The 72,089-nt window shown below is 36.0% G+C and overlaps 4 protein-coding genes and 1 long non-coding RNA gene across 19 annotated transcripts in view; 3 read left to right on the top strand and 2 right to left on the bottom strand.

The window, feature by feature from the left end:
* LOC121761557 overlaps positions 1-2,322 on the top strand; it is a 4,125-nt gene extending 1,803 nt beyond the window's left edge. For 5 of the 8 annotated variants that reach the window (XR_006042039.1, XR_006042038.1, XR_006042036.1 and 2 more), the window contains 5 exons: positions 1-113; positions 186-278; positions 363-461; positions 568-894; positions 978-1,395. The exon at positions 1-113 is cut by the window's left edge and continues 88 nt beyond it. This is a non-coding gene — a long non-coding RNA (uncharacterized LOC121761557). Of the gene's footprint in view, positions 114-185; positions 279-362; positions 462-567; positions 895-977; positions 1,396-2,112 lie in introns of those variants that run through there. The other 3 variants (XR_006042033.1, XR_006042034.1, XR_006042037.1) reach the window with 3 other exon arrangements.
* Positions 2,323-14,085: 11,763 nt separating this feature from the next.
* On the bottom strand, positions 14,086-15,880 carry LOC121760133. Its single transcript, XM_042155750.1, has 2 exons — positions 15,163-15,880; positions 14,086-14,495 (listed from the first exon to the last, which is right to left on the bottom strand). Exons 1-2 carry the CDS (start codon positions 15,758-15,760, stop codon positions 14,152-14,154), a joined length of 942 nt encoding a protein of 313 aa, XP_042011684.1. The 5' UTR covers positions 15,761-15,880; the 3' UTR covers positions 14,086-14,151.
* Positions 15,881-26,970: 11,090 nt separating this feature from the next.
* LOC121761430 (protein MAIN-LIKE 1-like) lies at positions 26,971-28,356 on the top strand. Of its 2 annotated transcripts, none has more exons than XM_042157076.1 (2): positions 26,971-27,110; positions 27,364-28,356. In XM_042157076.1, the coding sequence occupies exon 2, from the start codon at positions 27,369-27,371 to the stop codon at positions 28,065-28,067; it is 699 nt and encodes a 232-aa protein (XP_042013010.1). In that variant the 5' UTR covers positions 26,971-27,110; positions 27,364-27,368; the 3' UTR covers positions 28,068-28,356. The 2 variants fall into 2 exon arrangements, with proteins under 2 accessions (XP_042013010.1, XP_042013011.1); XM_042157077.1 differs by having other exon boundaries at positions 26,975-27,110; positions 27,369-28,356.
* Positions 28,357-35,455: 7,099 nt separating this feature from the next.
* On the top strand, positions 35,456-40,958 carry LOC121760092 (inositol-pentakisphosphate 2-kinase-like). 3 transcript variants are annotated; one of them, XM_042155700.1, is made up of 9 exons: positions 35,456-35,598; positions 35,763-35,865; positions 36,334-36,537; positions 37,025-37,172; positions 37,645-37,685; positions 37,815-37,925; positions 38,106-38,705; positions 39,091-39,259; positions 40,598-40,958. In XM_042155700.1, exons 2-9 carry the CDS (start codon positions 35,764-35,766, stop codon positions 40,609-40,611), a joined length of 1,389 nt encoding a protein of 462 aa, XP_042011634.1. In that variant the 5' UTR covers positions 35,456-35,598; position 35,763; the 3' UTR covers positions 40,612-40,958. The 3 variants fall into 3 exon arrangements, with proteins under 3 accessions (XP_042011634.1, XP_042011632.1, XP_042011633.1); XM_042155698.1 differs by having other exon boundaries at positions 35,457-35,598; positions 37,639-37,685; XM_042155699.1 differs by lacking the exon at positions 35,456-35,598 and having other exon boundaries at positions 35,644-35,865; positions 37,639-37,685.
* A 7,734-nt stretch (positions 40,959-48,692) lies between these two features.
* Positions 48,693-54,000, bottom strand: LOC121761902 (polygalacturonate 4-alpha-galacturonosyltransferase-like). Of its 5 annotated transcripts, XM_042157608.1 has the most exons (11): positions 53,883-53,983; positions 53,652-53,790; positions 52,259-52,293; positions 52,120-52,179; positions 51,884-52,018; positions 51,717-51,789; positions 51,589-51,635; positions 51,075-51,409; positions 50,628-50,985; positions 49,448-50,035; positions 48,693-49,211 (listed from the first exon to the last, which is right to left on the bottom strand). In XM_042157608.1, the coding sequence occupies exons 2-11, from the start codon at positions 53,785-53,787 to the stop codon at positions 48,936-48,938; spliced, it is 2,043 nt and encodes a 680-aa protein (XP_042013542.1). In that variant the 5' UTR covers positions 53,788-53,790; positions 53,883-53,983; the 3' UTR covers positions 48,693-48,935. The 5 variants fall into 5 exon arrangements, with proteins under 5 accessions (XP_042013542.1, XP_042013541.1, XP_042013543.1 ...); XM_042157607.1 differs by having other exon boundaries at positions 53,652-54,000; XM_042157609.1 differs by having other exon boundaries at positions 51,589-51,632; positions 53,652-54,000.
* Between the last annotated feature and the right edge of the window lie 18,089 nt (positions 54,001-72,089).

Raw genomic sequence — 72,089 nt, 5'->3', positions numbered from 1 at the left:
CACGATACTGGGCTGACGTACCTATCGAGCATTTAATAGATGATAGGGACGAAAGAGTTTTGGAAGTTCAATGGATCAATCTCTTTGCCTATTGGAGAACATAACATGCCAAGGTTTAATCTACAATTCTAATACTCATTTCATTTGAACTATGCATTCACTTCCCCTTTTTCCTTTGCTATTAGAATGCAAGCAAAAGAAACAAAAAAGCTCGAGAGAAAAAGTTAATGAATCAAAGAACATGAAAGAAGTCGTTTGCCCAAGTTAAAGCCAAAATGGTAATGTTTTCTTTCTTTCTTTTTTCTTATTGTACTCATTCTTGTTACAATATATTAGTAGTTTGACAATGTACATATTCCTAGACCAAAGAACTTGGACAATGCCCATCTCGTGTTCAACTTTTCAAAACTTGTTTTGTTTCTTCAAATGGAAGCACAAGTGATGCGGTCTCTAGCAAAATTGTATGTGACGGTATATCTGTCCATTATATGAAATGTATTATGCAATCTAATTCGTGAATTAGCTTTTTAAAATTTATACATTAACTTTTTAAAATTGTGTAAACAGTCAGCAATGGAAGATTGTAGTGATCAATCTTTTGAAGGTTCGGACGATGCAATTGCTCCAGATGATATCTTTGCCCAAATCATGGGGAAGGATAGACCCGGCCATGTAAGGATGATGGGTAAGGGAGTGCGTCCTTCAGATTTATGAATCGAAACTTCTAAAAGCACATCAAACCGTTTGCTAGTGGAGTATCGAGAAAAGATTGAACGGCTGGAGGCAAGGCTTGCAACACAAGAAAGAACTAGTGGTTCACAAGAAGGCACTAGGCCAAATGTGATAGTCTCTGAGCCTTCCTCAGTAAATGCTACAACAGCTCATATTGATCAGGTAGCTTTGCTTTTATTTTCATACCATTTAAAAATATATTTACATATTAAAAATGGTGATTAATCAATTTTTATGTTTTGGAGGTTGCTACATACGTGTGTCTAAGAAGTGTTTTCACAAAAAAAATCGTTGCTAAAGGATGTATTCATAGCATAGATCCAAGTACAAAAGTTGGCGGACGAATGTTGGGATTGAATTGGTGTGAAATAAATGTTAAAGTTGTGGTTGAACCTAAGGAACAATTGATCAGACCCTACGACAACTTGCAAGAGCTTTCCCAGACAGTTGGTCATATGATTGTTGGCCATGTTTTTTTGGTATATTTTATAAATTATTTACTTACATATAATTACAAATGCACTTTAGTTTGATCCATAGTGCATATCCACCTTTATGTATGCAGATGGAACCCATTAAGTGACAACCATTGAATATTGATACATTCTCTTGGACCACCGGTATTTGGAAAATTTAAATAAATTATAGTATTTGTATGATTAATTTGGTATATGCATTTTATTATGCTACTAGGGATTATTTTGACCTTTATTTTTCTTCTCATGTTATACATATGGCTTTGTGGTTGTAAATCATTTCAAATTCCCCAGTAGATATAGTTTCTTATCATATATATCTAATCTTCAAGCCCAGAGAGATTAACACCTCGAAACCTAACCTTCTTAGACTGTGAGCATTTAATGATATCAATGCGTGTCAATTCAGTACCCATTTCAGTTTCCTCTTTCCTCTTAACCAAAGATGCATTAATTTCATCCATTAACCCCTGGCATCAGACATGCAAGGTCCGTCAGGTAGTAGGTCAAATGATCAATATGCGCTATCCATTAGCTCATCAAGAAAGAAAATCTCAGAAATAATTGCAAATTATATGAGTCCCCATATTCTCTTACTTAGATAGGACAAACTATGTACAAGTACAATGTGCAAAATGTCGAACTTCACAAAATAATGATTTAAATTTCAAGTTTGTGAGTCCTATCATTTTCATGCATACAAGACATTCTCTTCAGATGCTTTTGCCTCCATTTTCTGTTTTGTGCCTCCATTTTCTGATATGTGTGTTTCTTTTCCTGTTTGGTTATATTTCATTCTTTGATAATTTATTTCTTACAGTTTTTTTAGTTCTTCTGGTACATACTACATATATATATTTGTTGTTTATGTATAACTCCATATTTTTAAAATCAAACATTTCAGGTGGTGTCGCAGAGAACGTTTGCTCTTTCGACAGATTTAAGAGGCTAACATATCTGAAGAAACAAGCAATGCACTTCTGGATATTATCTTTTGTGTATTTTACATAGAAGAAGAACAAAACTTTTAATATTGTTTAGTATGCATGTTAAAAAACATTTTGGCATTAGATACTTTGAACTTTTGTTATGTAAATAAGGCGTTTTATTTTAATTTGTTGTTTATGAAATTTTATTGGATGAATAATTATAGTTTAATATGAATTTTATATATGTTGGAAGTGAAACTAGAATTTTATATTTATATACATATATATATATATATATATATATATATAGTAGTGATCTATGGCAAATGCCCCTTAACCAAATAACTAGAGAACAAATCATAGCCACAAGATCAAAAAAATCAAGGGCTAGAATTAATTTTCGAATTTAATGAGATATTAGTTCCATCAATCACAAATTTACTCAACAATAACAAGGCGGGGGTATAATGGTCATTGCATAGCCAAAATTCTGCTTTCGTGAACCGCTACGAATCCTCTTAGGGTTGACTGCTTCTCTATCACCAAAACTGGCCTGCGATTTCAAAATAGGAATCGGGCGCGGCAGAGTCGTTTTGAAGGGAGAAAGAGATCTCCCGCAGCCTGTGTTGATCGGAGATTGCAGCGCGTTTGAAGGGGCGGCGGCATGGTGGTTGCAGAAAGTTTTACAGAAGAAAATTATGAAGATTTGAGAAATTTTGGGAGATCAAAATTTGAAAGCGAAGTATTAAAGCATCACATCACATTTTGATGACTGTGCTTTGTTTAAACTGTTTAAACTGTTGATGATGATTTTGGTTGTGAATTTGTGATGCTTCATTTCATTCCATTCAAAATCCAAGGAACGTTCAAAGAGTTTGTCAGTAGTGACGGAGATCACCGGCCACTCGCCACTCATGGGATACAGGATCCGCGGCTGATGACCTGCTTCGAAGATTTCTGCTTCTGGGAAAGCATATTGTGGCATTGTGGGGACAAGAACTGGACGGACCACTCCACGGCGACTCTGCCCCCGTCGCCACCATCTTCTGCGCAAACAGTTTCTTTATAATCTTTGGCTTATTTTTTCATTTTTTCTACTTTTTTTCCTTTTACACCTTGAATTCTTTTTCTGAAGTGAAGTGATGCTTTATAAAGGTTTGAGGTTCATGACTAACATAGTAACACAATACAGATTCCTAATTCATCCAACCACGACTCGGCCGCCACCTCTTCGTTAATCAAACATTGATATACAATAATTAATATAAGAACATGGTTGTTCTTTGAGAACCGTCCTCCATGGTTGTTTGTCGCTACATAATTCATGATTTAACTTTGAAGCAGAATAAAAAATATTGATTCTAAGAGTGATGTGTTTTGTAAACAAGAGTGAAGTAAAATCATGCTAAGAGTAACGTGTTTTGTAAACAAGAGTGAAGTAAAATCATAATAAGAGTGATGTGTTTTGTAAATAAGAGTGATGTAAAATCATGCTAGGAGTGATGTGTTTTGTAAACAAGAGTGAAGTAAAATCATGCTAAGAGTGATGTGTTTTGTAAACAAGAGTGAAGTAAAATCATGTTATAAACAAGAGTGAAGTAAAATCATGCTAAGAGTGATGTGTTTTGTAAACAAGAGTGAAGTAAAATCATAATAAGAGTGATGTGTTTTGTAAATAAGAGTGAAGTAAAATCATGCTAAGAGTGATGTGTTTTGTAAACAAGAGTGAAGTAAAATCATAATAAGAGTGATGTATTTTGTAAACAAGAGTGAAGTAAAATCATGTTAAGAGTGATGTGTTTTGTAAACTAGAGTGAAGTAAAATCATGCTAAGAGTGATGTGTTTTGTACTCAATGAAATGACTAGTAGGTATTAACAAACCGGGCTTTAAGTCCAAAAAGAAAGAAGTCACTCACTTGGGCTGGAAATAAATTAATAAAATGTGGAATCCACATATAAAAATGGAGTAGTAATTTAATAGCGAATTAATGAAATAAATACTAAACGTAATTTTAGGTGACATAGAGGTATAGAGTCCAAAAATAAAATTATGAATCACAACATTTAATTGAAATACAATCAAAACAATAACACAAAAACATCAAATTCGATCAACCTAAACAAAACCTCAAACTTTCCCCAACAACACTTCATCAATAACCCTACGCAGATTCCGTCGCGACGCCCCTTTCGCCGCCTCCTCCGCAAGCTTCTTCCACTCTGCCGCCCTCCTTCTCATCTCCTCCCCTTCCTCCCCCACCATCAAGCTCCTCACCTGTTTCTCCACCTCATCTCTCTTCACATCACCACCAATCTCCTTCCCCACCCCCCATTGGTTGCAGCAGTACCAGCAATTCGTCAGTTGCTCCGCGAAAAACACAATGTGATACTGATGTGTTTTCGCGGCGATTCACCACCGGAGGTTGAATTGGATTTCGATTCTTCAGATGCAAACGTACTTTTCCATCGCCGACGTGACGGCGGAGCTGAAGAAGGTGGTGGAGAAGAAGATATCGGAGAATGACGCGGAGGTGAACAAGGCTGAGGGTGATTGTGCGGCGACGATCGACGGAGAAAAGAAACGGAAAGACAATAATCACCATAATTTCCAACGAGATTTGGAAATTGAAACCGCATAATTTCATATTTAAATTTCATAATGTAATTTTCAAAAATACCCTTGGCCTATTTTGTATTATTAAAATAAATAATATTTGTTCCATTAAGATGTGTGGCTGAGATTTGTTCTCTAGTTATACACTTAAGATTAGTTATATCTTGATCACTAACCTATATATATATATATATACATATATATATATATATGGGTGCATTATAATGATAACTCCAATTTGTGTGATAACCCTATAACTAAATCTCCACCACACATTTTAAAAATATGTGGTCTGGATTTAATCTAACAAAACTATCATTTTATCAAATAAAACTATCATATTTCGGATATATTAAGGGCAAAATTGTCATTTCGTTATAAAATTGGGTGGGTAAGAAGAAAGCGTGAATTAAACACTGCATTCAATTTCTCTCACACTCAAACCCTCTGAATCGCATCCAAATTCTGGAATATGTCGAAGGAAAACGCTCAAGCATCATCGAAGGAAGGCTGGACAAAGTTTATTACTTATTTCACTTTTGTTTTTGCTCGATTTTATCATTTTGCCAGAGATTCTCATTTTTTTAGATTCTATAGTTTTTTAGTGTAGATTTAGAGTTACATATGACAGCATGATGAAATTACTTTTAATTTACTTCATACTTGGTTTTGTATCATCAATTCATACCTTATTCCATGATGAATTATAGTTTTAAATTATAAAATGATAGTTTCAGGGGATAAAATGATAGTTTCAAATGATAAAATGATACCATGGATAGAAATCAGCTGCTTCTACTAATGTATTGAATTTCATACCAATCATTAGCTTCAAAGCATCATCACAAACAGGAATGTACATACCTACAAATCAGTAAAACTGTCATTTTATCAACTTAGAGAATCATTCTATCCGGCAAAACTATCATTTTATCAACTCGGGGTATCATTCTATCCAGCAAAACTATCATTTTATCAACTCAGAGTATCATTCTATCCGGCAAAACTATCATTGTATGCAGTAAACCTAATATTTATAAGCCAAAAGTATCATATTAACACATAATCGGCAATGCAGAATATAATTACATAATATCATGAACTGATTTGTTGCCTAGTTTACGAATGCCAAAACCAACTGAACGAGCATAATGTTCATAGAAATCAGCTGTTTCTACTAATGTATTGAATTTCATACCAATCATTGGCTTCAAAGCATCATCACAAACAGGAATGTACATACCTACAAATCAATAAAACTATCATTTTATCAACTCAGAGTATCATTCTATCCGGCAAAACTATCATTTTATCAACTCAGGGTATCATTCTATCCGGCAAAACTATCATTGTATGCAGTAAACCTAACATTTATAAGCCAAAAGTATCATATTAACACATAATCGGCAATGCAGAATATAATTACATAATATCATGAACTGATTTGTTGCCTAGTTTACGAATGCCAAAACCAACTAAACGAGCATAATGTTCATAGAAATCAGCTGTTTCTACTAATGTATTGAATTTCATACCAATCATTGGCTTCAAAGCATCATCACAAACAGGAATGTACATACCTACAAATCAATAAAACTATCATTTTATCAACTCAGAGTATCATTCTATCCGGCAAAATTATCATTTTATCAACTCAGAGTATCATTCTATCCGGCAAAACTATCATTTTATCAACTCAGGGTATCATTCTATCCGGCAAAACTATCATTTTATCAACTCAGAGTATCATTCTATCCGGCAAAACTATCATTCTATGCAGTAAACCTAACAATTATAAGCCAAAAGTATCATGTTAACACATAATCGGCAATGCATAATATGTCATTTTGTCAGGTTAAAGTATCATTTTATCAACTTATATGCAAAATTGAAAACATCTTCCTGATCACAATTGTGCGAGAAATATGGAAACAAAATCTGGAGATTATGGAATAATGAACCAAATCGGAAGAAAATCCGGAGCCTATGTAAATAAAATAGGTAAGAAATATGGATACAAAATCGCTAAGAAGAGAGAATCGAACTGAGAGAGAGTGAAAGAATGGAGCGAAATTCAGAAATTAAATGAGGGAAATGACATATTTACCCTCTGTGCTTTTTTATGAAGTAAATCTAAGTTTGAATCTCAGCCACAAGATTAGAAAATATGTGTGGTTCAGATTTGGTTATAGAGTTATTACGTGATTTGGGGTTATCATATGATCACAACTCTATATATATATATATATATATATATATATATATATAAATAGGGTTTTGATCCATGCAAAAGCATTCTTAATACAAAAATGCAGAACCAAGCATACAAAAGTAATTTTTAGGTCATTGTAAGCTTATTTTTACGTCATTATAGTAAGGATGACATGAAATGATCTTAACATGACCTCAAATCCAAAGTTTATAATATGACCTAAAACTGCTTTACAATGACCCTCCGTGTTTTTGTTTAATTATTGACCATTGGATTGTCAAATCTCATGGTCAGGATTTGGTCTAGATTTTGTATTGAGATCAAGTTTTGTATTGATCATTTTCCTATATATATATATATATATATAGGATTGTATTCAATGTCGAACCAATTTTAAATGCCGAACTAGAGAACAAATCTTATGCATCCATTCTTATAATCTTGTGGTCTTAATTAATTCAATTAAATATTACCTAATTCTATTATAATATACCGAAATTAGAGTCTGGAGGATTCTTTTGTAATTCTCATTCATGCGGTTATTATGTTTCCATAATTAAAGCAATGGAAATGTGAGAAAAAATCGCTACACAATCAAGCTGCTAACTTGGATTTAATTAAATCAACAAATCAATTCCATCCCAATATTTCACTAGCCTATCCCATTCTTGAAATTGTTATAACTTGATCTTGTTCTATCGAATATTTAACCACCACTACGCCAAGAACTGGGACGCCAATGGACGACTTGAACAATCCTCCACAATTGAATTTTCGCAGGAAGCAACAAACGTAGAGGGTTCAATCAACGAGATTCAGATATTGTCTGCTACACCCATCGCTCACGATTGGGGTTTCATCTCTATTAATTCACATCTCCATCATCAACATACATCTACAATTACATCTCCATTGTCAAGTCACGCCTATAATTTCACGCAATTCATGAGTCTTCAATTGATCATTGGGTTCAATTCTAACACCAGAAAACCAAGAGGTTGAATCCGAAGTTAAATTTATTCAATTTAAAAAGAAATCATTGCATTATATAACTCATTAAAAAAGAAAACGTGATGGTTATGAGGAGTGGTTGTTGTGTTATATAACTTCATCTTTTAATCAAATGTTTTTATCTTTTAATGTAATGAATTCACCCGAGAAGTGGAAACATTTCAGTTAAAATGAAATAAATTTCAAAAACCCATAATAAAATAACTTCCATCTTATGATATTATTTCTTCATCTTATTAGGAATTACTTCATCTTATATTATGATCAATTCACCTTATACATTTAAAACGAATCAGGTTTGAACCATCGAAAAAAAATCAAAACTCATATCTTGAAGATCACTAAGAAATCTCGAATTGAGAATTAGTTCCACAATACTAGCAATTTGATTCACTATAATACATAAACAGTTCAAACCAATTGAAGTTTAGTAGAACCAAATAGATAATCAGTGTGTGAACCGAATAAGATTTCAAATACATATATAAAATCTCATTTGATTGAGTTAATATGCAATGAAAATGGATAGTGTATGAATTAATCTTCTTGTTTTGACTTTCGCAAACAACGCATCCGTTTTTTCCCTTCATATGCGGTTGCGCGCTTGGCCTTGACATTCCTCCTCGCAACAGGCTTCTTGGCATCACACTTCTGATTTAATACAATTGAAAATACCCATATTAATCAAACATTCAAAATTTAAACCTCCCCAAAAAATAATACTAATAACTTCATATTCTAATTTAATCCCTCCAAAAAAGTAACTTCATAATGTAACAATAATTTCATCTTATACTCTTATTACTTCATCTTTTTATTTAATAACTTCATAATATAATTTAAATTTCCAAAAAAATAATCCAAATTTGAATTAAATCACATCATATAACAATGTAAAAACTTCATCATACCCTTAAAGTACTTCATCTTATATTATAATCATTCATCTCTTGAATAGTTTTCATGCACTTCAAAAAATAAGAACCAAAACAATAAAAATAATTGAAGACAAAAACTGAATAATCCTATGTTGTAATCTAAAGACAACAATCACTACAACTTTATAATGAAAACAATTAAAAAACAATCGAAATTTGAACCAAAAAGAACAGAAGCCATGGCAAATCACTACAACTTTATGTTGCAAAATTAAATAACAAATTAACATATCTAAAATTCATATTAAATGTACCAAAAAAGAACAGAGGCCAGAAAAATTCAATAACATTCACAAATACAGTAACTAATCACTTCATACTTGAATCACATTTCTTCATCGTACAATGTACTTACTTCAATATACAATCAAATTTAAGGTCAAACACATTGGTAACTGGGAGGCTATTACCATTTTCATATGGACAAACACAAAATAAATAACAAAAACAGAACGCACCACGAATCGAATGTAATTTTATATTAAATGGACTGTATTGATGAACTCTAGAGTTCATACCTGTATCGGTAAACCCAAAGCTAATCCAACAACTAAAAATATGTAATCTCTCCAACATATAATCAGATTCATTCATCATATGATGTAATCAATTCATCGGGTAATTACATTTATAGTATAACTCAACCGATCATCATTTCAGCATAATCCAATACAATTGACAAAAGAACAAATATACATGATCACTTCATCATTTAGCCACATTGCTTCAGCGTATGGAAGAATTACTTCATTATTTAATCATATTTTGGGTACAACATAATGTTCAGTTGCAGCAAAATACATTATTCATCATATAAACATATTTCTTCATGCTATAATCTAATCACTTCATCATATAATCATATTTATGGTTAAATCACAACGTCCAATTAAAGAATACTACAAGATTACATCAAAAAAATTTGCAGAACTGGAGTAGACCCACATTGATAACTTAAACAGTAGGAAATTGAAGAAAAAACAAATACTTTTGCAAACTAAAATAAAAAAAGGGAGCACAAAAATCATAGAGAAACCTGCGGTTAACTCACCCGAATTTTCTAGTTCATTCGACTGAGAATTTGTACTTTGTTTCTCCCTGTGAGAACATCCAGTTTTAAGGTTCGAAATTAACTACCGACCAACTAAATTGGAGAAAAAAAAGAATTAAAACCTATTAAAGATAAAGTGAATTGTATGCAATCAGAAATTACCAGTACGAGATAAGCCCTTAGACCGCAACTGTCGCTCATCTAAAACCAAATGACTCTGAAATTAATTCGGTTTCTTGCTTATAATGAATAAGAGTGTAGAATAGCAGGTCGATACTTTTAATTTTCGACTGCCTCGTGTCAACCTTGTGTGAATTGGATGGTGAAGACAATGACGTGAGGCAGAACTCTTTGAATCGTTGATGGCAGAAGACAAATGATGGCAGATTTATCTGAATCGTCGACCAGTTAGAGAGAATGGAGCGGTGGGAGAAGAGGGAAGTTGATTGGGTGAATCTGATTTACCCTAAAATAACAACCAAAATGACTTCTCTACCCCTTGGCTGAACTTATTAATTAACCGGATGAATGAGGGAATTAAGATAAAGTATCTTTAATCTCAACCATTAAAATTTAAATCTAATAGTCAATATTTAGTCTCTAGTTCTACACTGAGGAGGTGTTGGGTATTTAAAGGGACCCTATATATATATATATATATATATAAAGGTAAAATATAATTTTAAGTATTTGAAGGATTAAAATATAATTTATTAATATTTGAAGGATGCAAATATAAATTATAGAAATTTATAGACTAGATTGTAAATTATATAAAATGCAGGAAGAAATTGTAATAATAAATATTTAAGGGGGGTATTCTTTAAATTTTCGTCCAAGTATTGGTGTAGTCTAATAGAGCATGTTGTGGCAATTTCTAGTGCCATTAGATGTGATTCCTCATCACATTTTTTGAGTGTAGCAATGATTGATCTTTACTTACACAGGATCTATTACTACATTCGCTGGGGCTTACACTTGCTTCAAGTGCCATTACAGATAAAGCGCAACGTTAACATAATTCTGATGGCATTTTGAAGTGCCCTAAAAAGTCACTTTTCTAGTAGTCAATTCGTCTAAAAAAATAAGTTAAATAATGTATTAGTATCAAAATACATCTATTATAACACAGAAATATTAGAATCAAAACTAATTCAGTTATTGTAATTAAAATTGATTTCATGTCTTTAAAAATAATAAAAATAATTTATATCATAAAATCAATAAAATTGATGATTATATCGATGGAGATTGTGTGCCAATTAATTGTAATGTTGTACTTGAAATATTTTATTTAAGAAATGCTATTAAAAAGGTGAATAGATTGAAATTATAGTGAGTGCAGACTTTAAATTCTAAGAATTAAAATATGGACAATTTGGTGACAAGTGTCCTACTTGTTTTAGAAAAGAGTAAAGGCCAAAATTGGTCCTGAACATATGACCATTTTACGATTTTGGTCCTAAACTTTATCTTTTGAATATTTTGGTCCTATACATTTTAAATCGGATCACAATTGGTCCTCCATTTACAATTCCGTTAATTTAACGGTCAACGGGTTTAACCCAATTTTGATCGATTAAAGCTCTTAAGTATGATTTTTAACTCACTAATTATATCATTAATTATTATTCTAATTTATTAATCCTAATAAAACAAAACAAATTTATTAACAATAAATATACTAAAAACAAATTAAATTAAAATAACAAAATGAAATTAAAACAAACTCCCTAACCCCTAGCCAAAAACGAATCGTCTTCTCCCTCTCCCATCTCCCTCCCGCGATGAATCACCCTCCATCTCCCTCCCCCTCACTTCGATCGCCGGCGAATCCCATTCCTGGACGAGGGATTAGAGTAGTTCTCGACGAAGCCTTGTACTTGACTAACCCTTTCTTGTCGCCTAAACGAAGAAACCCTAACCCAACGAACAAAGAAACCCTATCCAAGCCTCCTAGCTCAACTGGTTGAGAAGGGAGGCAAGGATACCGCGTCATCCTAGAGGTCGTGTGTTCGACCCCTGGGAGGCGCATCTTGGGGATTAATTTCCCTGGGGCCTAGTGGATTCACTGGCCTGACTCCAGAGCTTCGGGAGGTGATTAAGCTTGTACCCGTGCCTGGACCCAGGAGCTGGGGGAGGTGAAAAATCCTGGACCCGTTCCTGCGGGGCTGGTGGACCCATTGGGTCCCACCTTGACAACGAAGCGCGTCTTGGTAAGACGATTCACCTCCGACCGTTAGGTCGGGGGTCTGAGTCACTTCGGGGGGTAGGTGGGAAACCACCGTCGATCCTCCTTAAATTGAAAAAAAAAACGAACAAAGAAACCCTAAATGGAGAAGGGGAACGACAAGGATGCAAATGAAGCTGGTCCTTCCACTGAAAATCCACCTCCTCCGAGTGAAAACACACCGACCCTGACTGATACTCGACCGCCACCACCACCACCACCTGCGTCTCAAAATCGACCGCCACCGTCTCAGGATCCTTATCGTGAAGGTAAAATCTTTAATTAAAAGTGCTTTGATTAGGTTTGATTTGGATTCGTTGTGGTTTGACAGTGAACATATGCGGATTTGTATTTAGGATTTGAGTTTTTGGGGGACATATGTGGATTTGTTGTTGAATTTGTTGTTTGTTGTCCCCGATTTTCAAAGTGAATGAATCTTAGATTCATTTCATGTATTTATCATAAATAATTTATGATTTTATTTACAAAAAATAATTGTAATTATTAAATAATTAAAAATTGCTTAAGTTGGTCAAAATTGTGATTAAAATCGTTGACTGTTAAATATTAACGGCATTATTAACGGAGGACCAATTGTGATCCGATTTGAAGTGTACAGGACCAAAAAATTCAAAAGATAAAGTTTATGACCAAAATCGTAAAATGATCATATGTTCAGGACCAGTTTTGGCATTTACTCTTTAGAAAATAGTCCGATAAATATAATAAAGGTTAAGGCCCAATTGAAAATGAATGGAAGCCCATTTCCAAACATCTTCTTCCCCAAATTTCTCGGCGGCGCAGCAACTCTACTGTAAATATTTTGGATTCAGAGCCGGAGCGCCGGCGCAATGGGCGACCATGGGTGGGAGGATTACGGGACCGACCAAGCCCCCGCTGGAGCGGTGGCTTGGCCGCTGGTAGTTCCCTCCCTAGGTACATTTGATTCTATTTCTATTCAAATTCAGAAAAGAAAATGATAGACACGGTCTCTCTCATCACAAATAGATTGAAATGCCGCTTAAGGGTTAGAGGGTATTTTAGACTATAAAGTGTAAAATTCACTTCATCGATATTATATCAAAGTCTATGGATGTGTTGTTGATGATCAAATGCAAGATATCGAGATACAATCAAATTTCAAAGATGATAAAAACAACTCTTGAAAGCAAGACATTTTTTAGTAAATTTTTCTCTCTAATGAGGTGAATTTCATTTTCCATGAAAAACACTTAAACTATTTCTTCTATCTATCTTTATATTACTTTATCAATTTTGTATTAAACTTGTCTCTTTCACTACTAAAACTATTTTTAGTGAACGGAGATAGTATATTAATGTATTGGTTTAAAGCTAAACTAGTCGATGAAAGGTTTGTGTATAAGTCGGCGAGTTTGAAAAATTATATGAAAAAAATAAAAGAAAAAAACAAATTAACCCTACTTATCGTTAAAAAGTTGTGTCCAAAGTGACATCACTTATTTATTTTTTGATTAATCGAACTAGACAAGTTACAATAAGACAAATATTACATGATCATATAGCGTTATTTTTTGTGTTAATTTTAGTATTGAGTAATCTTGAACATACTAAGATTGGGGCGGTGGTATTTATTCTCCATCTCACTCTAATTGACACATTTTTATTTTAGGATGTCGCACTCTAAATGACATATTTTTAAATATAGAAACATCATTCTCTCTAGTTTTCCACTCTTTTGTACTTTATTTTCTCTATTTTACTCACAAAAAATACTACATAAAATCACATGCTGAATTAGAAATGCCCCACTTAGAGTGGACGGATGGAGTATAATTTTTCTTTCTAGCTTTTTCATTTCCATTAATAAAAGAGTGGAAATTAATTCCTATGAACATTCGACACAAACAAATTCGGCCTAAAAATGTCAATCTCAATACTGATTTATGATTGTGCAATTAATTTATCGTAATCTCTTTTATTCTACAAAATATAGAATAAGCTCATGAACAAACTGTGTCAACAAAACTTCAAGAATTTCTTGTCCAAACTGTTGACACATATCCTCAAAATTTTCGAACTTTAGCTCCATCCCATAAATCCAATTCTGTCTCACACTTTTTTCAGTCAGCATGCTGATTTCATCCACCATTTTTTTGTAGTAAAAATCACCATTGGCCTTGATTTCCCCTTCATTTTTCTGTGCAGTAATCACTCTCATCTCCAACTTATCAGAAAATGAAGTATTCGAACACGAGCTTTGAGTTCGAGAGTTTGCAGTTTGTAATGGTTGAAGTTTTTCTGGACGCGCAACTCTAGCCACTAGAAAATGATAAATGAAAGAGAAATCATAGTTAGAGAATGAAAAAAATTGAAAGTGCATGTATAAAAAAATAAGATATGATGGTTATAAGATTATGAAAAAAATAAATTAGGTGTGAATTTGCCTCATACTTTCTCTATCCATAAGATATAGTCATATTATTCTTTTTCTCATTCCTCAATCAATTTTAGCCTCATACTTGAAATGAAAATTTTCTGCCAATTTATTAGTATTCACTATTTATCTTTTTATTTTAATATACTTTATTTACTTTTTTTTTCTTTCTCTCCTACGTTACTCATTTCATCTCTTTCACTCTCCTAGCTTACTAATTTCGGCTATAAAATGAACTTCTACACTATAAAAATAACACGTATTATTTACAAAGACTAATATATATACCAAACATAATTATGATCATATAAGAGTTTAATTTTAACTTACTACGTACTATAGCATAGCTACCACATTTTGGTTTATTTTAATTTGAATTCAATATTCCTACCCCTACTCATGTTTTCTCTTTTTCAATTCAAAAACTTTTTTAGAAATTTGAAGGACCTCAGCGATTATTTTACGTTTAATTGATGGAAAAAATATTTAAATACACAATAAAGAATGGTTTACATAGTAAATGAAAAAAGATTTATAATTTATTTAAATTACCTGGTGCAGTTTCCTGAGGAACATTAATTTCATTCTTCTTGCTCTTCAATTTTTCCTCACACTCGACTGCTTTCAACAAAGGCCTTCTCTCTTTCAAATCCGCTCTTCTTTTCCCCTCCAAATTGCTCTTCTTCGACGAAATCGACCTCTTCTTCTCTTTAATTTCCACGTTTTTTCCTCTTTCTTCTTCAATTTTCCCGCCATCCAGGAGCAGAACCAAGCTGCCGAAATCATCAGTCGCTCCCTCGCGAAACGAAACCCAAGTCCTGACTCTCCGGTGGCACCTAGGTTTCGCGAGATCGAAATGTGAGAGAAAATCGATTGAATTCACCGACCTACTTCTGAAAAAATCCCCCAACGTTCTCTCCTTATATTGACTATCAACAGGAAACGATTCCAGTCCCATCAGCCTCGCCACCACCCCCGGGCTCGAGCTCCGATTCCCAATTTCCTCAGGCTTCGCCGGAAACTCGAATTTCTCGATTTTTGGCTCGATTAATTGGTCCGAGGGGTGGGTCGGGAGCCCGCCGGAACAGAGAAGCCGGCTCAGAACGGCTGCGAAGCATTTGGAGGATTTAATTTGGCGTGATTCTGGCATGATCGAGAGTAGTTGTGAGGAGTGAAGTGGAAGAGGGGAGGGAGATCAATTATTGTTGATGGAAATGGGAAGAATTTGTTTGAATATGAGGCTGCGAGTGTGTGGATTCACACTATAGATGTTGAAAATTGGCAGACACGCTTCCCATTTTCATTGTGTTCACATTGCATGCTTGTTGAAAAAAAAAACAATCTAGACAAATTAACTACTCATTCCTTCCGCAATAAATGTCATTTTATCATCTTTGGACATTAAAAAAATTAGTACTCCCTCCGTCCCACATAGATTGTCTCATTTTGACCATACACAAATTTTAAAAAAATATAATTAAAAGTGAATTGAAAAAGCTAGTGGAATATGTGTCATACTTTTATATATTAGTTTTATAATAAAATGTGAGTATGAAAGAGTTAGTAGAATATGAGGTCTACTACTTAAAATAATAAAAAGGTGAAATGAGACAAATTTTATGAAACAGACGAAAATGATAAAATGGGACAATCTTTGTGGGACGGAAGGAGTATTTGATTTTATAAAATGTGAATCTTACATTTATATACTGACTTTGTTTAATTGAATTGTAGTGTATTACCTTTTAAAATATCTCAAATTACAGTAAAAAAACAAAATACTATATCTAACTTTAATTACTTTATTTTTTTTCTTATTTTATTCTTTTTATATTCATTCCGTTCACTGTTTAAAGAATCATTTTTCTATTTTGGATTGGTATGATTTAATAATCTATTTAGTTTTTTCACTATTAGTATACAGACTCCACATTCCGCTAACTTTTTATTCACAATACATTATAAAACTAAAAGAGTCCACGGTAGTTTGGCCAAGTCCAAGGCCAAGCTACAGGTTTTTGTCCACCGCTACAAAAAAAAACTTGTCCAACCCAATAGTGGACAAGCCACAGTCACAAATCACATTATTTTATTAATTATTGTCAATCACATTATTTTATCACAAAACACATTATTTTATCACAAAAAACCGAAAATTCAAAAAAAAAAGTTTTCCGGCACCGCGGGCAGAGCCGTGTCCACCTCTCCCCCCCGGCGCCACGGCCCTCGGTTTCCACACGTATAGGGAGCCACGGCCCAGCCGTGTCCTTGGGCAGGAGTCGCGGCTCCCTATTGTGGACACTCTAATACTCCCTTTATCTTATTGAAGATGATCCACTTTCTTTTTTTACTTGTCTCAATCAAGATGTCTCATTAAAAAATAGAACACATTTATCTATACGTTATTCTATCTCTCTTACTTTATTCTCTCCCGCACACAAAATAAAACTGTATAAAATCTTGTGTCGACCAATGAATAGGTCATCTTCATTGGGACAGATGGAGTATAAAAAATAGGTCCAAACACGACACTTACTTTCTGCCTTTACATTTCATCACAAAGTCAAGCAATTTTTTAAAATCCGTGTTGTATCCCAAAGAATATGAACTTTGGATTCGGCACGGGTTTTAATGCATTATTGGTAAAGTAAAAGAGAAATAGATAGAGAAAGTTTTTTAAGTATTATTAATGGAGAATGAATCCAAACTACGAATAATAATTGATTTCAGTGGTGCAGTTGGTTGAAGATGCGTCTTATGAGCCGGATGTCCCGAGTTTGAATCCCCTTTGGTGACATTTTTCTTCTTCTTTCTGTTTTAGGCAACTTTTCTCTCTTTTGTTTCTATTTATCAGTTATAATTTGTATATTTAGTTTCTCATTGCTTTCTTTTTTTTGGAACATGGGTTCTATTTGTTCTCTTTTACACCCACTATTATGTTAATTTAAAAACTTTGTCACAAATCCTTGTGCCAGCTGCATCTGAGGTGCCTACAAATAAGTGGTCACTGTGCCCGCCGATAGATACCATTTGGTAATTAAAAAAAATATTTGTCACTGCATAATTTTTTCTTCCATCATTATAGTTACAATAAAAAATTTAAAAAAAATTATTCTATATCATTTGTTAAAGTTTATGTTTTTTTTTTTATTTTCTATAGTAGACATTTAAACATCATATTCTATTTGTTAAAATTTTTATTTTCTGTTGTAGACATTTAAACATCATAAAAAATTCATTTTCATCTATTATACTTACGTAAAAATTGAAAATACTAATTATTTCGAGCTTCGACGTCACCTACATCCAATACCCATAACTATTAACCGTGACTTGGACCCCCATCGTAAAATTTCTGGCTTCGCCACTGAGTAAATGAATTTAAATTTTAAGATCATGCCACGAAGGACTCGAACCTGAGACCTTTTTTTGTCTTAAATGATGGACAATGTGAGTATATCATACTTTATTTTCTTCCCTGCTTTATTTTATCTTCACTTATTTTTTTAACATAAATTTTTTAAATCATACTGTTTACCAAAAAAAATTCCTATAGTAATATGTGAGTGAAGAAGTATTATTTTTATAATAAAATATGACTGCGGTGAAAAAAAATTTAATAGCGTAGGAAAAAATTATTGATTTATTTGTAATATTTTACTTTCTTGGTCGGTAGATTAAAGGCTACGCAATAAGGCAATAATAAAAATTGTTTACTATTGTAAAACCGTTATTTTAATAAGATGGTGATATTTTGTTGTACAAATGACTCTATGGTCTCATCAAATCATAAGCAAACTATATTTCGAAATAATATATTCAGAAATTATGATGCATATAATGTGTACTCCCTTTGTTCTTTGTCTAATATACTGGTATGCGTCCTAATGGTTGTTTAACTTTATTAAAAAAAGTGAGGAGAAAAATATAGTAAAATGTTAATTCTAATTTTATTTATACTTTATTTATCTCAATGTAAATGTTACAATTTTCTTTTCAAATAATTTGTCTTACAAACAATATAACATTTTTATTTAAAAAAATATATATTTTCTCTTTTCACTCGACAAGTAAGAAATAAAAAGATCACATATCCGAAATTTATATTTAAATTCTTCAAGGATTAAACAAAATTCTTAAGGATTAGTCTAAACAAAATTGATGTTTTTTAGGTGAAATAAATTAAAGTGAATCCGTATTAAATTGTGGTTATTTAGCATTATTTTTTTATTTTTCTTTTAAACTTTATTAATTTTATATTAGTAATATTCATGCTCCACTAAAAGTTCATATTACCATTTAGCAAGGATCGAGTAGGGATGTCAATCGGGCTAACCCGTTCGGATTAGTGTCAACCCACTCGGGTTGCCAAGCTATTCGGGTTGTGAAATTTTCGTGCCATAAATTTTCAATCATAACCCTAACCCACCAGGTTTCGGGCTAACTTATCGGACTATTTGAACCTAAAAACTTTCGAAAATAATCTCTTCTTTCAAAATTTTCCTCTATAAAATGATTTTTTAAATTTTAGATATTTTTTTATTCTTCAAATTTTCATAATTTTCTTCAATAATAGTTGGAGAGAAGCCTTTCATCTCGATCAACTATAACATAAACAAAGATAAATTTTAAAAATAAAATCAATCAATTTGAATTAAATCTAATGTTCGTGTCATTATTTTGGTATCGTTCATAATTAATTCTATATAAAAATTAAAAATCATTCTTACATGAATAATTATTAAAATGATAAATATATTGAGATTTTGATGGGTTAGTTTTTAATTTTGTCTTGATTTGCTTTAGTAGTGGTAAGAGAGTAGTCTGGTAGATAATGTGACGATGGAATAATGAGCCGAGGTGGAACGTGAAAGTTTTTTTTTTTTTTAAATTTAACTTCATATATTTATATCATATATATGAAGGAGGAAATTACAAATCAACTCCTATAACAGGGAGGAAAGACAAATTACGCCACCCAGGGTTCGAACTCGAGACCTCCAGGATGGAAGCGGTATCCAGCACCCTTTATCGCTAGGCCAAGGGGCTTGGATAGTGTGGGATTGAGTAGAAAAGTGTAGAATGAATATTGAAGAAGACTAATGATTGTGTCGCATGAAATTCAAAAATACAAAAAATCCCTAAAAGCTAATATTTTTTAATTAAAAGTTGCAACCCGTCGGGCCGACCCACAACCCGTTCAGGCCTACTCGTTTAACCCGCCAACCCATTCGGGCTAACCCGTTTAGCCCATTTTAGATCCGGGTTACAATATCACAACCATAACCCTCTAATTTTACCGGATTATTCGGGCCAACCCACGGGTTTCGGGTTGGATTGACATCCCTAATCGAAAGAGTATTTCTATGTTCAATTATCACTTTATTGCCCGCCGTTAAAAATGCAACAAATAAAGTCACATTGATTGAATTATACTCCCTTTGTCCTACAAGAATATGCACTTTGAGTTTAATACATGTTTTAATATAAAATTGGTAAAATAAGATAGTGGTAGAGAGAAAAATGTTTCTAAAATTAGAAAGTGTATATTTTTGCAGAACAGACTAAAAAGAAAAGAGTGCATATTCTTGTGAGACGAAGGGAGTAGTTAAGGGCATATATAACGCAGCGGGCCGGAACCCAAGTGCGGCCCGGCCAGCTGCCTCGCACGTTGGAGGAGACGGTTTTGCAGCATGGGCCGCGCCCGAGGAGGCAGTAGCGTCCCGGGGCCGTGCCCCCATTTCTGATTTTGTGCAGCTTGGAAGAGGAAGAAGAGGGAGAGGGGAAAGGAAGAAGAGGGAGAGGGGCGGAGGAAGAAGAGGGTGGAAGACGATGGAGCTCTCAATTTTTGCATTTGGAAGAGGGAGGGGGGGCGACGGAGCTCCCTTTGATTTTCTAATTTTTATTTTTGCATTTTTTTATGTTCTAATTTTTAATTTTTTTTAGTTTATAATTTATTATTTTTGAATTAAAAATAAATTTTCCCGATTTTAATTGTTCAACGTATTCTATTTTACGAGTAACATATGTTGTGAATTGTGAATAGTGCAATTTAATAGTTGTGACCTAGGATGGGGCCTACAGGGTTAGAGGAGTTGTTGACTGAGACTCAAATTTAGGGGAATGATGACGTGGAGGGGACTTGGGGCCTGAATCTGAGTCAGGGTTGTGGATGGCCTAAACCAAATTTAATTCCAACCTTCAATAACTAGTACTCCCTCCGTCCCTCTGTGGCTGAGTCAGGGGCGGACGCAGAAATAAACATTAGTAAGGACTATATTTTCAAAATATAGTTTGAAAATGTTTTTCTAGGTAATTTATGTGATTAATAAGGGCTTTAATATAAATATAGGTATAAAATAGGAATAAATTATAAAAATTTTTTAAAAAAATGTCAAAAAAACAATTCATTAAGGGCTAAAGCCCCACCCTTTGTCTATGTGGGTCTGCCCATGGGCTGAGTCGTATTCCTTTTAGAGTTGTCTCACTATAGATGAGTCGTTTCCTTTTTTGGCAAAAAACAATAATTTTTCTTCTATCTTACTTTACTCTCTCTTACTTTATTATCTCTTTATCTTTCTATCTTTTACCTTTTCTACTTTATAATTCTTTTACTTAATTCACTTAACACAACTTTTCTTATTTTTGTGTAAAAAAGAAATGCATCTATTACATGGGGACGGAGCTACTAATATATGTGAAGAATTTGTGTCAGGAATCCTGACTCAGGATATTCACATCATAATTTATTTATCATATTTGTGTGAAATAGCAGGCGGCTGTATTTCGTTGACTTTGTGAAATTGTGAAAATGAATAGAGTCCATAGTCCACACTGTCCGTTGGTCGGTGGATGTGGTCTGGCAAGTTAAATATTTTGGGTCCACGCAGTACGACACTACGACTACCTGCGAAGAATTATTTTAAATATTGATGGAATTCAATTTTTAAATACTCCATGTTAAAAGGATTTTTTTTAAGATACTCATGCTTAGCCATGAATTTTAATTGAGTTTTAGATGGAATTATATAGATAGCAACAATTATGAACTGGATACAACAGCTTAAGATTTTCCACAATTTATGATTTCACAAGAGTATTTCCTACATCAGATAATATGGGTGAACTATTCAAATTGAAAAGATAATGAATGACATTCGAAGAGTCGGAAATATCGTCGTTTTTTTTACGTATATATTTTGATTTCAATTCAACCCAAATAAATTAGTGAACACAATTTAATCAATCCATGCATTGTCACATAAAGCTACCGTCAGTAGGAATTCTGGAATTGAATTCAATCATCATCACTTTACTTCAATCTCTGAAATTGATCTCGACCACAGATCTTCTGATCTATTCTCTCTACTCAGAATTAACCTTTGTGGGGCAAAGCTCGTCAATACCTCAAGGATTGGACAAGAATCGAAGACAAAAGAACTCCTAGAATGAAACCCTATATTTTCAAAAATCTCATCCACAGGAAGAGAGAGATTTCCAAAATCTCAAGACCCAAAATAGTGTGAATTCTAGTGTGTTCCTCATCTGTATTCTAGGCTTGTCCCCTTTTATAATGAGTTTTATTTTTTATCCACGATCATAGATCTATGGAAGATTGGATTTGGGCCAAAGTTTAGCTTACCAACTAATTAAAACTTAATTTAATTTAAGCCCAAACATAAATATTATTTACATCCATAAAAGACACAATATTGATCGTCCGTCCAAACCAAAATTGCGAGTTATTTGGGACTTCCTCTTTTATGGTATCATTTCCTGTGTTAAAGATATAAATATTCATTACATAATACTCCATTTGTCCCAGTTAAGATGACCCCTTTCTTTTACACACATGTTTTGGGAAAATAATAATAAATACTCCCTCCGTCTCACTCTCTAAATGTTCACATTCTTAAGTGGCACATGCTTTTAGGAGGAGTTGTTAGATGAAGAAAGTAGAGAGAAAAATGTAGTTGAATATTTTAATAAGGAGTTAAGGGATAAGGATTTATTTCTAAATATAGAAATGGACATCTTGAGTAGGACAAACAAAAAAGGAAATGTGGATATCTTGAGTGGGACGGAGGTAGCAGTTAAAGTGGAGAGAAATTAAACTAAAAGAGAAAATAACTTAGAAGAGACTCCCATGCTATGAACGCCGCTCACAACTCGTCTACTATGCAGAAAACTTAGACTCATTTTCCTTCCTTATATATTTTAATATAAAACACATTGCAACATCTTATAAATATATAGAAGCAAAACATATTGTAACAAAATTTTCATTCTCATAAATATAGTAAAAAATAGGTAAAGAGTTATTACATATACACACATACGAAAGATGTTATCGAGTATGCTAAACTCTAATGCCATCCACTGCATATCAACTAATTTTTCTCTGAGTCTCTTACTTTACCAATTACGAATTAAAACTTGCGTCATCCCCAAATGATCTATATCTATAGGATATAGGATAAGTAGAGTACTCTCATTAGATGATTGCATGATATCAATATTATTCGCCCAATGGTGGAAGTTTATACCATGGGGCAATCAACAGGCATTAGTGCATCCGCAGTGATGATCTCCACGGCGAGTTCATCGTAGAGGGCCGCCCTCCGCAGAGGGCCTATCCTGGTCTTGCGGTCCGCGCGCCTGGGGCGACATGGTGCTCCCACAGCGCACGATGATGTCCACTCCCCCTCTCCGCGAGTGGGCGTCGTTTTAACTATTAGAGATTTTGATTTTTTCAAATTGAAAAAATTTGAAAAAATTTGGAAAAATATAAAAAAATTAAAATTAAAATTTTCACACTTCCCCAAATATTATCGTTTTTTAATTTTTTTTTTTCATTGTTTAACCTCCATTTCTTCCATAAATCATCTATAGATACCCCATTCATCACCCATATTGTTTTACAAAAAAAAAACTATCAATCACTCATTTTTCTCTTTAAATATATGATATGACCATGGGTGCTAGACGTGAGCTATGGATTGATTGGGGACCAAGGATGAGGGAGAAGACATGCCAAGGACCCAATAAAGCTCAAGGGCTGACCAAGGAAGCGAGGAAGAGAGGTATCTCGGATTTGAGGACAAATCCCTTCCAAGAAGGGGAGGATGTTACGATCATGGAAGTCGTGCATCAAAGTTTGTACATGCAGCTAGCTTCAATCAGTATTCTGTCTATCAAGATGACGTCCAAAAGCTCCGAAACAAACACCAATGTCTTCGTCTTCGAGAGAGCTTCGCGTGAGTATCTTACACGCCCCAATCGGAGCCCGGAGGAGGGAGTTATGGCTGTTTAACAAAAGCCGCGCAGTGCAGACAAAGTTCCACCAGGCCGAGTGGCTTTTGGCCACCAAATTCCACCCGGGCGGGTGGTTACCGGAAGGCATGGTGGAAACCGCATGTTCCACCCGGGAGGGTGGCTTTCGGCCACCAAATTCCACCCAGGCGGGTGGCTCACGCAGAGGCTAGATTTTGTGGGCCTTTTCTTGAATTTTGGGCCTAAACTGTAAATAGCACATTTTCCCATTTTATTCCTTAGTTGTTGATGAAATTAGATGATTGAGAGATTTGTTCCTCTCGAAGAGGGTTTCCTATCCAATTCCTAGTTATAGGTTGCTTGAATCCATCAATTGTTAGTTCAAGTACGAGATTTCCATCAATTGCTAGTTCCAGCATGGATCAAGTAGAGGTATGCTTTGAGGATTGTGGTTGCCTTGAAGATCTAGCCATGAATGCATGTTAGTTATGTTGTAAGTGCCTTAGCTTACTTCATCAATGACTTTGTATTACAATTTCCACACTATCCAATGTTAATTCCTTTCTTGTTCATCTTAGATTCCTTAGTTCTTGTTGGATCCATAGTTGTCCTCTTGTTTTATTGATAAATTGAACATCAATCTCACAAAAATATCTAGATCAAGCATCACAAATGGGTAATTCCTTCGGAAATGGATCATGAATTACATGGATCCACATCAATATATTCATTTGCATTCTCAATTGAAAAAATGAACCTGGAGAAAGTTGTTCGGTTGATTGCAAGCGGAGCGAGAACAACAATAGTATAATCAACAATATTATGTTAACCTAGCCACCGCAAACCCGCTGCCGAGACCCCGACGCTACGTCCATCGTAACCTAGAGGAAGTCGCCCAAAGGTTCGCTCGTGATTATTTTTGCAAGAACCCACGGTTCCCGAACATTTTCGCATGCGCCGATACTTATTTCTGCACATTGGTGGCCCGTGGCGAGTTCTTCCAAAAATGAGTCGATTGCCCTAGTCGGTAGAGTCTTACGACTTTATATAAGTGTGCGTTCACTATCTGACAACTTTCTACTGGGCAAACGTCAGATATTCTTGACGAGTACTTGATGTTGCGGAAACCACTTGGCATGAATGCTTGAAAAACTTTTGCAGAAGCATTCGCGAAGCCTTCAGTGCGGAATACATGGGGAAACCCACCACCAACGATTGCCAAGAGTTGCTTTGTCTTCACGAACAACACCACGACTTCCTCTGAATTCTTGGCAGCACTGACTGCACGCATTGACAAGGGAAGAATTGTCCCACGACATGAAGGGGTGTACTTAAGCGGCTACAAAGGCACTCACCCGATGAAATTAAATAGTGGGACCAATGAATAGTTAAGGGATAGAGATGAATTGTTGCAAGTATTGTCCCTTAATTAGGTGATAAAATAAAAAATAGTTAAAAGTGGTGTCTTAGTCCATAAATAGTTAAGGGACAGCTCTCCGCGGATAGCACAATTGTTGATGCTTTTGAAGCTAGAGATAGAAAGCCTGTGATTTGGGCGGAGAAAGTAAAGTTGTGATTTGGAGGCTGGAGCCCATTAACAAATAAGGAACCAAATTAGTTTGCTTGATTAAAAATTTAAAATGCATGATTTTATCTAAAATGACTTAATGGAAGCCGAGGGCTTAGGTTAGCTAAGAGTGTAAGTAAAATATCAAAAAAGAATAATTATAATTTGATTGATCTTGGAAAAAATAAATTTATTTATGATTAACTTAGTTTTTGTAGATACTATACTGTTCGATTTTCAACTTTGGCCTTTTATGTGACATTTGTTTCTTCCACTGTTTTTTAGAATAAACATTAAACACAAAGATTTTCATCAAATGAGAGAAAGTCAGAATTGATACTTTAGATAATAAATATATTGTTCATACTATAGCTTAAATATATTATACGCACTAGGAAAGTTTTTATGGCACACTATAAAAGCTACTAATAGATTTCAATTCTCATAAATATATACTCCCTCCATCCAACAAGAATATGTATTTTTTGTTGGGCATGAGTTTTATTATACAATTGGTAAAAATAAGAAAAATATAAAAAGAAAAAGTAATTAAAGTATTATTAATGGAGAAAGAATCCCACCTTTGTAGGGATAAAATAAATTTTGAAATTAGAAGTGTATATTTTTATGGATGGAGGGAGTAAGTAGCATATAGAAATATCTAAATATTATTATCTTTAGGTAAATATAATTTTGATTTCTATTTATCGTAATATTATACTCCACTAAACGAGTACTTAATTTTAGAATTGTTGTTGACTAGAGAAATGGGCCGGCCTTATATACTATGTCACTGGGCTGGCTACTAATGAGGCCTAACAAGGCTGCTATATATAAGAGACAAACCCTAGGGCTGATTTCAATTGTCATATCCCGATTTCTTCAAAGAGGCGATTCTATCACTAGGGTAGAGTTTATCCTTCAACCATGCGAGCTAAGGTAGTTATCATGTTTTACCCTATTCTTTCATAATCAATACCAGTTTTAAAATTGAATCTAACTTTATTTTACAGTGGAAGAAGAAGCGTATGAGGAGATTAAAGCGGAAGCGCCGAAAGATGAGGCAGAGATCTAAGTAGTCTCTCCAATTCGCATCGGTTTTGTTTCTTGAATTTTGTTATCTAATAGTTATGAACTATTTACATGATTTTGGATCTACTATTTACTCAATTGTTGATTTAATTTCTTAATCTGTTTTTATAATATGTATCTTTCGGGGTTTTTTCTTCTTTAGTTCTAGAGTACATTAATCATTCCTCGTTTGTACTGCGTTTTTTTTTTTGTTCCGGATTTGGGAGAGACGCATGACCCTCATGCGTCTCTTTTTAATGAAACGCATGACTGTCATGCGTAAAAGACACGCATGAGGGTCATGCGTCTCTCATTTTTTTTCCGTTTTATTTTGACGACGCATGAGAATCATGCGTCTTAGAAACAGACGCATGACGCTCATGCGTCTTTTTTTTTTAAATTTGACTAGAGACGCATGATGCTCATGCGTCTTAGAAAGAGACGCATGAGCGTCATGCGTCTCTACTTCGAATTAAACCAGCGGCGAAGGCAGTAGCTCCTCACTTACGAACGCAGACAGCAAACACTCACGGAGGCGGCGATTTCTTCCTAGATTCGGCGAAAGAAGACGATTTCGACTTGTTTTCCGGTAAGTTTCGTTCAATCATTCTACTTGCCTTCCTTATTTGTTGTTAATTTGCATAGATTATTTAGATTTCCCCTAATGTTTGTAAATTAGGGTTAAAAACGAATAGCTCCAATTTGGTTGATTTTTTTGTTGTTTAGTTAAATGTCTACGATTTTAGTGGCTAAATTCATTCTATTGTATAATATTGGTATGTTTTTGATGATTGTCGTTGTGATTTTGTATGTTTTTTGGATGTGATTTTGGTTGTACTTAGATTAGATGGCGACTTCAAGTTCTACTGGACATTTATTGTATGGACCCGAAGACCCGTCCGTGTTAAATATGCAAAAAAATCACATTTCAAATAAACTGATGAAAGGGGGAACAACCCAAGTATTTAAAGTCCGAAGGACTGAAAGTAAGACTTGGGACGCCGTGATTCACGAGAATGTAAGATATTGGCTTGACGTCTTTGGTTTCAAAGGCGTGATCGATTGTGGGAAGCCAATGAAGGTCGACAATGAGCTGATCACGGCGTTGATTGAGCGTTGGAGGCCGGAGACACACACATTCCATCTACCGATCGGTGAGACGACGATCACCTTGGAAGATGTGCAAGCCATCTGGGGCTTGAGGGCGGATGGCGTCGTTTTCACGGGTCGTGACTATCATGACAACTTTCCAGATTGGACCAGCAAGTGCCGCGATCTGTTGGGATGGATACCAGATTCTTCCACAGAGACAAAGCAAGGCGGTTTGCTGATGACCGCGCTGATCAACCAGACAAGGATGCCTCTGGGTGATGACCTGCCTACTTACGTATACATCCAAAGAGCACGTATCCATGCCCTAATTTTATTAGGAGGTCTCATTCTACCGGATACCACGGGGTGTAAGGTGCCATTTATGTGGTTGAATGGGCTTGGGGATCCGGAAGAGGTGAAGAATATAAGTTGGGGAAGCGCGGCATTGGCCTAACTTTATCATTATCTATGCGAGGCTTCCATGGATAAGAGAAAAGAGTTGGGCGGCCCTATGATCCTCCTGCAGCTATGGGCGTGGGAAAGAATGCCCACATTGAGGCCTGCGTTCATAGGACCAAAGGTGCACGAGCCATATACACCATGTGGCGCCAGGTATATATCGAAATTTTTATTTATTAATGCATATTGGGTGAATTTTTTTCTTACATCAATTTTATGTTTGCACTTTAATAATCTTTTTGTAATTGCTGCAATCGATTTTTTCGAAATTGTTTTCAGTGCAGTTATCATGCTTGCTGTATCAGTGCAGAATTTTACTAGCATTGAACTAGATTTTTTGGTTGAATTAGCATAATTTCCTTGTTAAATTAAATACTAAAAGCTTGTATTATCTGTAGTTAATGAAATTGATTCTTGGAATATTTCACTGGCTTTGATATTCTGGATAAATGTATGAAGAATTTTTGAAAAAGGAACAATCCACCCTGTTAGTTTCTAAACATGTCTCTTTTTTGCGCTTATAAAATTGGCTGTAAGCTTCCGAAAATGTCATATTTTGTGCTTATAAAATTGGGTTATAAAATTGGATGCATGGCGTTCTCTAATTTGTAATTAGTTATGCATTATCAGAAATCTTAAACACTTCATAAAATACACAAAACACGTTTCGGTAATTACATCCTGATTTGTTGCATAATTCTGCATTTTCAAAACACGTTTCGAAAATGTCATATTTTGTGCTTATAAAATTGGGTTATAAAATTGGATGCAGGCCGTTCTCTAATTTGTAATTAGTTATGCATTATCAGAAATCTTAAACACTTCATAAAATACACAAAACACGTTTCGGTAATTACATCCTGATTTGTTGCATAATTCTGCATTTTCAAAACACGTTTCGAAAATGTCATATTTTGTGCTTATAAAATTGGGTTATAAAATTGGATGCATGCCGTTCTCTAATTTGTAATTAGTTATGCATTATCAGAAATCTTAAACACTTCATAAAATACACAAAACACGTTTCGGTAATTACATCCTGATTTGTTGCATAATTCTGCATTTTCAAAACACGTTTCGAAAATGTCATATTTTGTGCTTATAAAATTGGGTTATAAAATTGGATGCATGCCGTTCTCTAATTTGTAATTAGTTATGCATTATCAGAAATCTTAAACACTTCATAAAATACACAAAACACGTTTCGGTAATTACATCCTGATTTGTTGCATAATTCTGCATTTTCAAAACACGTTTCGAAAATGTCATATTTTGTGCTTATAAAATTGGGTTATAAAATTGGATGCAGGCCGTTCTCTAATTTGTAATTAGTTATGCATTATCAGAAATCTTAAACACTTCATAAAATACACAAAACACGTTTCGGTAATTACATCCTGATTTGTTGCATAATTCTGCATTTTCAAAACACGTTTCGAAAATGTCATATTTTGTGCTTATAAAATTGGGTTATAAAATTGGATGCAGGCCGTTCTCTAATTTGTAATTAGTTATGCATTATCAGAAATCTTAAACACTTCATAAAATACACAAAACACGTTTCGGTAATTACATCCTGATTTGTTGCATAATTCTGCATTTAGATAATAATTAAAATTATATTACACTTGCTGAGTTGAATTCCAACTTTTATATTTCTATTTTATTTTCTTTTCATCTATATTTTTTTTCTTTCTATTTATTTTTCATTATTTAAAATATTTAAAATTTCCTTCTATTTATTTTTCTTTATTTAAATTATTTAAAATATTTTTTCTTAAATCTCGTGTCAAGAAGAAATACTTTTGCTTAGGGATGGATTATTAAAATATTAGGGTTTAATTTGATTATATTTATTTGCTGTTAATTCTACACGTGATGATGCAACTCAAGCAATCATCTTCAATAAATTTTCAAAATTCAACATACAATTTATGAAGCAAAAATAAACATAACAGGAGACGAGAGTCCACATATTCTTTCACATATATGGACCAAAAATGCTACCACTCCTTATTTTTTCGTTTAATCCAAGTATTGGGGAGAAAAACCGATGTACATTTTCGAACTATTTTTTAGATGTTTTAGGGTAAGGAGCTGGAGTAGTGTTGCCCACGGTTCGGAACTGCCGGTTCGGTTTGGTCAAAGGCGGAACCGGAACCGGACCGTGAGGCTATTTCACGGTTCCGGAACCGGACCGTGAGGCTATTTCACGGTTCTGGTTCCGGTTCGAAAACCGGCGGTTCCGGTTCCGGTTCGGAACCGGCGGTTTCGCGGTTCGAATTTTTTTTTTAAATTTGAAATTTGGATTTATACAACAATTTGGAACAAGAGTACAAGACAATGTATAATTCAAATAGAAATACGACGAATAAGGAGAAAATGATATCAATTTTATTGAGTTTGAGTTGTAACGGACAACGATACATTACAATTTACAATACATATACATCTACAACTACAACTACAAGTATACAACATACAACAATGTAATATAATTTACAAGTGTCGTCGGACTCGTGAACGTAAATAAAAAAACATGAAATGGGGGGGGGGGGGGAAATTGAAAAGGGGCTTGAGCTCAACTTAAACTTTCAAAGTTAAACTTTTCAAATTTAAGTTGAGTTGCCTACGTATCCACAATTTTATTGAGGAATCAAAGCCCACGTAGTTCTCTTACCTTGCTTACCTATTTGGTCGGCCGTGCTCGCCGTTCACCGCCCCCCGTCGTTGCTATTGTTGAGTGCTCTCGCTTCTGACCTCGTCATCGCCATCGGAGGAAAATTCTTCACCATCACTCTCTACACGGAAGTCGAAATCCGGCTCTTGTGCTCTCATGTCCGCCTTTGCCCAATCATCAAGTAGCATAGTGGCTTCCATGTTCTTGGCAGAGAGATTGCTCCTTTTGTCGTCTAGGACACAACCGCCGACACTAAAAGCTTACTCAACGGCGACGGTGGAAGTGGGAACAGCGAAAATCTCCTTAGCCATGATGGATAGTATCGGAAACTCTTTGTCATGTGTTCCCCACCAATTAAGGACGTCAATTTGTTGAGTAGGAGGACAAGCATCTTGAAAAATAGAGCGCGATTCCAAATATATATCTAACTCACTAGTCGCTCTAGTCCTATTGGTTGTAGTACCGTATAGATCTTGCAATTGTGATACTACGTCTGGGTCAATCATGACATTGCTAAACTCCCCGCCACCAAAATCAAATGTGGAAGGACTAGGAGGAGCACGTACCTGGTGAGCGGTGTTATAGCGCATTTCATATTCCGCATAGAGAGCACGAAGTGCACTATCTAACCTTAGTTTGATTTCATCAACATCCGGAATACTTAGTTCGAAGCATTCTCCTCTTGTCAAGCCCATTTCACGGAGTTGAGAAAAATTCAAATTGTGCAAACAACCATAGTACATGTCTAAAATTTTATAAACACCATGCAACTTCCACTTTGGATCCAAGCATTTTGCAATCAAAAACACATTTGGAATACGGGCAAAATATTTTAACCACTTTTCAACCATATAAAACAAAATTGCCCTCAACTCAATGAATTGAGTATTTTTCACACATGTTTTAAAACCAATTGCCACATACATGCAATGCTCCAAAAACGCGCACAGAAGTAGGATAATAAACACCGGATAACTCAACAGTGACATTTTTGAAAGCGCGGAATAATCGAAACAAATCCATGCTGTGGTCCCAACAAGTGGATATCAAAACCAAATCAGAAGGAACATGAGGACAACTTCTAAAAAAATCACATAAATACTCAATGTGGTTCAAAGTCGACTCCAACATATCATACGTCGAGTTCCAACGAGTTGAAACATCCAAACGAAAGTTGGTGTACCTGCATTGCTTACTATGACAATATCTCTTCCAAGCTCTACCAATAGGAGCTTTGTTATGAATCAACTTCACAGCAGTTCTAATAGGATCAACATACTTTTGCCACAAATCGATCGCATCTTGTACACACAAATTCAAAATATGGGCAATACATCGCACATGAAAATATTTGCCATCAATAACATGAGAACATGCACTGATTAGTTCATCTATGCTAGCAGTGTTAGCGCTAGCATTGTCAAAACCAATGGAAAAAAATTTATTGATCAATTGAAATTCATTCAAAACTTGAATGATCAATTGAACAATTGCTTGTGCAGTGTGTGGTGCGGGAAATTCCCGAAATGCAATCAAACGTTTGTTTAAAGTCCAACTGTGATCAACGAAATGCACAGTGATGCCCATATACGAATTTTTGCAAAAACAAACAGTCCACACATCAGAACAAATAGAAACTTTATGCCCTAAGTTAATAATAAACGTACCTAATTGCGCCTTCTTTTCCATGCATTGTCGAACAACGGCTCGAGTCATTGAAGTTCGACTCAATTTTCTTGCAGCGGCATTATAAACTTGCCGCATACTCGACTCAAAAGCATCGTTATCAAAAGCATTGAATGGAAAATGTTTCATAACGGCAAATCTAGACATCACATTAAGAGCATTTTTGTGATCATATTTCAAAAGAGTATTGCTACACATACCTGATGTTTGGGATGAACCCGTCCCACTCCCGGTCCCGGCTCCATGTTGAAAGTTGAGTTGAGTTTGGGTTGGAGCGATACCAAACTCGACCGGATGTGTTTTCTCCATGTGACGGGTAAATAGACCGTATCCTCCACCCCTTCGGAATGTGTATACGTTTTCGCAATAATTGCAATACACATTATAAGTGTCAGGATCGTTACTATCTTGTACCTTCTTGAAATGTTTCACCATGATGTTTGAGGTTAAAGACCTTTCAGCTGGTCTAGGAGGTTGATGAGGGTGTCCACGACCACGACTACGGCCACGGCGACTCCTTGGTGGTGGTGGGGTGGCATTTCTTGAACCTCTTCTACCTCCTCCCCCTCCTCGTCGTCATCATCATCATCGTCGTCTTCATCAACATTCACAGGGGTTGGAATTTGTTGAGAATAGGCACCGCAACCGGGAGCACCACTACCGGTACCAACATAAGCATCGCCTTGGGATTGAGAGCGAGAGAGAGCAATAGCATGTGCCACATCTTGCTCTTCTCGAGTCTACAAAATAATATTTGTATTGTAAATTTCAAATAAAATTATGAACAATAATGTAATGTAATTCAAAATTAATTAAATTAGTAGATAATAAATATTAACCTGCCACACATCCATGTTCATTTGAGAAATTTCATCAATAACGGATCTCCGAGATGGTCTCTTGGACTTTCCCTTTCCCTTATCAACACGACCTTCTCGGGATGAAGACATATTGCTATGTAGAAATGTAGAAATAAGGAATAATATATATTTTTTTGTTTTAGCAATTGAGAAAGAAAGATAACTTATAGAACTACGGGAACAAGTATGAGTGTATAACAATGCGTAATAAGAGTAGCACTTGCGTAATTAAATGGAAGTACAATAGCACAAATGAGAAATTGGAGACAAAGAGAGAGAATTGGGAGATTGAAGAGAGAAACTCTTATTAACACAAGAGTGGGGTGAATGTAAATGAGGATAGAGGGGGGTATTTATAGATAAAAATGGGGGGGGGGAATGGAAGAATTCGAATTTGAAAAAAAAAATTTGAATTTTCGAAAAACCGGCGGTTTTGGCGGAAAACCGTCGGTTCCCTGGACAAAACCGCCGGTTTCCGGGACAAAACCGTCTGCAAAAGCTGCGCCTTGTCTCCTCGTGTCTCGCGCCGCCACTGGAAACCACTGAACCGGCGGTTAACAGCCAGTTTTCACGGTTAACCGCCGGTTAACCGCCAAAAAACCGCCAAAACCGGCCGGTTTTGCAGCTGAAAAGCTGCCGCCGTCGGCCCCATCCCCGATGCCTTGATATACGCGCCCGAACCGGCGGTTCCGCCGGTTCTGAACCGTCCCGAACCGCCGGTTCGGTGACGGTTCCGGTTCAAAATATCTTGAACCTGAACCGGACCGCGACCCAAATTGCGACGGTTCCGGTTTGGGAAAATTGCCACGGTTCCGGTTCGGAACCGGAACCGGTGGGCATCTCTAAGCTGGAGAACTGAGAAAGAAGAAAAAACGTGAAAAACGCTAAGTAATTATTAATTATTTTAAGTCTGGTGTAGATTAATAATTACTAATTAATATCTTATCCAAGAATTGTTCAGTTCTAAATTAACACTCCATCCCCAATAATTGTACACTTTAGTTTTGATACGGAATCTAAAAAATGTGAAAAAATTTATAAAATATGAGTCACACTTTTATATATTATTTTTATAATAAAATGTGACATGAATGAGTTAATGGAACTTGCTGCCTATTTACTATTTAAGGTAAAGAGTAAAAATTTGACAATTAATGAGGAATAGACGAAAATGATAATTTTGGACAATGAGAGTGATTATTATTCTTGTAATAAATTCCAACTGCCCCAGTTTTTTAATAATAAAGGATTTTTTTCGAACTCCTTTTGGAGATATTGTTAAACTGGACTTCAACACATGATTCAATGTAGTAATACTAGCACATATAGCTATTAATAAACACAGTCCAATATATCAAAATTAATTTGTTGCGAAAAATCCATACCCATTTATAAGTGAAAGTAGTTATAATTAATAATATATGCTCAATTTTGTATACACAGATTAAGAAATATACTGAGACATCGTCTTTCAGTAGATAACAATAAAGACTTGTGTTTAATCTAAATACATTCAATGCTTTTACCACACAAGTGTTATTAGTTATCCTTAGGTAAGAAAAACTGTCGGGCTCGAAAGGTCTATACCCGACCGGGAGGACTTTGGGTACATAGAAGTACATGACCCGGTGGAGCTCTCTAACTTGCTTGAACGTGGCCCTTACTAGGGCGAGTCCTAAAAGGTAATATGCTCCAACACTAATGGAACATAGGAAGTAGGAGTAATTAAATTGGCATGCTGAGACATGATACTACATTGGCATTTCTTCCATTTGCATAATGGAAAAAAAATACTATTCTCTTTTAAAGAACTTTATATCCAGATGGTTCCTAAATTCGAAATTTTCCTTCGTGAGGTGCCATAATTTTGGCACTTAACCTAGCTTTGAGATATTCTCTCCGTTCCTTATTAATAGAAACAATTTTTTTCGGCACGAATATAAAGAATAGTGTGTAAGTGAATGATGAATAGAGCAAGAGAGATGGAGATAGAATAAAAAGTAAGATGGAAAACTTTTTAAAATAAAAAAATTGACTAAATCAACAATTAAACAAATAATAGAATACAAATTACAATTAATTAATTTATGGAGTACAATAAAATGATAGTCACCCTCATAATAAATCCGAATCTTTTTATAGCATGCACGACAATTGTAGTCCATCAAGAGTGGGAATCTGAAAACTGAAAGTAGAAATAAGCTCAAGAAAATGGGCCCTCTAAACCCCTAATAAATCCTCACCTCACCTCACCGTTGTCAGATAGCTTTACTCGAATCACAGGCCACGACACTCTCACGGTAGGTTTCGTATATAATCTCCGTTGCGTTACTCGAATCCAAAACTAAAATTGTTTTAATTTGGGCGATCTAATTGATTGAAACATCATGCATGCTATTTCTATTCATTTAGAGAATGTCGAAAGTCGAAACCAACTTTAAAGTGATGTGCAAAATTGTAACAGGATGGCTGCAAAATTGCAAGCGAAAGATGCAGAGGAATGGACTTACAGAGGAGAAGGAGCTGTGAATCTAGTTCTTGCTTATTGTGGAAGCACTCCTCATTTTGTACAACTCTATTTCTCTTACTTATCTATATTAAAACTCGTCTCGATTTTGGTTGTTTTGTATATTTAAATCTAGCTTAGGCTTGCTGGAACCCTTCATTTCTATCTTTTACATTTTTTGAATGTTGGTCCTCAACTTAGGCTTGCTGGAACCCTTCATTAAAAACTATTGTTCCCATCATTACTTGTAATGGATGAAATAAGTAGAATGTAAACGAACTCTTGTTTGAAGTGATTAAATACGACTTATTTTATGAATCAAAAAGGTAAATCTCTTTTTTGATCAAACAAGCCGCTATTTGAGTCCTTTCATGAGTAGAAGAACTTAAGAAGAATAATCTGAAGAACGAGATCACTTAAGATGCGAATAGAGACATCAAATACATCCATATATTTTATCATGAAACTAGTAGATGCTACATTTCTGTACAAATGTCTAAATGCATTCACTTTTCTCTCATGCATCTAGGTTGGAAAGGTTTTAAGGATACAAAAGGTTTCAAATGATAGGCGTGAATGTGAGAATGGTCATTCAGCTCTAGTCAACCATGAATCCCTCTTGTGGGAAAAATTTGAAGGCATAGTTTCAGCACCTACCAAGGAAATTGCGGAGCATGTTTATGTGCAGAAAGTAATGTGCCCACTCTTGGGATCAGAGCATGTTGACGCAGGGGTAAGATATTCTTCTAGAAATTTTTGGAGCGAAAAATTTCCCTTTTTCCCCTGTCGTTTATAAGATCATGTCTATGATTCTACTTACTGAAGAATCTTATTAGTGTTTTCAGTAATAATATCTCTGTGCTCATTATGTTTGCTATCTTTTTTATCCAACACATGTATGTCGGTACATGTACTGAGTTTACAATTCTAGTTTTTTTTTATGTTGTAAAAAAATATTAATGATCAGTTGATGTGTTCTTACTTCTTTAAGTGGACGCTTTATATGGTTTCATGAAGATTCCTTCGATTCTAGGCCATAATGGATATACACTATTAAAATGCAATTTTTAGTTATTTCAACTAAGCACACTTTGAAGAGTAATGGGTTGGTGACTTGGCTTCACATGGAGAAGCGGGACTTTTTTATTTTCATTTTAAAGACTCAGATCTTTGTTTCTAGTGTAACTGAAACATAGAAATTTGTATACAACTTTCTGCAGATCCATGTTCTTGTGTCAAGAGAATTTTTGGAGGCAGTTGACAACAAGGTTCTTTGCCAGCGTCCATCATGGCGTGTTGATGCTGCCAGAGTTAATCCCCTTCGTGACTCAGTTCTTCTAATTGCTGATCATTCAGTGTTTCCTCATGGTATAAGATGCATGCCAAGTTTGTTTGGATAGATACAGCCATTTCTTTTGTTTATCGATCAAAGATGAACTACTGAATCTGCATTTCAGTTTATGCTTTGCTTGGGCTGATTTGGTGCATATCTTCTTTGTATTGTGGCCATTGCTAGAATTTTTATTCACCTAAATTTTTCTTTGTTGTCGAGTACGGATTTCCAATGGTAGTGTGTAGTGGGCCAAATTAGGGCAGGTGTGGATATGTTGCTGGAAGCTAGTCTTTGTGGAATCTCTGCTGATGCAAAATTTTATGTTTGACATACTAGTTTTATCTATGTAATTTATCCCAAGGAATTCAGTAGCCATAATAGATTATCTATCAAAGACCACGATTCACTAATTGATGCATATCAACTGTCAACAACTGAGATTAATGATGATATACTTGCATGCCAGTTCCTAATCGTTGGACTATAATGTCTTTCTTTCAGTTTCAGATTCTCTCAAAGAGGATTTCTGTGTGTCTGTTGAGATAAAGGTGCTTTCCTAGTGCTTTTGTACTACTTATTTGCTTTGTAACTTTTCTACGGATGCCTACTTCCTTGAACACTTTATTTTGGCATTTATTACGTTTTTTTTCACTTTTTCTCTTATTCTGCAAAAGCAGCCCAAAGGAGGATTTCTTCCTACTTCAGAATTTATAGCTGAGGGAAATGCAGTTAAAAAGAGGATTACTCGATTTAAGATGCACCAAGCTCTAAAATTACATCAAGGAAAGGTAATGCCTAAATACCTAACCTTATTCATTTCCTGGAAATAAATTTTCATTATCGATGTCTGATTGCAGAATTTTGACTCTTATCAATGATATGAGACTTTTATATTTCATAGATTATGAGCTAATATTTACTTACAGAATTGTTTCTTTGAGCATAAGTGAAGGGATTTTTCAATGCAGATATCTCAAATAAGTCAATATGATCCTCTAGATTTGTTTTCTGGATCCAAGGATAGAATACAAAGAGCATTTAAAGCCCTCTTTCTTACACCTCAGAATAATTTTCGGGTTTTCTTAAATGGTTCAATTATTTTTGGAGGCATGGGGGGCACTGCAGACAGCACTAGTTCTGCGGTTGCTCAATCATTCCATGATGGACTTAAACATGTTATTTCAGCAAAGGATGGGATGCACATCAAGGGTTTAGTGGATCTTCTGACTGAAACTATTTTTAAGTCTGGCTTGTTGAATCGGCTTCTTGAAGTACAGAAGCTTGATGCTATTGATATAGAAGGTGCAATTCATGCCTACTATGACATTATTTCTCAGCCTTGCGTGGTCTGTCGGAAAATAGGTGGAAAAAGATTCTCAGCAAGATATTCATCAATTCATTCAATGCAAAGGGATGATAAAGTGAAAATTGTGAGGGATTACTTGATATCAGCCACTGCAAAGGACTTAAGTATGATGATTAGTTTCAAGCCCAAAATAAATATGGATGAGGAGTCTCCACATCGTGCTGTTTTTCTGGAAGCAAGCAAGCAAACCTTTTGTTACAAGGTGGGACACCAATTGATCCTTCTGTATGTTATTATAATTATTTTTGGGAATCAATAGTTTGTCGTATGTATGGCATATTGTGGCAGGTTTTGTTTGTGATATAGAATCGTGAACTTGTTAAACTCCGGGAAAAAAAGTTTTTAACAGTAACACTTTTATGTCTTTTCATGCTATGTGATTAGAAGCACGGACTTCCTTCTGGTTCTAGCTTTATGTATAAAGTTCTTGTTACTTGTTTATGAGTTACACTCTGTGAACTGTGGAGTTAGTTACCGACGCATGGAAATATCATTTTGGCATTAAATCTTCATGTCCATTTTTGTATTAAATTATTGTTTTGCATGTTCTTGTTCTTATCTGACCAAATTCCTTTACAATCTCATAGGCATCTTTCATTGACCTGGACATGAAACCATTGAAGAAAATGGAATATTACTATGAGTTGGATCAACAAATAGTCAACTACTATGTCCAGATGTTAAAAGATACAGATGTGCTTGATTGTGAGACAACCCAGGAGTCACTGAACGCTTGCACCAGTGTTATAAATGGTGGTAAGTTCTTTCTTTTTCAGGCAAACCATAACTTGAGGTACCTATACTATAATGTTTGCCTAGTAGTACAATGACCCAGTAAAAGCACATCGGGTTAAATATGTGTTTTGCCTTTTTAAAATTTGTAAAACTCAAACTTTGGATTATGAACCAATAATTTGAATTTTGTTGCTGAAGATATATATGGCTTCATGCTTCTCCTTCCCCATCCGATCTCTCTCTAAATACCTATCCATGAGAGTGTGCGCCTGACTTTGGCCTGAGGATTTGGATTTAGTTTTTGGGTCAAATACAACGCGCCATAAAAAAAGAATTTTGACCCTTATTTGCCACTTGACTAGTTCTCAGCGACTTTCAATATCTAGTTTCAAATTTATGTTAGCGTGCGGCCTTGTTAGTTTATAGAGAAAGACTTGTGTCAGCGTGAGCGGCTGGTGTGCGCTGCCTTAAATACCAATTATGGATTAAAATATTAATTAAGATTATTAAGTTTTAATTAATGAGATTAAGTGTTAATTATAGTACTCCCTCCGTTTTAAGTAGATGTCACAATTTCCTTTTTAGTTTGTATCACAGAAGATATCACTTTCCTTTTTTTAGTAAACACTAATTAATACACTCATTCACCTTATCTCTCTCTTCATTATTACTTCAATTACCTTTTTTCTCACCTCATTAATGCATTCAACTACTCTCTCTCTCTCTCTCTCTCTCTCTATTTACCGCACTAAAAAATCTCTCCTAAAATTAAAATCCCGTGCCATCATCCAAGTGTGACGTTTGTGAGTATGGAATGTAGTGGGCATACAAGTACAGCTCTAGTTTATAAATCCTTCACCATTTGTTAATGGAAGTCTTCAACTGAAGCAGTTTCAACATATTGAAAGTGCATCATTTCCATTTCAATATCTCTACGACCAAGTATTGCAAATGCTACACTATGTCGTATTCAGTTTTCCTAGTTATGTTTGTGGGAAATGAAATAAAAGGAAATGATCAACCTATATCATTGAGAAAATAATCAATCTGCTCCATCAATGCATAAATCAAGGGAAAGGATCACTGTCCATCAAATAGCCGTGTCTGTAGTGTGTTTGGATTGTGGTACACAAGTTGACCGTATCATCGCAAAACTGAATAGTAAGGTTGCTAGAGTTTGACTAGTATACTGCATTTAGACTCCTCTACCTTTTCACATTGGAAAAATAAAAAAAATGTGGCAATGCATTGGATTGGATTGTGGTACACTTATGCTTTGTCTTACATATTTGTCATTAGCTTTCTCTCTTTTCTTATCTCTGGGATGCTGTAAATGTGTGGTGTATCATGCTTTTGCAGAAATGACAAATTGATTGAGGAGCTTAAAAGAAAGATATAGATCAGCTTTCTTTTCTATGAAGAAAGGGTGTGTAAATTACTTCAGTAACTTCCAGTCCATCAGCAACTAAGTTATGCAGTTCGATTTGGAGTGAGAAGTTGCTCCTCACTAGAAGATGATTGCTCCTCGTGTTCTCTCTAGACCAGTAACTGAATCTGGAATGTAATTCTATCTGTAACTTGTAGACTTGATGAAAATTTCTTGTTCTCAGAAGTGTACCAATCTTGTTGTTGTAATTCTGTTCTAAGCTACTCTCAAAGTCTTCATTATGTAAACAGCCAGCAATCAACTTGCCACTCTATCAAATTTGTGTTTATTTAATCTTCCTTTGCATATTTTCAGTGCTCAGGTCGGTGGTGGAGTGAGTGTACCTTTTGACTCAAAAACTTGTTTCTCATTTCTAGACAGCTGGAAAAGATATTGCTTTTAACACTTCAGAGCAAATTTCATAAGGGTTACATGTTCTCATATGCATTTATTATGCTATAAGAATCCCTTAAGAATTTTCATTTGGCCTGCTGTATCTTCTGTTGTTTTCCTATGGCGTTGGTTGGTTGGTTGGCCGGAAGCATTCATTTTGATAAGGTGAGGTTTTACCCATTATCATGTATTGTTTTGTTTCTATAAATATTATAGTTTGTCTTCACATTTTGGCTTTGCATTGGTAAGCAAGTAGCTACTGACGCTCATACTGCACATCAAGGGTCTGGCCGTCTGTCTGGTTGTGAACTAATATCAAAATTTGACAAGGTTATGGCATGCCGACATCACAGTTCATTTTGATGAGTTCAAAAAGGTCTCTCTCTCTCTCTCTCCAGTTTTATCATAAATTTAGAGGGTGTTTGGCTAAGCTTATTTTAGACACAGCTTATAAGCTCCCAAGATCTTATAAGATGTAATGTCTAAGGAGCTTATAAGTTGACAAAGTATTTGAAAAGTTAAGCTTGTAAGTTAGAGAGACAACTGAGAGTTAAGAGACAAAAATTGTAGTTAGAGATAGATATGTGATAGATAGAGAGAATCAGAAAAGGAGAAATGGGAATGGAATGGTTTCTATTGAAAACATATAGTAGGGTTATTTTCGTAAATTAACTATAAAAAAAATAAGACTGAGAATGAGGAACTTAAAGGAAGTTATAAATTACTGGAACTTATTTTACTTCTTATAAGCTGTTTGAGAGCTTATCTTTTTTCCAAACACTTTTGAAGAGCTGTCAGTCAAACATGCTTTTAGTTTTAGCTCATATTTTCATATTAGAAATTTAAGTTGAAAGCCACAAACTGAAGAGAAGCTCCTCTATAAATAATGGATGGTAGTATGAAATTTCAGTAGCATTCAAATTCTAACTACTGCTCTTCTCAATGGTTTAGAAGAAAGATGCATTCTGTTTCCATTTCCCATTGATTAATAATTCTCTCTTTCTTGAAATACGATTTTTCTCTGTAACTCATAAGCTAGATTAGATGTGTAAAATCCCCTTAACATGCTCTACTAATGTGACAGGCAAAGCCTATTATAACTATAGCCCCATCATATGAAGATGCTCAATCTTTGTAGCACAATTATGAAACACTCGCTTTCAATAGATATTCCATTGCTTTATACACCCACTTTTTGTGCTATTTTTGTACTCCCTCCGTTCCCCGGTAGTTGAGTCATTTCATTTTCTACACTCGTTTTAGAAAAATGATATAAATAGTACAAGTGGAAAAAAAGTAAAGTATGAGAGAGAATAATGTAGATAAGACTCTTATCTATCTTATTATATTACTTACTTTACTCTCTTTCCATTTTAACTATTTATTATGATTTTTAAAAAACAAATGACTCAACTACCGCGGAACGGAGGGAGTAGTACTTTTGCATATGTGAGTAATAAGGAAGATCATTGTCCGATATGTGATAGTAGTTTCGAATGGCAATATGGTGCGTTGAACCAAGTGACTCATGGTGCAAAATACTCAATCCGTCCCATAATAGATGTCACACTTGGAGGATGATGACACGAGATTTGATTTTAGGTGATATTGTTTTGTTTAAGTGGTGAGACATAATATAATTTTACACATGTTGATATGAGAGAGAATATTTTTCAAAAGAGAAAATGTGACATTATCTTTTATGAGAAAAATTTAAAAAGAAAGTGTTATCCATCATGGGACAAAGGGAGTATGACCCAAGTTAGTAGTAATGCATTTCCACTCCAAACCACTAAGGTCAAGTTTGAGACAATAATTACGAGTTAAATGGGAACCATTATTTACCCTTTTTAAGAAAGAGATTTTTTGGGGCTTGTGGTTCAACTTTAAACTGCAGCATTGAGGAAGAATATCTCTTCATCGTCAACAAAATCTCAATATTTCTATTCTAGATCGCTATATGCTGCCAATATGGTATCATGGCCTACCTTACATTCTCTTTCTATTATGGGTGGATTATCAAATATCAAGACGAAGCTTTTCAAACTAGACAATTTTAAGTATCATCCAGCACACTCAAGACTTATTGTTTTTTATGGTGAATTTGTTGGAATAAACCATGAGAGTGTGAAAATAGTTACCACATGCTATATATTTATAGTCCAAAAAAATTAGAATCTTATTCCAAAACTTTTTATTTACTCCATTTATTATAATATTAAAAATAAAAAAAAACTTTTCATTGTGATCCTTTAATTGTGTGTCACAATTATATTTCTATATGAAATTGCCGCATTAAAGCCACAATTTTATTGTGTGTATTTAATATAATTTCTAGTATTGGTGGAGATTGAAGTTTTTTAATACTCCCTCTATCCTACTTGAGGCGTTTCTTTTCGGCATAAGATTTAAGAAAGTTGTGTTTAATAAGTTAAATAAAATAGAAAGAGAAAGAAGAGAGAGTAAAGTAAAAGAAAGAATAGACTAGGTGAAATTAGATATTTTGTTTTTAGCTAAAAAAAAGAAATGACTCAAATAACTCATGACAACTCAAAATGAAATATGACTCAAGTAACTTGGGACGGAGGGAATATATATTAAATCATGCATTAAATATATTGAAATATAGCATGTAATTTGTGTAGCATGTAACAGTCATTATAATATTGATGGAAATTAAAGTTTTTTAATTTATATGTATCATGCACCAAATTAAATATGTCAGAAATAAAGCAATGTAAGTTGTAACGGATGCTCCTAATATAAATGAAGTGTTAGGAGACTTTATAATTATATGCAAAATCATTTTATAAAATTGAATTAGTTACGGTGACATTCATGTAAATTTTTATTTATATGTATCATGCACCAAATTAAATATGTCAGAAATAAAGCAATGTAAGTTGTAACGGATACTCCTAATATAAATGAAGTGTTAGGAGACTTTATAATTATATGCAAAATCATTTTATAAAATTGAATTAGTTACGGTGACATTCATGTAAATTTTTAGAAAACTCGAAATCTCCCATTTTATATATGTATAGATATAGATATCACTTACCAATGAGGCCCTATCGATTAGTATTACACAGAAGAAATCAATTATAGACACTAATACAATTAGATATAGACAAGCTTGGTATTTGCGATCCCAGGTAAGATCGGTTCAGGATAATGGGATCCTTTTCTATCAGATAGGAAGGGCTGTAGCACAAAATGTACTTCTAAGTAATTGTCCCACAGATCCTATATCTATCTATATGAAGAAGAAATCATGTAACGAAGAGGATTCTTATTTCTACAAATAGTACTTCGATCTTAGAATGAGCATGAAGAAATTAACGATATTTCTTTATCTTTTGAATTGTGATGAGGCTCGTTTCATGCATTTGTTCTGTGATAAAACTACACCCATTTCTGTAAGCTTACGTACAATTGTGAGCCAGGTGTGTGTAAAGTCCGCCATAATCAAGAGCTGCATGGATCAACTGGGCGGACAGACGGATCAAGAAGAATGTAGTCAAATTTGTTGCGCTGAGTGGATCAAGCCAGATCAAATGGAGGCAGCAAGAGCACCAGTATAGGAGATCGAGCATAACTTAAAGACCCCCAAAAGCCAAGGGCAGGATGGACTTTTCGAGAGGATGGTTACCTTAGGGATCAGAGCCCTACGCCTCTCTATAAATAAGAAGCTATGCTCGAGTAGGGGGAAGGAAGATACGTACTTAGAAATTCAGCTCGCTTCTAGGGCTGAAATGGGAGCTCACTATACTTCACATTCTTGATTTCCGTCGCACACACTTGGGTTCTGGGTTTTAACTGTGGTTGGGTGGTAGTTTTACTTGAAGTTGAAACTGTGTAACACCGTTACGAGAAGGAGCGAAGATACAATTCTCAATTTCGTTGGTTTGCTACAATTTCCTTTAAGTTTGTTTTACTGTTATCAACTTGGTTGTCTTTGGAAGCATGCTTGAAGTTATGAAGTCAGTTTATCCTAAAATGTTTTGTTTCTCCATGCATGATCTCACAGGTTTAGTTGTGTTTCTGGTTCATGAGTATATTTTGGTTAAGTAGTTTTGCTGTGGAACGATCTGTTGAACCTGAGTTACTCTTTACAATTTTCTGTTTGATTGTGGAAGAATTTTGGATGGAAGATGTAGGGTGTTTAGATCTAGTCTGTTGAAAGGGGGGGTGAAACAGATCTGAATGTGTTTACAAGGAATGAAAGTATGTTCGCGTATGATTGAGTTCTCTAGTTGTAGATCTAGAAGTCGTCTTCGTTATTTCTGCATGATTATGGCTTAGTTATTTTATTTACGTAAACTCAATCGATCTCTTAGCATAGATTTAATTTTGCAAGTCTATTATGTTAAGTTGAGAATAGTTTGTTAGCAAGGAAATGTTTGAGATCTGATTATACTCTGTTTTGTACTGATTCTGCGAGGAAGATGAAGTTGTTGGAAAAAGGTTTACTTTATCGTACATTTGCAGGGCACTGACATCCGCTCACTTTTTACTTTGTCTAGCTATTTCAGGAAATCACAGTATGAGTTCTTCAGTTCAGATAGGTTCATCAATTAGAGTTTACAAGTTTAGTCAAGTCTTAGCAAATGGATCAGTTTAATTAGTTTAGTCTCTCAGTTTGTCTAGTCAAGTAGTTTAACTTAACCCACTGTGAAGCATGGCAACATTCATTCCCAACTTGTCCTCAACAAATGTAGAACACATCGTCTCTGTGGGATTCGACCCTTACTTCCCTTTACTAATTAATTGTATTGTGGGTTAAAGTTTTGAAAGCTCTGAGTTCCTCCGTTTGCGCACTTAACGGAACAAGAGTAAGTTGGATTAAGTCAGGTTGATCAGTTTGAATTTTCATTAGATCCGTTCACCGGCATTCGCAGGTAAAGGCATACATTGGCCAGCTGGATCAGTTTGACACTCCAACTTGATCAATCCACAACGACAAGAGAACTCAGAAAACAACTACGAGAGATACACACACTTCACAACCAAGCTTTCAAATTGTTCTGTCGGATCGATCGCTCAAGATCTTTGGTCTCAACCCCGAACCGATGAAAAAAATAGGATCACTTCTTATGGACTCGTTGGGAATGATTTAGATTTAGTTCATGGCATATTAGAAGTAGAAGGCACTATGGTGGGATCTTCACGGATAGAAAAAGATTGCGGTCCGTTTGATAATGAACGAGTTACCTTACTTCTTCGCCCCGAACCGATGAATCCCTTAGATATGATGCAAAATGGATCTTGTTTTATCTTTAATCAGAGATTTCTCTACGAAAAATATAAATTAGAGTTTGAAGAAAGGGAGAGGCAAGGATCCCTTGACCTGCAACAGATAGAGAAGAATTTATTCAATCACATAAGCTGGGCTTCTAGTATATGGCACCCTTGGGGCTTTCTATTTGATTGTATTGAAAGTCCCAATGAATTGCGATTTCCCTAAAGGTCCATGTCATTTCGAGCCAAGCAGATCATTTATGATGAAGAGCATGAGCTTCAAGAGAATAGTTCAGAGATCTTGCAAAGTAGAACCATGCAGTACTAGACGCGAGATAGATCTTCCAAGGAACATAGCCTTTTTCGAATAACACAATTCATTTGGGACCTTGCAGATCTGCCCTTTTTACTATTCAAAGATCAGTCCCATGGTTCTGTGTTTTCACATCGAGGAGAATTTTTTGCAGATAAAGAGATGTCAAATGGGTTTCTTACTTCCCAAATGGATCCTCCCACATCTATATATAAACGCTAGTTTATCAAGAATTGTTGATTAATCGTCAAATATGGCTTAGAACCAATAGTTTATTATCTAATGGATCTTTCTGTTCTAACGCTTTGTTCTAGAGTTATCAATATTTATCAACTCTATTCCTATCTAACAAAACGGTATCAGTAGTTATCAATAAAATTCGAAGTAGTATTAGCGATCGTTTTACAATATCATAATGTAAATTATTCATTAACAGCAATGGCAAAACATTGATACACAATTTATTAATACTAAAAATAACTGTAAGTATACATGTTGTTCTAGTATAGCTAAATGTAAGCATATGATTTTGAATCACAGGGACTAATATAAACATTGCGTACTTTAATCAAGCTCCATACTCCCTTCGTTCTATTTAATCAAGCTTCATACTCCCTTAGTTCCTAAGATTTTTTAAAAGGCCCTCGGAATTAGTCTTAACCATTAGTTCTATTCTTATGTTTATTACCACTCTAGATTCCGTCTCACAATAATAAATCATCCATAAAGTGTCAAGCAATTTAGAAGCATTATTCCACATAAAGGTTAAACTAAATTAAGTCTTTAGATATCAAAACAAAAATCAAATAAACATGAAGTGGTCACTTTCAATCCCATGTATGTAATTGTTTAGCTACTCATACACAAAACAACTAAAACAACAATTAAAGTTCTAAACATGAATAACAACTAGATAAAAAACAACTAAAACAACAATTAAAGTTCTAAACATGAATAACAACTAGATAAAACCTGAGTTGAATCTAGAAGTCTTCAACTCCTCTTACTTCAGTTACAGCTTGGAATATGAAATACTCATTCCATCTTATAAATATAGAGAATTTAGGAACAACACAATTTTAATTTGAAATTGAAAAAAGTATAAGAAATATAGAAAAAAAAGTGATGGTATTATTGTTGGAGGAGGAAGTCGTCTACCTCATTAGAAAGAAAAACTTACTAAAAACAGAAGTTGATTAAATTTTGGGGACAATTTAAAATGGAAAAAGTTGACTATTTTTTGGGGGGCGGAGGGAGTATAAAACTAAAATATGAATTTGAATGTCAAGAGTAAGATCCTCCTCAGTGGAGTATGTAATGGGTATTTATAGACTTGAATTAGGGTTCAACATGGTCGTTGCTCGATCTTAGCGAACAACTAAACTTATGTGCATTGACAGGGTCTCGCTCTCTCGGCATTGAGCTCGACAGGTCGCTGACCTTCACTCAGTGGGCGGTTGGGCATGCGATCATCAGCCTCGAACCACTCGGCGGGCGCTGATATGAACTCAGACCGTTCAGCGTGTCCAGTGGCTCAATTGGTTATCTTCTCATTTCTATACCTTTTTTCATGTCTTTTACGTATCAAAACTCAACAAACACATCAAAATATCAAAGAATACAATATGTCTAGTATAAGACCTTAATTCACATGTTATACATTCAAAACAACTCAAATTTAAGCCTTAAAAATATGTAAATTTCATGTTTATCACCCCACCTCCACCGATCACCCCCATTATAGGCGATTTCAAAATCTACATTACTTTCACATTTGTTATATTTTAACTCTTTTCTAAATTTAGAATTTGATCATTTATTGTTCACCATCCTCTCTCAGAATATATTTATCCTGGACATATTTATCATTAGTTTTCATAAACTAAGAAAAAAACACAATACAAAAAAAGGAGATAAAGTTTGGTTACATATGACTCCCTATTTGTTTAAAAAATAAGACTTTGCTCCGATTTTCTAAACAAAGATTCCTATGTAAAACAAGTGAAGTATTTTAGTTGTTTTTCTCTTCATCCATATCCCCTGCCAGAGCCTCCCACATCCTCAACCACAATACTCTGTTTACACAAGAAAATACCCAAGTCCAATTAAATCAAATGTTGACATTAAGTAGGGTGTTCAAAGAATACAATTAGCAACTCCTGCATCCTCATCTATCAACAAACACATATTTTCCCGTAAGTAATGTAGGAGGACCGGCGGACCGGATCAGGGTTTTAATCGTTTCCATGCTCGCTTAAAGACATGATCAGATTAATTGAATTGATCACACGAGTTGATGATCTGTCTGTACCATTGTTCCATCATTCGCTCAGTTTGCAGTTGCGTACATATGGGTGGTCGTACTTTATATACTTGGTCCAATATGGTTTGTACTTGGTCATTGCCAGTTCTAACCACGGTTTCATGTTTCCATTGTAATGTACAACGGCTGCATTCTCTATGTCGGTCTTGTCAATGCTCGGATTGTAACCCAAACCAAGCACGTGCCAAGACTTTTCGAGTGGATGAGTCAGCCCATAGAAGGTAATCAGACCTGGAGGTAGAGTTCCAAGCTTCCACAGTACCCTGTCTTCATTCTAACAACAACCAAGAAAGTCACACATCATTCTTATCTATGTTATAAAAACTTACAGAAAAGTTACTTTCACCTTTCCCAAAACCTTCACCATTATAGTAATGAAATAAATTTCAATGCAGTTGAATCAGATAATCACCCCCCTCCTCCCACTAAAAGTGCACACACACACACACACAAAGATACACATACAAACAATGACAATAACTAGAAGAAAAAAATGTATGCAAGTCATACCATATTCTGCCATTTGTGGTATATACCAGTTATATCCTTCTTCTTCCACTCCTTTAGATCGAACATGTTCATTCCATAAGCCCACCCACAAGCATTGGGATTAAAATTCTTAGCAATGTGAGGGTTGGAGAAGTTTAGATATTTGTCAAACCTATGGAAGCTCTCGCCACATGTTTCAACTGCACCATTTACTTTTCCATGGAGATCAACCGACCAAAGTCCAGTCAAGTCTTTCTGAACAACAATGTCGTCATCAAGGAAAAGAATTTTATCCAACTTTGGATAGACCTGTGGGAGGTAGAACCTTAAATGGTTAAGCATTGAAAGATATTTTGGGTTCCTGTACTTCAGGTTAGAGGAACCAGCAGAAAGTGTGGTTGGATGAGCCGCCTTGAAATAGTACTCTTTCATAGCAGCAGACTCTAACTGACGTAGAACAGGGCAATATGATGAGTTCAGCCACTTGAATTCATCTACATTTTCAACATGGATTGTAGCTTTACCCGGGGGATTCAAAAGAAACCACATATTCATCGCACCAAAGTTCAATTTATCAGTAACAAGATGGAAAACGTGTTTCCTGGGGTCCTACAAGAAAAAAAAAACTTTTTTTAAGTAGCAAAAGCAAAATGTCAAGAAACAAATCATTAGCATGAAATAAGTGGCTAAGACGGAATAGAATAACACCACTATTTATTACTGCTTGTGAACATATAAGCATACATAACATATGGTGAAGAATAGTAGCAGAACAAACATTGGTTGTCTGCATGCATATTGTGCACACTGCACTAGAATCCAATTCACGAAAATGTTTAAGGATAAGTTCTGTCCATGCCTGTACGATCAATTGCACATCGATTTTGTTCTTACAGATCAATAGAAACGATACACACATCCTTACGACAATGCATACTTATTGAATGTGTTATTATGTTATGCATGCATGTGTAGGCCATGCAAATTATGAGGAAAAAAAAGGAGAGTGGACTAAAATGCTTATTTGTTGTTCCACTACATGCCATATGGACCTACAAGTATACCCAAATATACATTATATTGCTTGAGAATAGCAAAGATACTATCTTAAATTCTTAATACGATGTAAAGACAAAGATTAGACCTAAACCCATAAACCTAGTTTTAGTATGAGAAAACACAGACCAGTAGAATTTTATACCTTGGCATTCATAATGGTTGAGTTGACCACTACTGAAGCAGCAAGAACATTATCCGAAAAAAGGGCATAATGGTAAAGAATTGGGTTTTCCAGATTCTCACTCCGAGGGAACTTTCTTTTCTCAGGTGGCAGGAGGTAATAATCGATAGTCAAGCGCATGGCCAAACAGTGAAGCCCATTTGGTATTGTCTTTGCAGCTAGCTGGCTAAGGAATGTGCTCTGCTTTTTAAGACTCCTGACTTGCTCATCCGCAGATTGCAGCATGGCTCTTAGTTTCCCAGTGACCAGGTTGCAGTCGTACAATTGCTCTTTAGCTTTAGACAGCACTTGGCCCATCAGTTTAATTTTTTCAGGTGCACTGCAACAAATATTTATGATGTTCAAACAATATAAAAACAAGAATATAGCATTCAGCTGATAAACATAGATAATTACATTACCCATTACCTTGGATGTAGATCAGAATCAACAGTGACATCTCCTAGAGAACGCTGGCTTTCCTTGAGCCGATTCTGCAATTCATTGGCCAAATCGGTCTTGTTTTTCATCCTTGCAAGACTTGTATATACCCTTGCCATTATCAATTGATCACGTATCAAGCGTACAGTTGAATCAGTGTTTTCATTATCATTTTCTTTCCTCCAGATGCTATACTTCCCCAAAACTGCGGAGTCTACTGATTTAGAACGCTCAATAGCTGCATTTTCGAGCTTTACGGTTACTTCATCATCCGGTTTTACCAAGTCTGCAGCACGCTTTTCACGTCTTTTTTCTCTCAATTGCTGCAGAGTTATTGCACAGTTATGATATAGTTCATATAGGCCAAAATACCAGGACTCCAGAAGCAGAATTATATTTCATAGCATAATCACTCTTCATTGACATGCTCAGATGATGAAATATTATAATTTTAGATAACAGCGAATAAATAGACTAAAACGGAAGCCGTCCAGGGACTTACCCTTCGGGACAATTTAGCTGGTGTCTCAAGGAAAACAGAATTATCTTCTGCAGTGAAAAGGGCCAGTCAAACATCTGATTCAAAAGTAACAAAATAAAATAATATGCATGCAAAATCTGCACAAATACCTATACCATTTGAAGCACGTTCCTCCTTGAATCTAGACGTTTCTTTCTTAGTCTTCAAGGCTTCCCCAGCAGCCTTAAGTTGCAAAAGTAAGGAACATAATTTTCAGGCTTTTGTGATCAAATTGACATTTTTCCACTAGCTAAAATTACATTATGTTGATGCTGACCTCGGCAGAAGTGGCATTACCAGCAGACCTTTTGTTCCCAGCTACCTTCCAAGAGGCAGACAATTTATCTTTTCTAAAAAAGTCAACGTTTAAAGGTCCCAAATCATTTGTACTGGCGTTAATAACGTCAATTACCTATGATAATGATTTAATCAGTGGAAAACGCATACAAAAGCATAAGTACAAATATTTGAACCAGCAAATGTTCAATTAAAACGTGACTGATAAGAACCTACATCTTTCGAGAATAAAGAATTAAGATGTTGCAGTGCCAGCCTCTCTCTCCAATTTAAATCCTGATAAAAGTAATACCTTCTCATTAAACTATACATCAGAGCCTACCATCAGAATCATGTCATACATAAAGGTGGATACCTGTCTGCTGGACACGATTGATAATTCTTTTTGACCTGTACAGTCATAAGTTCGCATTACTTGCCAATTCAGAGAGAAAGAATAACATTTAACCATGCACGCACATGCTTTGGAACTAAAAGAGTAAATATACAATTCAGTGTTTCAGATGACCATAGAGGAAAGGTGGAAGAAATCTAATTGGTTTGAAATGGCACAAGGTTTAGCAACATATCCAATCAATTCATGTAGAGCAGCTTACTTATCTTTTCCTAATTTTCCTAATTTCCTCCGTTCCTTTAGTGCAGATTTATGTGTGTGTATGTCTCTGAGTGTGTGTGAGAGAAAGAAACAGAGAAAGAGAGGAGGGGAGCGAGGCTACAAATTATAGAATAAAAAGCAATAATTACGTAACAGAACTGAAAGAGCTAGAGAGTTCTAACAGCTCTGGACTCCTCCACCCTTGATCTGTGTTTGCTACCTTAAGAAGCAAGCACACATATTTAATTTTCTGTGCCTATGAACATTTTCTGCTCTCATACAATCTCCGATATCTCAATACCATGACCATTCAGTTATATTCACTGACAAAGCCTCCTCCATTCACCTTAAGATCTGTGTGCAGTAACTGTTCTTAGCAAACAACAATTTCAATGAATTCTATTTAAAGGTAAACAGAAAAACAAACACAGAATATCTAAAATGTAAATTGATCTCAGAAGTCTAATGTGGTAGCTTTTACTATTATAATAATGAAGAAAACACGGATTGGTAGTCATATTGGTAGGATCAAAACATATAAACAGATAAAACTGAGACAATGACTTTACAACACGACATCTGAGTCATTTTTTATACCTTCACATCTTTCATGCTGCCAAATGGCAATCACTCAAACCTCAACGTGAATTTTGAGAGAGAAATAACCCATACCTAGAGGTTAACTGCAACTGAAGCAGCAACTCTACTCCTCACAGGAAAATATAAATTTTTAAGCATCAAACAAGATAAAAAAATCCGGTGACTATCCAGATTCCAGCTACGGTAGGTGTTAGAGTTACCGAACCATTTTCAATTTCGTATCCAGTAAAACTACATCATGTCTCATAAAAGTCAGTTATCGCGCTTTAAATCCAATAACATTAAACCGTTGAAAATGGTGGAACCATCCGTCTCATAGTTATATATACACTCATTATCACTAAATATATGATCTATAATCAAGTACTAGGTCTAGAAATTTATGATGTACACGCTTCTATAACTCCACAAAGGCACAAACCCCAACTGCACGGTTAAATTCCATAAAATTCATTAATAATAACATGATTCCCCAATACATACAATCAATTCATCCACAACTGAAAACAGTAACAAAACACAACAGTAGAACAAAGTATTGGACAGAACTAACCGGAAGAAGCGGCGGTGACGAATAGAAGGGAGAAGGCGAGTAATGAGACGAAAAACACGGCGACGGAAGCGAAGACGCGAGATCGAATACCTTTACTCTTGCCTCCGCCGGATTGCGATCCCCCCTTAATCGCCATGCCCTATCATTCACCGTGAGAAGCAGTCACGCGTGGAATCGGAGAAAATCGTGCACGCATTGACGTGATACGAGTGTACAGAAAGAGAAAATCACAAAATATAGAGAGAGATCTCGGATTATCGTTCAAGCTACTTGATTGAAGTTCATCATTCACCGTCTATGCGGATTCGCGAGAACACACTCGGTAAAGTGTGGTTTTTTTGCTTTTCCTGTGCGTATGTGAGGATTTGAAGGGGATCGGGTATCCGGGTCGGGTCAAACCATTTTGTTTTATACAGTAACATTGTGTATTCAATAAATCTTCAGAAAAAAAAATGTAGTATCTAATTAATTTAGGATACGACATAGGTATGTAAGTACTGTTTTTGATGAGCTGAACTACTTAAAAGATTAGCTTGGTTTGCAATTATTAACATCTCATCGGATGGTGCAAATAATATTCATTCCATTCCAATTTTACTCCTCTCTTTGTTCCATAGTAGACCATTTTGGTACGTTCATTAGTAATAGAGTTATTTTCTTTTTATTAGTAAAAGTCAACACATTTATTCTTACTTATTTCACTCTATGTTACTTTATTTTCTCTTCATGTCTCTACCATTTTCATTTCTTACTTTATTCTTCATTTACTTAACCAACTTAATATAATTTTTCTTAAATCGCGTGCCGAAAAGAAACGTCTCTACTATTGCGGAACGGATGGAGTATTTTGGTTCACTCACGAAATCTCCTTCTACTTCTGATAACGTAGCTCACTTTTAATCTTCTGTTTTTTTCATTATCTATTTTCTTATGTATTCAATTTCATTTAATAATACTTTAATTAATTTTTTTATTATATTTTACTAATTTCATATTGAAACTTGCACTATTATCTACTATCAAGACTATTAGCACTGAACGAAGGGAGTGCATGATTCATTAACAACTTATCAAACACTCTAAAATTTCACATTATAATAACTAGTGTTATCACCCGTGCTATGCACGGAACATAAAATTTTTAAACATTAAAGATAAATTCTAAGGTACGTAGATTAAAAAAAGATCATAAAAAAATATAATGATGTTTATAATTAAGAATATGTGTTAATTACACTAAGTATTCATAACACTATAAATAATAACAAAAAGAAAAATGTACTTCTCTAAACCCCTTCTAAATGAAATATTTCATATTCGACAAATGATGCTACACAATTTTAATTTGATATGAGTGGAGCAAAATAAAATAAAATAAAAGATAAATAGAAGATGTGCGACTAAAGATCAAATAGTACGTGTTAGTTAGAATAAGATATGCAAGTAAAGGAAAATGTGCGACTACGAATTAAAGAGGAAGAAATTATATAATTTGAAAAATAAATAGCTCAATAGTTTTAATCAAAAAAATATATTATACCTAGTTATTTAAATAAAAAAATTAAGTTAATCCATGTTTCTCTCCCTTGATTTTTTTTAATTGCCTCTTCTATCCTTCTTTCCATTCTCTGTGGCCGCCCGAGGCGTCGAGGGCGACGCCGGCCAGCAGCTCACGTCAACAAAATTATGTGAGTTAATTCGAGCGCACATCATTTTATCCAAGCTAACCCAAATACTAATTAAAAAAAGTGGTTCAAAAGAAAAAAGAAAAAAAAAGGAAAAAAATAGAAGTAAATGAGAAGGCTATTAAAATGTCATTCTGTTATCTCCTCTCGATTAATTTAACACCCCAATTTATTAAAAGGAAAAAAATCATCACAATTTCCATTGCTCCACCATAGTATGTTGAATTATTATCAATATAATATCTTTTTTTTTCTATTTCTTCTCTGTTGGAGAACCCAATTTGAAATCTCTCAAAAATTGAAATCTAACATATATATTGAAATCTAACAGGTATATGCATGATTTATAGACTATTACAACCTTTCAAGTTAAATTAAATGTACTACAAAAACATTCAACATTTTAAAGTACAACAAATTAATAGAATTCATGGTTTAGGAAGATATATAGAATTAATAGATTTTTTTAGAATAATATACAATTATAAATTTGTATATTTGCAATGTGTCTTATTAGAGCACCCCCAATGGCAGCATGGGACATCGGACCCATCCTGTCGGGACAATCCGTCGAGACCCCATTGCTGGTGTCCCGTCCCATAGAGATACTTGGTGTTGAAGGTTCTCATCCCATCCCATCTCGTCCCATAGGTTAATTTATTTTTTTATTTTTTTAATTAATAAATTTTTTTAGAATAATATACAATTATAAATTTGTATATTTGCAATGTGTCTTATTAGAGCGCAACCAATGGCAGCATGGGAGCTCGGACCCTTCCCGTCGGGACAATCCGGTGAGACCCCATTGCGGGTGTCCCGTCCCAGAGAGATACTTGGTGTGGAAGGTTCTCATCCCATCCCATCCCATAGGTTAATTTATTTTTTTTATTTTTTATAATCAAAATCATACCAAAATTATTTATAAATATCTCATTAATAATATTATTTTTTAATCATTAGTCTCACATGACATCATATTATCATTTTTCCACATCAAGATATTTATTTTTAAATTATAAACTTAATATTACGCTTATGTTTTCATTTAAATGCATTATTTCTTGATATCAATTTAGCTATTGTTGGAATATATACATTTAACTTATATATACTATTAACAATTCAAACTAAAGAAATATATTATTAATAAAAATACTACACCGTTATTAATTTAAATTTTATTTATTGATTTAATTATTAATACTTAAAAAGAAAAATAAATTGTGAGTATCAATCTAACTGCTCCAAAATTGGCATTAATTAATATATTAAAGTTCAACGGTGAAGTGATATTATAAGTCATGTTTGGTGAGCGGTTTACTACCAAAAATAATTTTAGAGCTAATTAAAAATAATAAATAAATTAAAGATATGAATTTCAAACTTTTTTGAATATTTTCTTTTCCATATTATTAGTACCATCAAACCTGATTACATAGTTCATGATTTAAACACATATTTTTTAGAATTAAAAAGACACGAGCAAACAAATACAAAAATCATATTTTTCACAAATAATAAATTCACTTTTATAAATACTAATTTCAATAATGCATGATAATATTCATAAACATAATATTTTGAGAATCATAAAAAAAGAAATAGAACTCAGTCATAAAAATAACAATATCTTAGCTAGTGGAATAAATCAAAATCAACTCAATTATAACTATGTATACTACTTATAGTAATTTAAATATAAATATATTTATATATATATATATATATATATATATATCTTGAATGTAAATATATATTTATATAGTAATTTCAACACATTAGCCCCTTTTCAACGAGCAGTGCTAGGGCGTGGGTCCGGCCATCAGTTTTATTGCCAACGGGAACTAGCATGATATGGGCTACTACTTGGCGGATTAGATATACCCTAGGTGGCTCGTCTTTGTGAAGACGATCAGATGCGCATCAGATGAGAGGAAGACATACTTTGCGGAACGGCAGGAGTCGGCGTACAAGGACGTGGAGCGCGCATTTGGTGTGCTCCAGTCTCGATGGGCGGCAATTAGGGGTCCAACGCGTTTGTGGCATGTCGACTGCATTGCTGATATAATGTACGCCTGTATTATCCTGCACAACATGATTGTCGAAGATGAAGGTGTACAACTGACTAGTTGGGCCAATGACGGCTAATGAAGCCGGCCCAAGCCACGGCGTGGCCGCCCCAATGTACGAAGGGGGGTACCTCACGATGAAGTCGGCCGCCTCAAGGAACATGCCAACATGCGTCAAGTGGATGCTCATATTCGACTCCAAAAGGATTTAATTGAAGAGTTGTGGGCGCGGGGAGGACTACACGTCGTTAGATTTTTTTAAATTAATGTAATTTTTTTTAATTAATGTACTTTTTTTAAATTTAAATATTATTATTGGATTTTTCCGTATCTGTGTCGTAAATTTAATTCCGTATTTTGTGTGATTGTTAATTATTTGTTTTTTTTATAATTTTATTTATTGTGGCTAGCCTATTGCTTGTCTAGTTGCTTGTCCTGATGATGTGACAAGAGGAGTTTTAGTTCTGATGATATGGCAGGAGGAGTTTGTGGCTAGCCTATAACTGGCCTATTACTATTGTGGATGCTCTAAGGATCAGCTACTACCTTTGATAAAACATCTCCTAATACACCAACACAAGATTGACATGGGGACACTATTTAAAAAAAAATAAAAATACAATCACTCCAAATACTACAACTACAATTACAATTACAATTACAATCACAATCCAACCCAAACACCCCCTTCTTTCTCTACCTCTAATCTCCCTCATTTTAGTTGTTTTAACAGGATAACCAAAATCCGTTTTATTCTTTCATATTTGTTCTTATTTGTGCATGAAATAATTAAATCCTCCACATTAGTAGTACAAAGTACAAACCATCAATGCAGTTCATGTTGTTGCAATTCTTCAAAATCATGAGGCAAGAGAGAGATTTAATAGTAGTGGCTGGGAATTTATGAGGAAAGGGAAAGAGAGAGATTCAATGGTGGAACATAATCGTGAGCCGCCGTGTTTGGGTTGGATTGTATTTTTTTAAGTTTTTTCAATCTTTTGTTGGTGATGTTTTTATCAAAGGCAGTAAGTAGCTGATCCTTACCGGCCGGGCTACTTCATCATTTCATCATATTTCTTCTTTTTTTTTTTATGTTTTCCAATTCTATTTATATTCCCGTCGCTTGATTTTTATATGTTTGAAATGAATTTTTGGATTATGATTATTATTTAAAACTTTTCATTCGGTTTAGAGTCGCAATAAGATTTATGGAGTGAGCAGTGACAGAGGGTGTCTTCTCAAGAGAAAGAATTCACATAAATGTGGGCCAGACTTGGCAACCCAACTCATTTAACAACTCTAGTTGAATAGGATAATTGAGAATTATTCAAACTTGATGATTTATTACTCTATTTCCAAGAAGCATGAAATTCATTAAAATTTAATGAAATTCAATTTTAAGAAAAATACTTCGTACTTATAAATATAAATTAAAAACCAGGGAAAAACATGAGTGATAGACCACGACTGCCAAATATATCATTCAGGGAAAGACAAATCCCCTAGATCGTAAATGCATTTCTTTTTTTATGGAAATATAACTTAGTTAAGATCTTAATATTTGAAAAAAGACAACACACAATAACATGGTCTGTCAAGAAAACAACGGTAAGGATAACTCAATAATAATGTCCAATCAAAACTCTAAGTGCCTGTTTGATAACCTGGGTAGGATATAGCAATATACGTAACTCGTGACAAGAAACACGGGTCGGAGTCTAGATTAGGAACAACATAAAGATTTTATATTATTGTTTGATACATCAAATAGTTATCAATATAATGTCACATATAGAAGTGAAAGGACACATTTGCCCTAATTCTCAATATGTGGAGTACATGTTTAAATTGCTTCAATATTCGCATTCTAAGGTATCAATGAATTGCTAAAATTCTTCATTAGTGTCAATATGAACATAGAGCACATCTATACCCCAACACAGACGAAGAATGGTAGAGTATAGAACACAAAATTATGGAGAATTATAGCCTCCAATCTTAATTAACTACTCCATATCATTATATCATCACTGCCTCAAGAACATATCTCACAAGAAATCAAGCCAAAACAACTAATAAATTGTTGACTGCCTTAAGAACTCAATGACAGAGCACGAATGGAGAGTAGTTGTTAAATCATTTACTTCCTCGACGAAGGGCAAGGGCATAGCACACAGAACATAGACATAAAGTCTCAGACCTAGAATTTTAAACTAAATTGTCTTAAGAACTCGACAACAGAAAAGGATGGCGCGACAGTGGTAAAGTTACGACAACTGCCGTTGAGAAACACCCTCACTTCCGCCGGAGGCAACCGATTCCAACCGGTCACAAACCACCGCACACATCGAAGGAGAGAGGCAAAGTTGCAGGGATAGAGAGCAATCCAGCGGCGACGCATCGTCGGAAGGCCGGCCACCTTCAGCGAGAGAGTCGCCGTGGTTGACAAAGTGAGATGCAACGGCAGAAGCACTCTGGATGGATGGGGAGAGAAGGGTGAGAGGAGTGCGACTTGAGAGAATGCAGAAAAAGGCATTATAGAAATCTAGGTTGAATAGTGTTGTATCTTACAAATTTGATAAGATACTAAAATGGGTGAAATAGTTATTTTTTGTTGGGCCTGGACGAGCCTAGCACATTAATGCGGGCCATGAGATAATAATAACTTTGGTACCAAACATGTGGAAATATACATATATAAATCCATATCTTGGCATTTCTATAGTATCAAACATGCCCTTAATAGTTTTGATGGGGTTTTTTATATAAAAGGGTTGGAATGTAGATGGTTGAATATAATGGAGAAATTATTTATAGAAAAATACAAATGGATTATCAATCATTTCAGGTATTTAACTCATATTCACCAAACGGAAAGGAAAAAGGGAAATGAATGTTCCGAAAAAAGTCCCACTATCCCACCCTTTAAGACTAGGTAATTATGACTTATCAGATGAATTTTGCAACAATTACCACTAATGACACAAAAAAGCTGCTTTTCCATTTCAGAATTATTGATAGATTATGTTTTTTGATGGATAATTGCTTAATAATTAATATGGGCATATCATCTGATCATCATATCATGCCTAGTTAAGGTTTTACTGAATTATCAATCTAGTGATTAAAGATGTACTACTTGCTTAAAACTATAGTGATTAAAGATGTACTACTTGCTTAAAACTGACTTCCGGAAGTAAATCCCATATTCTACTAAATCATTCTAATCATATTTTATTATAAAATTAATATATCAAAATGAGTCTCACAATCCACTATTTTTTTTCTACTTATTTTCTTTCATATTTCTTAAAATTCGTGCTAAATTCAAAGTGAATTCCTAATGACAGAGGGAGTATCTAATACTATCTCCGTCTTACAATAAGTGTCACATTTTGTCATTTCGGTCCGTCCCACAATAAGATTCACATTTCACTTTTACCATAAATGGTAAGTAGACATCACATTCCACCAACCAATTCTACTCACATTTTATTATAAAACTAATCTATATAAGTGAGACTCATAATCCACTAACATTTTTAACCAACTTTTCTTTACATTTTTTAAAACTTGTGTCCACACTAAATGTGACACTTAATGTGGGACGGGGGTAGTAGTAGTTAGGTAGCTTAATACTCCATCCGTCCCACATTTGGAGTGCCATTTAGTTATGACACAGATTTTAAGGAATTGGTGGAGTGTGTAATTAATGAAGTGAGATGGTGGAGTGTGTAATAAATGAAGTGAGTTGGTGGAAAATGAGATGGGTTGACTTTTTAGATTTTAAAATTGTTTTTTTGACTTACTATAAATTTGGTTGTTTAAATTATTTAAACTTATGGTTTTTAATTTTCCAGCTTGTTTACTCTTTTTTCTTTAAAAAAATTAAGCTATGCCAAAGTTAAAATAAAAAAAAATGTTTCACACATTGCAAACCCATGTTTTTCGGCCATCACATCTCAACAAATTTAAAGAGGGAACCAAATTCCATTTTCACTAACTCAAACTCCAAATTAAGGAAGGAAAAATTCATTACAATCCCATGGAGGGAAAAATCCAAAATCAAATTTAAGCTAAACTACACCTATAAATACATTCACTCCACCATTACTCCAAAAACTTGAACTCCACCTACCAACAAACCAACCAAAGGTATTTATAGCTAAATTACCCTCAGAGAATTCTCATCACAGGGCAATGGAGATGGAGCAAGATATGGAGCAGGAGCAGATTCATGAGGAAGAACCAGAGCAAGGGCCAAGAGCCACCCTGAGTTTGAGCAGCCAAAAGAAGAACCATATTGTGCAGTGCCAAGCTGGAGCACTGCCACATGGTTCATTTCAAGAGGCAGCCAAGAGATTCAAAGTGCACAGAAGGACAGTGAGCCGCTTATGGGAAGAGCATCAGGATATACTAAGAAAACAGGTAAACTAAATTTTGATGAAGATAAGTTCAGACAATTGTCTTTTCTTGAGAGATCTTGCTATAGAAAACTTGCTTGTAAGATGGAAGTTAGCAAGACCACAGTTGGTAGATGGACAAAGAATAACCTGATAAGGCCACATACAAATGCCATAAAGCCAGCACTCACTGAAGCAAACAAAATCAATAGAATGAGATGGTGTCTTACTCATATTCAGCCAGCTATAGATGAAAGGAAGCTTCTTTATCATGCAATGCACAACACAGTTCATATTGATGAGAAATGGTTTTACATGACAAAGGCTTAAGAGAGATACTACCTGTTGCCGGATGAGGATGAGCCTTACAGGTCTTGCAAATCAAAAAGATTCATCACAAAAGTAATGTTCATGTGTGCTGTAAGTAGGCCACAGTTTATTTTTTTTCCTCTCTCTAAATCGCCAGCCTCCAATAGCATCCCGATGACCCCTCCACCGCCGGCAGTGGCCACACGTGGCCGATGATAATCAGCCAAGGTCCCATGGGTGAAGAACACACGACAGATATGAAGGAGCAGGATAAAGATGGAGACGTCTTTATCGCGGACGGAGGTGACAGTCACACGCCGGAGCACAAGAGGCCCGCTTTCTCCTTTGTGGCGAAAGGGGGGGGTAAAGAAACAACAAAAGAAGAAGGTAGCGATCAAGATCCGGACTGTGAAACCTTGGTCTCCGGTGGTATTCAAGGATGGGAAAAAACGGAGCAGCAACTCCAACCTACTGCCGCTATCGCCCACCCCAGAAAAAAGGGCGGCTAGGAAGAAAATTCTTTTTGATGATAACCGAAATGAACATGCCGGAAGCTCCATAGGTGATGGGGAGGTGAAAAATAGTTCCATGCACGCAGACACACAACCACAAAGGGTGGTGATCGAAGGTGAGAACGAAGAACAAGATTTGCAGATTGCACTCCCACCGGAAAGCACTCCGGTCATACATTCGGCAAGGGAGAAGGAAACAGACAAGGGACTGCAAATTCCCAGCAACAGTAACCTAGGCGAGCTGGAACATAGCTTGCACCTCATGATCCCATCTAGTCAACTTACCATTTTCGGAAAAAACCCAAATTCCCCTTTAGTAAAGTATGGTGGAAGCACACTGGATTTAGCTAACAAGGCCACATGCTCCAAGGAGGGAAATATTCGGTCAATCAAGGACTAGGTGGCGGTACAGGGCCCAACAAACGATGAGTTTCTCGACATGGTAGCTGCGCAGCCTCTCCAATACGTGCTGCCACCTGAGGAAGGGAGGAAAACTTGGGCGAAAGGTGCACAAAACTGGAACAAGGAAGGAAGCACAAGTGAAATAGGGGAGGGGTGCTCGAGTGTGGTGATGAACCCTTGGTTGACACACGAGGTCGTGATGGTGGAGGAAACTGACAAAAACAGCGACAGAGAGAATTTTGATGAGGACTTCCCTCCACTCACCGCCGGCCGAACAAGACAACTCATGAGGAATTTTGAGACACCACATGCCGCCAAGGCACGAACAGAGGGAACAGAGGAATCTCAGTTAAAGCAAGGCGAGAGGAGTCCCTTGATCACGGGAAAAAGCCAGCTACCTCACAAAATGGATGGGGGTGCACCCCGGCCACAATCAATCCTCAACGAGAAAGGGGACGGAGGGCCAAAACCAAGCATGGTTGCGGTGCTCAAAAAAGGCAATGACAAACCCAGACAAAACGAGCCTGTCACTTTCCAGCCGGACACAATCAAGAAAATTGGGCATGTCAGCATCATCGATGGTAAACCAACAATTTACTTTTCCGGAGAAGACACCCACTACCTTGCTGAGAAGATGGGGCGCACTGTGGTAGGTAAATTCTCACATTCAATTCCCTCGTCATTTTAAATCCAAAAAGTGTTATAACAAATGAAGTTCATTGGGCACTTCAATTGGAAATACATCAACGCTAAACATGTGGCAATACAACTGGAGGATGCCACTGGTTACGCAAAGTTGCTGGTGGGGCAGAACAGAGTGCCGGTTTGGTTCGTAGACCGGCACCCGATGAGGGTTTTTAGGTGGACACCAGACTTTAATCCATACTTCGAAACACCAATAGCAGAGGTGTGGTGCAACCTTGTGGGACTACCGATACACCTATTCGAGAAGTCGGCCCTCTTCGCGATAGGAGGCATGCTCGGAACACCTATTCAACTTGATCATGCTACAGCTACTCAAACGAGGTTATCATACGCTCATATCTGCGTAGAAATAGACATTTCCAAGCCACCAACGGAGGAAGTTATTTTAGATATGATGGGAAGGGAAGTGGTCCAAAAAATCATCTGGGATAGAATCCCACTGTACTGCAGGGAATGCCGCCACGTGGGGCACGCAAGCTTGACCTGCTATGCCAATGGAATGAGAGACAGAGGGGGGTCAATACAGAGCAGACTGACAGAGGGGGGTCAATCACTACCTCTTGATGATGTCCATCAACTTCATGATCTGGAACGTGCGAGGACTGGCCAATGCAGGTACTCAGCGCATCCTAAATAGACTAATAAAGGCTTACAAGTTATCTTTTGTTGCAATTTTGGAACCTATGGTAATACCCAGACAGGATATCTGCACTCGACTGAAGCTGGACTTCAAGTGTGCAAATACAAATAATCAAATTTGGATCCTGGCGGAGAAAGACTGGGACATTGAAAGCTGCATGGACACGGAGCAACTGCTACATGTAAAAATCAATAATTCAATCAATAAAGATCCAATTTTCTTCTCGGCTGTCTATGGGAAATGTTCAGGGAGGCAAAGGCAGCCGTTGTGGAGAACGATGAGGGAAGTTGCAGGAACAATGGATGGCACCCCGTGGATTATTGGGGGTGATTTTAATATCTTCGCGGCAAAAGAAGAACGGAAGGGGAAGGGCCCATGCAGTAGAAACAAGAAAAAGGAAATGCTGGAGTTCGTTGAAACAATCAGCGACTACCAACTGCTTGATCCCGGGTGCGACGGGGCTCAGTTTATGTGGGCGAGAGGGGACCTCTTCGAAAGACTGGATCGAGCCCTTTTAGGAGAGGGTTGGCATTCAGTTTTTCCAAACACCAGAATCACAAATCTACCGAGAGTTGGCTCGGACCACAGACCTATACTAATTAGGTGCTGCAGGGGTCACACAGCCACGAGACATGCATTCCGGTTTAAAAATATGTGGGTGCGGCATGCAACCTTCGGAACAGAAGTTAGGAAGGTTTGGGAAGAGAACTCGGAGTTTGGAGGAATGCGAAACCTTCACCTCAAACTTTCTAGAGTCAAAACACGACTGAAAATATGGAACAAAGAGACATTTGGGAACTTATTTGAGAATGTCAGAATGGCAGAGGAGAGAGTGGCAGCAGCTCAAGCAGAATTTGAGGAAAATCCGTCGGCAACAAACAGATGTGCCAATAACCTTGCAACGACACACCTCCTCTTAACGCTCAAAATGGAGGAGGATTTTTGGAAACAAAAAGCCTCAATCAAATGGGTTACAGAGGGGGAGAGAAACACCAAATACTTCCAAGGATGGGCTCGACAAAAGCGGGTGAGGTCAAGAATTCACCAAATAAAAGAGGGGGATAAAATCGTTGCAGACGAGGTGGGGATCAAAGAGTCGGCTACAAGATTTTTTAAAGATCTGCTCTCGGAAGAAGGGGAGGAGCTGGAAGAACCGAACCTGGATGTTATTCAACCCCTACCAGAAGGGGTAGACATGGACCTACTGTGCAACATTCCCTCCTCTCCTGAAGTCAAAAAGGCCGTTTTCAGCATTGCGGCGGATAGTGCTCTAGGACCGGATGGATTTACGGCTCTCTTTTGTCAATCTTGTTGGGACATTGTAGGTGAGGATGTTACGGCAGCCGTGAGAGAATTCTTTGGAGGAGCCTACATGCCGAGAAGTTTCACAGCAACGATGGTTGTGCTCCTACCTAAAAAGGAGAGTCCAATCACATGGGCGGACTATCGACCAATTAGTCTCTGCAATGTATCAAACAAGATTATTGCAAAGATCCTAGCGAGCAGACTGGCTCCCATTATGCCGCATTTTATTTCTCCAAACCAAAGCGGCTTCGTGCAAGGGAGACTACTCAGCGACAACGTGTTACTTGCACATGAACTAATGCAGGATTTGGGGAGAGGGTCGCATCCCCCGAACATTGCGATAAAGCTCGACATGGCCAAAGCATATGACAGGGTGCAATGGCCGTTCTTGCTCAAAATTCTTGAAAGAATGGGATTCAGTCAAAAATGGAGAGGCTTGATCGAAATGAGTATTAGCTCGAATTGGTTCTCCATTCTCATCAACGGATCCCCGGGTGGATTCTTCAAATCCATAAGGGGCCTTCGCCAAGGTGATCCTCTATCCCCTGCACTCTTCGTTATCGCTGCTGAGTATCTATCTCGTAGTTTGGACAAGGTCATCTTAGGGAACAAGGCACTGGAATACAACACAGTTAGGCATGCACCCGGGATCTCCCACCTCACATATGCGGACGACGTCATTGTTTTCACAAAGGCTAGCCATCCAGTTCTCCGCGAGGTAATTCGCTGCATTGATCACTATGCCGCTGCCTCGGGCGAGAGAGTCAACATGGGGAAAGTCAGTTCTTTATGGATGCAAAGTCCAGAGGGTGGGGCAGAAGAGTGGCGCGGTCAAGTGGATTCCAACAAGGTGCCCTCCCCTTTGAGTACTTGGGGGTGCCGATTTTCAGAGGCATCAAGAAAACATCTCTGTTCCTGTTGTTACGGGGCAAAATCTCAAAGCGAATTCACTCATGGTCGCATAAATTCCTATCATTCGAAGGGAGGTTGATCCTTATGAAAAGGGTGCAATACCCCTTCATATCTGCCAAGTCTTGGAACCAGCGGGTGGGGCGATGAAGCAAATGGAAAACATGATTGCTAGATTCTTCTGGGGTCGAGCAACGACGAAAAAAGGACCCACTGGATTGCTTGGGACCAGATCTGTCACCCCATCAACGAAGGGGGACTTGGTGTGCGAAGGTTCCACGACATGGTGGCCGCACTTGGCATGAAGTTATGGTGGAGGTTCAGAGAGAGAGAGAATCTTTATGGGCTGATTTCATGCTCAAGAAATACTACCATAAACATTCCCCGGCTGAGGCGAAGATGACAAAACAGAGTAGCCTGACTTGGAAGAGGATGATCCGAGCCAAAGATAGGACACAACAACACATGAGGTGGTCAATTGGAGAGCAAGCTCTAAACCTTTGGGACGATGTGTGGCTGGCCGAGGAACCGCTGAGACAGTATTGCTTCCCTGGGGTTCATCTACCTAGACAAGAAGTCCAAGACCTCTGGGTAAACAACGCATGGAACGAGGCACGAATTAGATCAGTGCTTCCCCAACTGGGAGTACCAAATGAAACAATCAGCAGAATTCTGGAGGCCCCGATTGATGGAACGGGTAAGGACGAGGCACGCTGGAGCCTTACACCCCATGGCGATCTCTCTACGACCTCGGCATGGGAATGCGTTCGACATCAACAGGAAAAAGTTGACATCTTCAGCTCGATTTGGAACCCAGCCATCTCCCCCTCTATGTCGATCCTCATTTGGAGGCTTCTCGTGAACAGGGTGCCGGTGGATGCAAAGCTCCAATGGAGAAATATCCACCTTGCATCCAAGTGCAGATGTTGTACGGAATCGAAAAGGGGAAACACGGGAGCATCTTTTCATTCAAGGATTCACGGCGGCAAAGATCTGGAGTTACTTTGCGAACTGGTTCCCGGATGCGCCCCCATGGCCAAGAGAACGTACAGACATTGTACAGCGCATCCAATGGTGGAATGAGAATTTGTCGGGGGTCGGACGTGATCATATCAGCAGCATTATTCCATGTCTGATAATCTGGTTCATTTGGGGTGAAAGAAACAACGTGGTTCATAGAGGTGCAACCTTCAGCAGTGGACACGTGATTGAACGGATCCAGGGCTAGTTGCAATGGGCAATCTCGGCTAAGGCTCTTGATCCTAGCCAGTGGAAAGGCACGACCCCCTCGGTGAGATTCTCATTCGCACGGCGCAAAAGGGATAGAACATCTCAGCCGCGCATTATTCGATGGAATCTACCGCAACTGAGCTGGATCAAACTCAACACGGACGGATCCTTTCTGGGTCCCCACCAAATGACGGGTGGCGGAGGAGTTATCAGAGATGAACATGGCCGCATTTTGGGAGGATTCGCGGAGCCGCTCAGAGCAGAGACAGCCAGGGAGGCGGAGCTTTTAGCACTAAATCGGGGAATCGAAATTGCAAAATGTTTCGGAAATGAAGTTTGGATGGAAACTGACTCGCTCAAGATGGTGAATTTGATCAACAAGGAAAGTCGAGGAACAGCTCAGATCCGTCACCTTCTGACAAACATCAGGAACAAACTCAGGGGCCTCAACTTCAAAATTACACATATTTGTAGGGAGGGCAACAAGGCGGCGGACTATCTGGCGAAACAAGGGGCACTAGGGACGATCGGATTACATTTACCCAAGATTCAGCCCCGTCTATGGTCAAGGCCTTGGCCCGCATGGATCGAATGGAAATCCCGAATGTGAGAGAGTAGGGAGGAGGGAACGAGGATGAGCCGTGGGGCAAGCGTTAGAGTATGGCGATGGACTGTTCTCCGGACTTGGTATTCTCCTTGGATTAGAGCTATTTTGTTATTCTTGTACCTTTTGTTTTTGATGGGAGTAGAGCTGTATCATCCCGGGATGTGAAGGAGATACCTCGATACTCCGTCATAATTTTTGACAAGTCTGTTTTGGACTGTGTGAGATTGTAATGGCCTTAATTTTGATATAAAGGGACGAGGGACCCACGAACCCTCCACCGGAAAGATGTTGATTAAAAAAAAAAGTAGGCCACAGTTTCGCACAGATGGGCAGACCACCTTTGATGGTAAAATAGGCATATTCCCATTCACAGATGTCACAACCGACCATACTAGAGTTACCATAAACGAGGCGATCCTGACTAAGGGATAGCAATAAAGACAACATTTAAGGATAACAGTTTATATGGAAAACTTAATTATCTTTAAAGAAATATATTTTAGTTCATTAAAAGTTAATCAATGAATTTTTAGTTTAAAGAAACTAAATGTTATAAATATATTATTAATTAGCAAAGACTTTTAGCAAATGATTTTTTTTTCAAAAGAAGCAGCAGGGAAAATAAATATCAAAATCCAATTAACTTCCAAAAGAAAGCATTTGGTTTAGTTTACGAAAAACCATTTTAGAGTAACAAGGTAAATATCGGGCTAAAGCCTAACACAAATGGACATGCTCAAAAACAGTACGAAATAAAATAAGGTCTTGAGGCATAGTTCAAAAAATATAGCAGCGGAGATAAGGTTTCAAAGAGAGTCAAGGATGACGCCTATGTATGAAGACACAACGCATCCAACATTTCCTAGGCCGACTCAACATCCACCGCAACATCCCGCTCAACCTGCACATAGGAAAAACACATGCAGGGCTGAGTACTTGTTGTACTCAATGGGCTCATGCCGAAAACATTTTATACAGTTATGTCATCCATACCAGTGATCTCGTGCTTTACATGTAGTTAAGAAATATCACGAGAACACAAAAATATTTCAAAGTCTGGCCAGACAGTCATTCTCCCCACTTTCTCATAAATCCATCAATCATAGTCATCATATCACAGTGCGACGAAAGTGTGGCCACACTATTCGCCCACGAGACCGGCCGACTAGCAAGGACGACTCACGATCCCACCAGTGTACACAGCCTGATAGGGTTTGCGGCCCTACTCAGACCCGAATTCGTTTCACAACACAGCCATATAGCCTAACGGAGCAAGCTCAGATGAACTAGGCATCAGGCAACAATCTCACAAACAAAAACAACATGGCATGACATAACAAGTTAAACCACCCTTATAACACCACATCATATTTTCAGAAAATAAAAAGATTTATAAAAGAAAGCTCACCTCGTTTGATTAAACAAATCAATATCCAACTTAAGGCAACCCTCGTTCCTTGTGCTCACGTATACAGAATAACCCTTGCCAATATCACAACACAATTCAGCCTTCCCTCAATTCACATTATCATTCATGTCCTATCGTTCCTTTCATCGTTCTCTTAAATTATCCATCCCAACATTCATCAACATAAGGAAAACATGCCATAATATTTCTCAACGTATCACACATAATCACGTCATATGATACATTCCTTAATCATACATGCATCATATAATTCACCCAACTTGGCAACAAATGATATTTTAACGTAGTAACAAATCTGGCAGAATTGTGCAGTTGGTTTGTAAAAATCACCAAAAATCCATCCGACCTCATATGAAGCTAAAATTTGGTCACAACACAGTAGACGCATTCAAGTTCATCCAGTTCAAAATTCACATCAAAATAAGGCCATTTGGTCGGTCAGATAGAAAACAAAACTTTCTGGGCGAGAATACAAGTTTCTGGCAGAATTGCGCAGTCGACTTCAAAATTTTATTAAAAATTCATCTTTTGTCAAAAGGGGCTGAAATTTACACACAACACAGAAAACACCTTGAAGTTTACTTAGAAAAAAAATTTGCACCAAAATAAGGTCTTTTGGTCAGTCAAATACACGTCGGAATCCACTGTCCGAATACCACAGTTTTCAAGTTTCACAATTTCAAAATTATTCTTCCTCATTCATCCAAACACAATTTTTCATGCTTCCCACACACAATCATGCTTCAAAAGGCTCTCACAATCATGTTCTCATATGATCACACATCATTCACCAATGATTCATTCAAACTTCACACATATTCATTCAAAATCGCATATTCACAATTCTTCTCATACAAAACACAAATTCCCACTGATTAATTATGCGATCTATGATTCCTACACTCACTATAAGTATGAGGGAATCAAGAATAAGGTTTCAATGGAGAAGATGAGGAAAAGATTTTAGTTATACCTTCTTGAATAAAAAATCAAACGGTAGAAGCAAGTATTTACGCGATTCGTCGGGAACTCTTGAAAATCCAACTCCAATGGGTGCAAGAACAAGGATGGAAGGAATTTTGGAGAGGATGAAGAGACGGAGGAGAGGGAGGCGTGTGAAGAGAGGGGGAGGAGGGAGAGGGACGAAAAATGAGGAGGAATGGGGGCTAGGGTTTAGTTTATGTGATTATATAGTCCTAGGTTTAATCCAACAAAATTAATTAATAGTGGAGGAATAAAATAGAGGCCAATAATAAAATCCGACAATTAAAAGAAAGGCAATTTTCAAAAACTTGGCTGGAAAATTAATAAAGAATTTATTTGGTATTTACTTGGGGAGAAATAGATTCACAATTTAGGAAATAAAACAATGACTATTCCATAAACAAGGGAACAAAGTAAATTAAATCCCCAAGTAGGAAATAATGAGGGAGGGGCCGAAAATTTTAAAGGTGTGCACAAGGAAAATTATTTAAATCCTCAATTAAATAAGAATATGATTTAAATTTGGTAATTTCTTTATAGGAAAAGACTCTCATAAAATAGGTAACAATTAAATAAATTTCCACAAGGAAATTTGAAGCATAAGGGGCGTGTGATATGGAGAGCACAATACAAGGAAAATATTCACATCCCCAATTAATTTGACTTAGGTATTAATTTGGTATTTATTTGAATAGAGGGAATTCCACAAAGCAGGGAAACAAATATTATTTCCTTCTTATCAAAGGCGCCGAAGATTTGGGTATTATTCCCACAAGGAAATAATTCGAATATTAATCAAATTATGGTGAGGAAACAAAATGTGACAAAGATTTAATTTGGATTTAAAATAATGAAGGAAATCAACAAGGTACCAATTAAATCAAAGGAATAATCCATCCTCCTAATTAAATTAGGGGATTTTTCGAAATCCCTCAAGAATAGGCTAGGGTTCGAAATTCATGTAGTACAAGTTTGGAATAGTTTGTTTTGGATTTAATTTGGATAAATATCCCAAAACAATTTTATTAAATCCAAGAAAGAGAATATAGTTTCCAATAATTGGGGGGGCCGAAAATAGCCACTTTATTTGGCTAGAACAACATACATGATCTTATTTAATTTAATTTCCCTCATTGCAACAAAAAAAATATAAATAACACTTCATTCCTAATCACCCATGACAATTTATTCCACATAGTCAACTCAATCACGTAGCAACAATTAAATTTCATAAATGAAATTTCCAATC

Source organism: Salvia splendens, chromosome 13 (genome assembly GCF_004379255.2).
Source record: "Salvia splendens isolate huo1 chromosome 13, SspV2, whole genome shotgun sequence".
In the NCBI taxonomy this organism is placed as follows: domain Eukaryota; kingdom Viridiplantae; phylum Streptophyta; class Magnoliopsida; order Lamiales; family Lamiaceae; genus Salvia; species Salvia splendens.
This window is presented reverse-complemented; position numbering and strand designations above follow the sequence as displayed.

What these genes read in the sequence shown, in the direction of transcription:
- LOC121760133 (XM_042155750.1), bottom strand. Translation starts at nt 15,760, where the DNA reads ATGCCAGAATCACGCCAAATTAAATCCTCCAAATGCTTCGCAGCCGTT. An exon ending in TCCTCAGGAAACTGCACCAG is followed by an intron (nt 14,496 to 15,162) that starts GTAATTTAAATA and finishes ATCATTTTCTAG; the next exon opens with TGGCTAGAGTTGCGCGTCCA.
- LOC121761430 (XM_042157076.1), top strand. Translation starts at nt 27,369, where the DNA reads ATGGCGACTTCAAGTTCTACTGGACATTTATTGTATGGACCCGAAGAC.
- LOC121760092 (XM_042155698.1), top strand. Translation starts at nt 35,764, where the DNA reads ATGGCTGCAAAATTGCAAGCGAAAGATGCAGAGGAATGGACTTACAGA. An exon ending in GTGTGTCTGTTGAGATAAAG is followed by an intron (nt 37,686 to 37,814) that starts GTGCTTTCCTAG and finishes CTGCAAAAGCAG; the next exon opens with CCCAAAGGAGGATTTCTTCC. An exon ending in TAAAATTACATCAAGGAAAG is followed by an intron (nt 37,926 to 38,105) that starts GTAATGCCTAAA and finishes TTTTCAATGCAG; the next exon opens with ATATCTCAAATAAGTCAATA.
- LOC121761902 (XM_042157607.1), bottom strand. Translation starts at nt 53,787, where the DNA reads ATGGCGATTAAGGGGGGATCGCAATCCGGCGGAGGCAAGAGTAAAGGT. An exon ending in GTAATGCCACTTCTGCCGAG is followed by an intron (nt 51,790 to 51,883) that starts GTCAGCATCAAC and finishes TTGCAACTTAAG; the next exon opens with GCTGCTGGGGAAGCCTTGAA. An exon ending in CAACCATTATGAATGCCAAG is followed by an intron (nt 50,036 to 50,627) that starts GTATAAAATTCT and finishes TTTTTCTTGTAG; the next exon opens with GACCCCAGGAAACACGTTTT.